The following is a 70,942-nucleotide window of genomic DNA, read 5'->3' as shown; positions in this document are numbered from 1 at the left end:
CAGACAATGTGACCGCATCTCTGCTTGTACTGTCCATTATCTATTCTCCTGGTTCAAGATCTAATAAATCTTCAGCTTCTTTGGTTTCCAGTACTCTGCTCGTTAAGATTGTCCCTCACACATGGGATTTGCGCTCTTACTTTGACAGATATCCCCTACAATACAAAAAAACTGAAGACCCATACAAACAACCATGGCAGTATTCTGTTATTGGCTTTCATCTAGTGTCTTTTTATTTGCACTGTGAACGTCTAATGCAACATGTTCCTGTAATAGCCACCTCTGCAATTCAAAACATTTACCTGGATGGCTGTCGGGCCACTTGGCAAACCCTCCCACCAACCGATCCTGCGTGGACAGGATGAAGCTCCTGTTCTTGTCAAAGTTTGTATACTGGAACACATCTAACAGCTGGGACAGGAGAGAGGGTGGGGGACGGGTGTGAGAGAAAATAAGTTTTACCAGACAAACATAAAAACTAGGGATATATTGATATACCATTCTTGCTATATTGTGATAAAGAAATGTAACAATGCTGTCGTAAGACTGTGGTGATATTAAATTGTTATTTATAGCTTTGCTCTACTATGTTTCCTTGTCAAAAACTATTTTTTGTTTAAATAGCAGAGCCAAGAGTCATACTAGCCAAGAAGACAGACTCCTGTCATCCTTTGCGTGCAAGCCATTACGCAGCATTCAGTTACTGCGAGGAACTATTAACTGGTTATTAAAACAGTCTCAATGTAGCACTAATGCCTCTATATGACCTACATAAGTAAACCATTTCATCCTACGACCTGCAGCACGGCATCAGTGGCTCCTCCACCGACCAGGAGCAGCTAGGTGAAGCTTTGTTCTTGGCCAGAGGAGGAGCCGCAGACGCCGATGCACAGGAGGTGGAGAGCTCTGCGCCATGGCAGTAGCAGCTCTCCTTTTTTTGCACATGCTTAGGTCATGGCTACTTTATTTTACTAAAGAAGAAAAGCAGAAGCACTTTGAGTTAAAAGGAAAACTAATTTGATAGGAATAAAAATGCTGCAATGTCAGATTACTTATTTGTTAAAGAACTTTTTCTTTAAGTCATAATATTTATTCATTTTTTTATATCGTCATAAATATTGTATCATTGAATCTTTATGGTGATATCATCGTACAGGTATAGTGACATCCTTAATAAAAACTAATATAATATAATATAAATCACAGTTATTTCTATAGTTTCAAAAACATTTTCAATACCAAAGATGCGGCGCATGTTGTGTTTAGAAAAAGACATAATGCTTTTATCATTGCAATTAATTTCACAAAAAGGTGGATTGCTGCAATCTCCATCTGTATAGATGCTGGTGGAGGAAACATGAAGCATTAATCTTTGCCAAACTTCACTTTTGCCATATACAAATATTCTGTTTGCGTGTGCGCTGTCGTCCCTCTGGCACTGTTTTGACCCAGAAATATACAGTTTTCCTGTATCGTGTTTACTTATGTCTGTGTGTGTGTGTGTGTGTGTGTGTGCGCGCATTTCCGGCTTACTCATAGATAGTTGCAGTTTGCTCACAGTTTTCTGGACCGTGTGTGCATGCATGTACCTCTGGCATAGTTATGACCCACATGCTGAAAGGTTTGTTCACAGGTTTTTTTGAGATGTGTGTGTGTGTGTGTGTGTGTGTGTGTGTGTGTGTGTGTGTGTGTGTGTGTGTGTGTGTGTGTGTGAGAGATTAACCCAGTTGTTTCGGCAGTGTAAGTATATACATCAGTGGTATTTAAAAAATGTTTTAAATATTGTACTTAAATGCACTAAACATGTTAATGCATGCAAAAGTGTGTTACAGCAGTCTGTACCTCTAGCGTAGCTCCCACCCAAAAGGAGTAGCATGTGTCTACAGGTTTGTTTGGGCGCCCGTGGAAGCCGCTCTGCTGCCTCATGATACACCAGCGCCGGATCCTGTCCAGCTCCCGCTGACTCAGCGCTTCCTCCAGTCGACCCATCAGACACAGAGAGGCTATGGCGCAGTACGTCCAGCCACCTGGACACACAGACAGGCAGGTGCATGACACGCATGCAGGGGATATGCACAATTCATAACAAAAAATAATCCAATTAAATGAGACTGATTTTTGACAACGTATTAAAACTCAAAAAGCCGTTCCAGTGATTCACCCCGACATGTTTGGATGACAAATAGATGATTACAGGGAACTGCAGTAAAAGCAGTATGTATGTGTGTGTGTGTGTGTGTGGGGGTCTTTTACAGAAAAGATATTTGATTGCATGCAGCTACTCTCATTTTCCACCTTTCTATGGAATTTATCAACTAAGGCGATACCAAATAGTTTGACACTTCATTCATAATGTTTACATTCAAATTCTAAAAAGCAATATTACAATGCTGTGCAACTTCTTCTTCGCCCGTCTATTCACTCTGGTTCACCCGGTATTTCTGCACAGTTGCAGAGAAAAGATTAGGCCACACTAATAGTATTAGTATTATTACTATTTATAGAATTAGATTCCAGTGGTGGCTGTGTAGGATTGTTTCCAACTTGTGTAATAAAAACATTTCCTTAACTCCAGAGCATTTTAAATTCAAAGTCAAAATGTGTTCACAACGGACAAAACACTTGTTTGTTTGCCTGCTTGCCGCACACAAAGAGAGGCACGCACTTAAACACACAGTTCTAATCATTAAGCAGAAAGTGTGTAGGAGTACCGTGTTAGAACAGTGATAACGCCATGACATCTTTCAGGACCTTTGCCTCGCTCAGAGTTACTCCTTACTATAACACTATTTTAGGAGCAATGAAATTCATGCAGCGGCTGGCATTACTGCAGTTTCACAAGCATCTCGGAGAACTACGGTGGCCTTCAGGTAACGTAATAATGCAAGAGACCCTCTACAACATCGCGGATTCTGTACATGTAAATATGAAGGCCTCATTCTAAGGTAAAGAAAAAACATGGTTCTTAGTTTAAAGGTGATTATAAACCGATGAAAACATAGCTATGAATATTTTATTCCATTTCTGCTTATAGATTACCCTAAATACTACACACTGGCCCTTTAAAGAAAGTTGATATAATAATAATTTTAAAAGAACTCATACCTCATTTAATCCAACAAATCACTTTTTATTTTAAGGGTGAACATGGCCGTTATGGCTGCATTATTTTTTACACCTTTCTGCATAATAATTAAAAACTTTTGAGAGAAATAAATATGCTTTAGGAAGGAATGCAGAATTTTTAGAGCTGGAGTCATACACGCGTTTATCGATTTGATGACAGGCTGTTAGCACAGCCACAAGTAGCAACTAGCAGTCACTTTCTACAACCCACTTGTCAACTGCCTTATTATCACCATGCCTTTAACTCATCCCTAAACACCCCCACCATCCCTGGCTGGTTATCTGTGTTTGCGTGTGTGCTCATGTGTGATGGAGAGAAACAAAGAAAAGGTGGGCGTGAAGAAGTGTGTGGGTCAGGGGTGTAGATCAGCCTCTAATCAAACATGTCTAGCTCACTATCTGCTGGAGGCACAGGAAGATCGGGGGGGGTGGGGGGGGGTGAACATAAATCTGATGTGCGGGAAACCAAAACAGATTATTCTAACAGTAGGTTTGGGACAAATCTTCACACTTGAACGTAACTATTTTCCCTCACGAGCCACAGTACGTTACTCTTGGAAACCAACAATTTGGAAATTTCCACTGTCTCAGAAAACCAGAGTACATAGCCTAAAGATAAATAAAATACTGGAAAAATAGAAGCCAACCACACTGAATACACATGGAGAAAGTTAATTCATTACCCTGGCACCTAGTTTCTGTAATACCATGGTTCACTTATTGAACTAAACAGTGGCTCAAACACAATCCTCTACAAAAACAGTGCAAGAGTCTGTGCACATTTAAAGCACACAGTGTGGGAGGTCTTGGTGCTGAAAAAACACACACTTCAAGGGCGGATGGGTAATGGGCATCTTCTGTATATCTCCACTGATGTGTAATCAGCCCTCAGACAGAGGTTGGCTGGTTTGCAGAAGATAGTCGAGTCTCAATGAAGACTGTAATCAGAAGTTTAATTTATCGCAAGGAGGAAAATTACCAAGATCTGCCCCATCAAACGCTTTTACTTTTTGTATAGATTTAATTTATGGAGTCTGGCACGAAGTTAACAGGAAATGCCACCTTTACCATGTCGAAAAGGTAGCGTTGGGTATGCTCCAAGCGTTGCTTTGAAATGTGTTTGTGTGCGTCTCTAGGATGAAGGCTTTTGTGTTAGAATAATAACGTTTAATTTGAGTGGGAGGGGGGTGGGGGGGATTAATGAGGACAATGTATCTACAGAGATGGGTTTTAATGGTTAATCCTTTAAACCAGTTACTCCCATAAGCCACTTTCATTCCCTGTACGACACAGCAACGCACCCAAAATATTTTTTGACCTGACATTCAGAAAACAGACAGTTTTACTCTTCTTCTTTGAGTTACCTCACCACCCCCCCGATGTGCATACTGAATTCCAACTCACATTTCTGTTATATGCAACTTATACTCACCATGTGACTCTCGCCCAGCTCCCTGGCCAAACCCATTGTCGTACGACTGCGAGGAGGACAAAGAAGAGCCATTCAACGACAAGCTATATTTCATCTGCCATGAAAGGTTAATGTGACATTAACAGACATTAGTGTCAGAAGAGGCTGAACTGCATACATTTGGTCCATGTATTTATTCATACTAAACCTCATAATTTATAGCTGGATTTAAACAAACATGCATTTTATTACAGGACCAACAACTAACTTGTCTTGCCAAACAAATGTTGGAATCCACCCACCAGCATGTAGCCAGTGGATAAATATATCTTTCAGACATGGACCACAGTTAACTGTTAACTAATTAACTGAGCTTCCATCTCTCGTCTGTGTGCGAGGGAGAAATAGAGAGTCATACACACCCTGCGCACAATAAAGAAACCATGTAATGAAACACTCTTGTGTTAAATGTCTTCAACTTATAATAAGCTTTAGTTTAGAGGTGGATGGCTCTCTGCTCTGGGGACTTGAGTTGTACAAGAGACTGAGGTGGCGGGCATAAAGTCAATGCCTCACACAGACCGCTTTGATGTGTCAAACACACGTCTGATGGAAAAGCAAACACTGAGGCTAAAGTGAGGGTTTCAGCTAAACATCAGTCAACGATCTGAAAAAATTATCACTGAAGTGCCACATCATGAAATTGGAACAGGGTGTTGTTCTCCTGGTGAGGAGGAGAAACCTGCTACAGCTTTAAGACTATGATGCACTGCTCAACCCCCCCCTGTATTTATTATAAATGAAGTATTTCTAGGCAGAGTGCCGCCTACTGAAGGTGGGTGGCCTATTCTCCCCATTCAAGTCTAAAGGCACTGCTTTGAATGGTGCAGAAAAAAAAAAAGGTTTTACCAAATAGGGAGCCGTCCTGTAATATAAGTCTCACTGTATTCATTTAAATTCAACATGCAGTTTAATGCTGATGTTTTTAACCTCTACTCACCAAACTTCCTCTGATGTACTCAATGGCCTTTTGGATGTCCATGCCTGACCAGTCATCCAGCATGTAACAGATACTGACTGCACAGTAGATAAACCGTATATCATTTTCACTTCCTTCTGGCACTGCGTAGAAACTGGATGCAAGAAAAAAAACACAGAAAGCCACAAAGACAGGAGAGTTACACAAATGTCTATGTTCAGAATTTATAGCATTTTGGTCGGCTGAAATTGAAGAGTTAGCTCAGATGTATGTCTGAAGATAATGTTATCTGCCAGACATGATATAAACAATGTATGTGTGTGTGTGTGTACAACTACTGCTTTAGGACCAAATGTGAGTTTATGTCAGTCCACATTAAAACGCACAATGGAGTAGGATTTTCCTTAAAAAAAGAAAACATGTATAGACTCAAACTGAAATAATCCCTCTATACGTGTGTGTCTGTATCTGCAGAAACCTTGCCCTCCGGCCTGTGTTTTCTCTTTTCTTTTCATTTTGCTGTGTTTGGGACATTTCTGGGCTTCAACCTCTATAAAAACTAGCGACTGGGTGCCAGATCGTAAGCACGCATCCAAGAAGCTCCGAAAATGGCGCAAATATAGTGTGGCGAAACAGCAAGCGGTCAAAGCTTGTTCCAAACGACAGTGAATCTGGGGTTGGCTTCCACCCACTGACGAGCTCCTTTACCCCCTTTGGAGGACGGGCAAACTATGAATGCTGTGTTTACAAACCGCAACCGACAAATCCTACTCATTCTGCCTTTAAGGCTGCTAGTGTTTCATGACATCAGGTATATTTGAGTCAGAGTGAAAGTGTCAGCATAAATCAGAGTGCAAGTGCAAGTTTGTGTGCGTGTGTACACACTGACCTGCCGTCCTCCAGCTGCAGTGCTCTGAGACCAGCCAGACAGGCCTGTTTGTTAACTCGGCTCAGGTCGTCTCCCAGTATTAGCAGCGAGCAAAGGCCAGTGTAGGTCATGGCTACATGGCCACTGTCATATGGATGAAGCACACCTGGACCCTGAAGAAATATCAAAATGATAGATATTATTCATACAAGTACAGTGGAAAGAAAAACACAACAGGTAATAGTAGTTATTAAAACATCCGGAGAAAAATAAGCATTTTAAAAACAACGACAAGACTAAACAGTTCAAGTATTTATCTACCAACTATGTCTCCATGGGGATAGCTAAGTAACGCCAAATGTTACAAACATTACATTACATACATGGCAGAACCCCCTGATGTGGAAGAAAGGATTGTTACAATGATTAAAATGGTTTAAAAATATGTTGAGAAGGATTCATGCAAATGGAAAAATAGAGAAGAAATGGGATCACAGCAATGATTATATTTACCCAAAATATATCTTCAGACTAATACAAAGGGAGGGGGCGCTTCACATTTGACATACAAGACACACTATTTGGTCCAACTTGGGATCACATCTTAAAAGTGTGAGGTGTGAAGTAAGGCAGTACCTTAGTGCTGTAAGGAATTCCAATATGTGACGATCCTCGAAATCCACAACGACTAAGGTTAGCTTCTGGAAGAGAATAACAGAAGGGAAGGTAGAAATGTATAAAGGCATTATGTATTTGTAAACATCAAGAGAAACTGGAACAAGAAAGTCGTAATCTCTATTACTGTCTCACAAATTAGGTCTCATTCTGTCTGTATTGATCTTCTGCAAAGTGCTGCAAAGATGCTCAGCTAGCTAAACAAGTGTACTGCTGCCATCTACTGGCCATGATAGAAACATCAGATACAGCAGGACACAATTAACAAAACGTCATCATACTAGCACTTTGAGTTTTGTTTACGCAAATGAAAAGTGCGCCTATAAATACAACTTATTATTATACTGCAAAGAGTGCACAATATGCTAGTCAGTTTCAACATATCACAACCAAACTGCTCTGAGAACTTTTTTAAAATGTGTCACACATGATCATAGCACTATTGCTGACTTCCATCCATCCATCCATCCAGAAAGGGTCTACAATATACATATATATTTTCAGCAGTCAAGCCAGAAAGGGTCTACAATATACATATATATTTTCAGCAGTCAAGCCAGAAAGGGTCTACAATATACATATATATTTTCAGCATACTTATGTTGCTAACCAAACTTTGATTTAAAAATATAAACGGTACCTACAACAACATCAGGGACAGAAGTGACAAATTATGAGATTTTACATTTAATGACAGAAAAACAGCCAGACAGCAAACATATGGCAGCAGCAAAAATGAGACCAATCAAGCACAGCTATCCCGACATGATTTCTGTTGATGTCTTGAATAATGAACTAACTGGGCATCTTAACAGATGGCACAGAGTAGCTTGTTAGAGACAGAAAAAAACAAGTCATTAAATATTTAGAGACCAACTTTCCCTGATGAACAGAGACACAGTTGGAACAGGTAAGGTGAATCCAAAAAGTATGAAAATATTTCACAGACTTTGAAGTTTGACAACTCTGAAGTTGTCCTCCTCATCTCCCACCTTGATGATCCATAGACCTTTACCCACACACTTGTATTCTAAAACATTAATATAATAATTTACCTAAAATATTTCAAGAAGTATTTAAGCATGAAACTTCTTAAAGTTAGACCGAGCCACATAACTCTATTCCAGCAAAATCAGTGACTGGTAACGTTTGTGCACACTTTCTCCAGAATCATCAACTTTAAGCTTCCTGCTCTGGAAATTTAGAAACCTTGTGTGCAAAAGTGTCCGCACAAAGTCTGCACGTTACAAAAATGAGAGCATTAGTTGCACCTTTTATAAGCTAGCCTCTATACCACTAGTGTCCATTCTTCAAAGTATTTTCTTTCTTTCTTTCTCAAAAGTTGAAGCAATACTGGAATTTTCTGGTCATAGTGTCAGAAAAATCCCAAATCATTCATTTGTCCAATTAGGAACCCAAGAAGCCTTTTGTGAAGCCCTGTGTGTCAGAGGGGATTACGCTTCATTCAACCTACTCATGATGTAGGTAGGTGCTTTGAAAAACAACCTTTGATTTCCATCCATCTACTTAAACCTCAAACCTTTTATATAATGAACGGTTTAAACTTAGTTTATTTACAGTCAGGTGTGAAAAAGTGAGAAGGTCTTACGGTCTTCTGTGGGCAGAACCTGTAATGAGTAGATCCACTCAATCATGGTGTTCCTATCAATCACATCCAGAGCGTCCAGCACATCGAGACCAGACAGGGCAAAAAATATGATCGTTAACCTGGAAAGAAGGCAGATAGCATCCATTAATTTTTTATTATTTAACCCATTTGTGATCGCCAATTTTAATTTCCTTTGGTGGAAGTGTTCTCTGTGCTTGGACAAATCTGAAGAGAAATATCAGCCAACCATTTGGCAAACAAAATTGAGTTTTTCTCATTACACTATATTTAGTCTTTGGGCACATGGGAAGACTAGTCCCGTGTGACCAAAGATGTATGATAAGAAAATGGTTGCATCTCAGAAACTACAAGGAGCACTATCAAAGTAGTTGATATCTATAAATTGATAACAAGTTGAATATCAAAGATATGCACACATATGCAATGTCAAAAAATAGACTTTCAATAACGCTAAAGTTTGGGTTTTTCCTCATTTTTCTAAAATTCTGGATTTGACTATTGATAAAAGAGTGATGCTTTATGTGATTTAAAAATGTTAAAGTTGTTAACCCTATACTTGTTCAATGAATTTCCCTAACGTATTTCAAGACTTTAGACCAATTGGAACAAATGTGTTAATTTTCCTAATCATACTAAATATAGTCTCTGGGCAAAAATTGATTAAATTAATGGACATAAAGGATCCACATATACAAGTTAGAAGAATGATTGCAAGGTCAAAGATATTCATCTAATCATTGGAAACATAAACTGGCAGTGCATAGTTATATTAAATTACTGGGTGATTAAACACAATTTAAAACAATATCTTTAATCAAATAAAAATAGCCTGATTGGCTAACATTTAGCTGTTAGTTAAGTTTAGCTTAAACTGGAGAGATATTAGTTAAGTTTACAAATGAAAAACCTATCCAATTAAACAGTCAAATTAGTCTGAAGTTCACTTTCAAATAAGCCTTATTCCTATGATAACTACTAACGTTTTCTAATTATTTTAACTGGGCGTCGTGTCCTGCTCTAGCGTTAGTTTTCGGTTTTATTAACGTTATATATATATGTCATAACTTCACTAGCATTGCTGATGTTAGCAAGCCGGCTATGCTAAGTAGCACTAGCCTTCATTCAAAACGGATGAACCACAGCTAGCTTGAATGCTAGTCAAGTTATTCAGCAAAACATATGAACTAAAGCAACATTTTTCATTCCAGTAAATGTACCTTGTTGTTTCCAGCGAGGCGTATCTCTCAGGCAACACCTGTAGTGTTCTCTGGAAGAATCGTACATGTCTATCTCTTAAAAAGTCTATTTGCTCAAATTCTTCAAACTGGCTCTCCTCTTCCGCCATCTTTGCATCCGCACCTATGAGGAATCTTTTCCGGTACATTGTTTTTTCAAAATAAGAGTTCACACTACAGAGCAATGTACAAAAAGGGGAGAAGTTTTATCATTATTATTGTTAGTGTTATTATTATTACTGTGTTTTATTGTTATGATAATAATATCAATAATAATAGAAGAGACTTAAAAGAAGACACCGACTCAGACAGCCTTATTTTCTCTTGCAGGTCCTTCCAGAGCCTAAGAGCGCTAATTGCAAAAAAGCTCTGTCCCCATTAGTTTTCAGCCTGGACTCTGAAAGACACAAAAGTAAATAATGCAAAGAGGCTAAAACAGGTGTGTTGTGACCGTACCTCTTGGTTCTGCTTTAAAGCCTATTTGCTGATTTTCAAAGGTTTTTAAAAAAAAGAAAAGGCTGTTTTATCTCTTTTGAAGACAAAACAAGTATGCATTATATGGATTGTATTTTTGGATATGACTTCTGTGTGAATACAAAATAACAATGTTAACAGTCTACCATTTTAACAAAGCAAAAACAGACCACCAGAGATGAGAAATTGTGAAGTTTACACAAGCTTTTATTTAAAATAATAGTTTTGTAAAATCAAGTTAATTTAATTGATAGCAGTACACAGTAGATTGAAAGAAAGGCACAATCTGGTGTTGGGATCTCTATGTGTACATTTTTATTGAATCAAATTTCTATAAAAAACTGAATTTTGAATGCATTTCAGGGATGTTCAGTTGACTTCCAGTAATGCTCATCACAGGCCTTGTCTCCAAGTGGGAACAGCTCTGCAACAAAATGACAGAAGATTTCAGTTATTCACCAAGTGATCACCTACTTTTACCCAAAGCATTTTTTTTTATAGAAAACTGTCCTGGTGAATGTATAAAAGTTGTTGCAATCAGACCTGTGAAACATCTGCGGCACAGGCCCTCCTCCCGAAGGTCCAATGTGTTTCATTCGCTCCTCCCATCCCTTTGTGGGGCGGGTAAGCCTAGAGGGGTCTCTGCTGACGTTACCATCCACCTGAATGAAGAGCACACATCAACCTTTACCTAAACCCACAAACCTGTTTATTTAACATTTTCAAATTTTGTGGATAAAATGTTTTTGTTTTTGTTAATAATTTCAAGAGATTTGACATGTTCGCTGTACAACCCCTTACCTTTTCTTTCAACTTAGCAGTGATTCTCCTCTGTCTTTCCTCTTCCTCCTTTTCCCTCAGCTGTTTCACCTGAAGCTTTGCCTCAACCTTGTGTAGATCCTTCAGAAAAAGGCAAAGATATCTTTAATATTACACAGTGTACAACTGGTAAAACCTCACATCACAAAAAAACTGTGTTCTAGTGAGAAGCCTGGCCCTTGACAGTGGTAACACACGGCAAGACAGACCAACAACTGGTCTTTCTCCGTGATTCTCAGACTTGATTCGTACCCTTTCATTAAAGCGTTTGATGCCCTTTGCAGCCTCCCTTCTCCGCTCATCCATCTCTCTCCGTTCCTCCTCTTTCCACCTCCTCCCCTGTTCCTCCTCCTCCTCTCTCCTCAGTCGTAGCTGCTCCTCAATGGTCAGCTTCACTTCCAGCTGTCCGGCGACTGCTCTTCCTGATAAACAGAAATAATTTTGCTAAACCAAAATATTTTTTGAGGACACCAACCGTATTTACATGTGTATTGATTTTCAAGTACATGCAAATATAGAAGCACTATCTTTGACGATGAATAACCAGAACTACAGTAAAATTACTTGTCACACACACACACACACACACACACACACACACACACACACACACACACACACACACACACACACACACACACACACACACACACAAAAGCACCTTTGCCCGTCTCCTCTTTTGTATCTCCTCAGCCAGCCTCTGCTCCTCTTCGTGTTCCTCGTTCCTTCTCTTCTCTTCCCTCCACTCCTCCAGTTGCCGCGCTGCCTCCCTCTTCTCCTCCTGGGTCCTTAAACAGAAGAGGATAAAACACACTAAAACAGATATGATACCAAAGGGACACTAACAAAGACTATGAGCAAATAAAGCCCCCAAATTCACCTTTATTTACGGTGACCTATAAAAGTGTTCATCAGTTCTGCTAGGACGTTCTGGTGCAATGATGTCTGCTCATCTTTCTGTTTTGAATTCTATTCTGCTCTACTTCTGACTCACCTGTGTTGGTGGGCCTGGCTCTTGGCCTCCTTCTCCCTTCTTCCTTCCTCCTCCACCTCCTCCTGGCTCTGTATTCTGGTCTGGCGTTCCTGATGCTTGCTGGCTTTCCACCGCTGAATAGCCTGTGTATGGTATGAAGACAATTAACAAAAATGGGGACAGATGCACAGCTACCAAACCGCTCTTTCTGAGCTCCTGGCTAAAGGTGGGTTTCTATGCAAATATAGCACAAATTTTAATCGGATTTCAATCAGCAAAAGAAAATGCTAATTGTTTCCATCCACGACCATCGTGCGATTATTAGAAGTGGGTTCATGGAGATAAGCAGTAGGTGGCGCCATCTATTCAGCGGAGCTTCAGTGGATGTAGAAGTCTTGAAGTCTTGATCTTTCAAGATTCTTTTACATTTTCGGCACCTTCTGTCATGTTTATAGAGAATAAAGTTATAACTGAAGATGTTAAAATGACATCTAAAATATAATATAAATGACTTGAATTCGTTTTCCTTTTTTTTTTAATGATTATTGTTTCAGACAACTAAAAATGGCACGATCCGGATTCAATTTACTTTTCAAACACACAGTCAGGTGACCATGTGATGTCAAGAAGGCATGTTGCTTTTTCTTCATCTTCACATGCCAGTTCTCGAGATACTCACAGCATGAGGAGGACTAACATGCACCTATCCAAGTGAGGTTTGCTTTCCTTTTGAGCTCATACATGTCATATGTCTAACCTCTCTCTTCCTGTTCTGTAGGTAGATCAGCTCCTGATGCCAGTCCTCGTGTTGCTCTATCTCCTCCAATGTTTTACCAGGCAAGTACAGTTTGGCCTCTTTCCTGTAGACCGGTTGCCCACTGTGCTTTGTCAAGACCTGTAAATCAAACCGGTTAGAGTAGGTCAGACAAGGATCTTGTGGCAAACAACCTTTGGCTTGGCGTCTGCTGAAGTTGCCTGAAGCAAAACATTGAACACAGTGACTGTGTGCAATGACAATAACCTCTTACTTTAAGGAAGGCTTGGTGGTCATATTGGTCCCAGCCACCACAGGGTCCTCCTGTCTTCAGCAGGAAAGCCTCCAGTACTCTGACCTCTGCAGGGAGGTCTCTGTCCGGGGGTTTGGTCTTATTGAAAGAAAATGATGCTATCAATGAAATTCAGCTTGAGTCAGAATTATGAAGGCATTTTATAAAAAAAAAGAACAAGATATTTTTCTGTCAACTCTAACACCATTATACACTATAACACATTATAACACTATTTATCACACTTATTTTAAGATTCAAAGCTAGAACACAAACTATTTCATTGCATTAATGATGGATAAGAGAGAAAGCACAGAAAGGAGGGAGATGAAGAGAGACGGACCTTAACAGCGGGGGCTGTGTGTAGTTTAGGGTCTGGTTTGACAGCAAGGCTCAAGTTTTCAATCTTCTTCTCATAAGCAGCGGTCTCCTGTCTGCATGTCCTTTCCTCCTTCAAAAGTCCCTCAAAGCTGAGACGAGAAACACAAACGACGACTATTCATAATATTTTCATTAGAGTTCATATATTTTTTCCCAGTGTGGAGCAAACACTGATAAGTAGCTGTTACTGTCACTGTTACTTGCTGCATACTTTGGTGCACATAACCGTGTCATTTTTGAATAGTTTACATTTTTTGTTTGTTTTGTTTATCTATATATATATATATATATATATATATATTTGTATTTATTGGACTAAACATGTCTTGGATAGCATTATATTTAATATTGTGTTTCTAATATTTATAATCTTGTGTTATGCATTTAGTAATTAACTAAACATAATAAGTTAAAGTTGGTATTTATTCAACGGTCATTGTGTTATAGTGCATTACATTTATAGGGTTTCTACTTTTGTTTCTAAAAGTTTCTACTTTTGTTTCCAAAGTTGTTTAGCGTATCCCGTTACCACGACCGCTGTTCCTCCTTAAGGCTGTTAATTGAGATTTCCACCTCCGTCATTATTTCCTTCAGTCTTTCAATCACTGAAAGTAGAAAGGCAGAAACATTATTAACAATCAGATTTCTATTGTATGTGATTATGACACTCACCGTGCTTTTATTGAGCAGTGCACGACTTTGCAAGAGCATCTTTTATACTGATGTAGCAGAATGGCACACGTGATGACATAAATGATGACAAGAATTTACTGAATTCCTCAAAAGATGGCGAAATGAACAATACAATACAATGGTTGTTTTTAAGGTACTATGAAGAAAACACTAGTCAGTACAAAACTTACACTCAGGAGTTGGCTTCACATCGATTAGCTGTCTCTGAAATTTCCTCACACCATTATGAATCTTCACTAGTTGCTTTTGAAGATTGATTTCTAAAACAAAATGCAAAGAGCATTATGAATAGCAGTTTTTTGTTGTTTATCAAAGCGGTAAAGTCTTGACAATGCATGTTTCCTTTAACATGGGTTTACTGCTAGAACTCCACTTTCAGGGAGACAGTGTCTGAGAGACTCTGTCACTTAAAAATTAAAGCATTAAAACATCAGGGGGAAATATTAGGATACTGTCGGGAAAAAAAGACCCACTCTCAGCATTTCTTTCTTCCTCCAGCACCTTCTCGTACTCTTCCAGTTCTCCAGGCACATCTGTCCAGCCATTCTTTCTGCACTGAACACTCAGCGTCCTCTCTTTCTCCAGCTTTTCAATCCTGTGAAGAATGAGTTGAATGGGTTTATTACATCATTGACCAGTAAAGACACACCGATATTAAAGTTTAAACTCTAAGGAACGTATCTTGCTTTCTGTTTTCCACTAATTATTACAATAAATGTTAAAAGTACAATTCAATATATGTGTTTCGCTTGTGATGACTCGGCAGTACCAAATAAGTCGAGTTTGTATGATATGTGAGTGAAGTAATTGGGGCTAAAAAATGACATGCAAATGCAGATGAGATAAAGGGTTGGACAAAACAAATTTAACACGATACTTTATCTGATGCTGTAGTTTGTGGTAATGTTGGATTTCATTTGTATCTCACTTTAGTGTTTGGAGACTTACAATGTATTGTAAGATAACCCTGAGTAGCTTCACTTCACTTACTGCCTCCTGTTTATCTCAGCTATTCTGAGAAACTGCGTAGCTTTCTGCCTGGCAAGCCTCTGATCCTCATCGCAGACAGGAGGTGATGTGCAGAGCTGCTTGACACTGCTGGAGTCTCCCTCTCCCTGCTCAAATTAATTTGATGAAAGCAAAACACAACAGCAGATCATAGTGTGATATATAACAACAACTTTAGGTATACATTTCAATCCATTTTGGATGAAGCTTCCTCAACGTGTCCGATAATGGAATACTAAGTCCCTCATCAATCTGGAACCACAACAGTATGGGAGGCTAATCAGTTCTGTTCAGCTCAAACAGTAGTAATGCAAGTACAATCATAAGACATAATAGTGACATGTGAAATGGGACTGCCCTGATAAGCTTTCTGAAGCTTGAGAATATGGTTTCAAACAATAAGCAGATTGTATTTAAAATATGTTAACGAACAAGACTAACCAAAGACCCTAAAAACTAAACTAACCCTAACCACTAATGGTCCCAAAACATTTATTCCGTCAGTCTAAACATTGGTTAAATAGGTAAGATACAATAAATAAGTACGTATGGCAAGAGGTTATTACAGTACAATCGAAATGGATTTCAGAGTAGAGTAACTAATAGTAACCATGGAAGTAACACACAAGGCATCCGTTCTCGGACAGAGGCTGGAGCGACATATTCTCAATAAATAAATACACTGAATAATGACGAGCGTACAGCTCTAGCTATAATGCACAACTTATGGTACTAATATTAATAGTCTAAAAGTATGTGAAATTGTATATTTTTAACTGTAAACGTAAAATGTTCTTGGGGGAAAGACCTACAAGCCCCACGCCAAAAAAACACACCTAAGTATTACACAAACTTATGGAAAGGTCTCATTATGTCAGTGGCTAGCGTGTAAACAAAAGAATAAAGATAGCGTTAGCAAGCGGCCCCTTCTTCTGTAACTAGTAGCTCGTTAACGTTAGCTTGATATTCGTCCATCAGTACGAATATATCCTGATTTCCCTGGGATTTTTAAACATTTAAGATACTTAAAATGTTGTCAAATAACTAACTAATACATGTCAGTTTGAGAACTGATGCCTACCGAGCAATGTTTATCGGCGCATCGCGTGGTTGCTAGGGTGGCCATGTTTAAGCGAATCTGTAAACAAAATAAACTTTATTTAAAACACCAGCGTAGTTTGCCAGTGCTCCTGTAGTTAGTGTTTCATACCAGCAGAGGACGCTGTATGCAAACATGAGAGACTGGACTAGAGTTGGACATATTATTGATGGGATGGTCGGGCTACATTAAGGGAGACAAACCTAATGTAACCAGGAGACGGTAACCATAACGACAGACTTACATTAACCAAATCATTTGTTTTCAAAATGTCTAAAATTTTAGACTGAATGGGTTTAAAAATACTGGAATTTAAAATACCACCCATGTGTTATTGTTTAATATTAACTCCTAAACTGCCTTTAAAAATACTAAGTACAAAAGCAACAAGAATTTGTTCAGCTTGCTTTACGCCAAAAACAGTTATTTGTTTAATTTTAAATGTTATTCCTAAATACTTGTTATAGTTTGCATATGCCATTTTTGTATATATTACCATTTATTAAAACAGTAGGAGCATTCTTTTTTGTTTGTTTTGGTTGTCTTTCTTTGTTTTGTGTCAAAAGAGCAATATTATGTTGTGTTATAGGCTAAATTAGCCCTATATGAATGTAAAAGGCTGTATTTCATGGTGTTATAAATGTATATATAAATATTTATAAATAGCTTACTTAGGTCATGATCTCAGTGTACTCAATGATGATCTTCTAATCAGACTGACTTGCTTTTGTTTGACGATGTAGGGGGAAGTCAGAGGTCTTGAACCAGGCTACTTCAATAGCCGCTTGGTCAGGTTAAAAAGAAGAAGACATTTTGACATATAAGTAGGCTATAAGGATAAGTAATGTTGTAATACCTGTAATGTAATCAACATGTTGAAATTGGTTCCTCATTCCACATGTAGGATTTGGATCTCTGTCCTCCTGGATCCATCTTTTTCATATATGTTGACAATATATGTATAGTTTTGTCATATGGATTGTCTACATTCACATACACAACATATTTTTCACATATGTCCGTCCTGGGAGAGGGATCCCTTTTCTGTTGCTCTTCTTGAGATTCTTTCTTTCTTTTATTTTTGTCCTTATCTGAAGCGAGGGTTGAAAAGGACAGAGGGTGTCATATTCTGAACAGATTGTAAAGCTCCCTGAGGTAAAAATAAAATATACTTGACTTGACTACAATTTCTGTAGCCCAGTTTCTGAGGTGCATCTGACTGTACCCTGCTACAACCAGATGGTTAGAGTTACAGTACCTACGCATCTCACTCTCTCAAATAACTGCCCATGTTGTGTACCGAGGTTGGCTTGGTTTATTTCTGTAACAGCTTTTTTATGAAGGCCATCAGCTATAATTATTATGAGAGCTGGCCAAGTGACAGTCAGCCAGCAAGAAAAGAGGAGAGAGAAAGAGAGAGTGAGCGCAAGTATAAATAGAAACCTGAATCCATTATTGAGTGCAGATATTGGGGATGGTCTCTCCCATGGGTGCAGAGGCAGAGTTGTCATTGCAACATAAAAAGTAACCGCTCTCCTTAATGAAGAGTGTTACAATTTCCTGTCTTCATCCTCCGCCAAGGAACTCACTTAATTTGATAAATGAGACAATTAGATGAACATTCAACTGGTTGGCATAACAAATCAAACTAAACATGTAAAGCAGGGGGATTTCCAAATGGGGTATATTTGTGTAGGAAAATATAAATGTCAAAGAGTGGTAAAGTTTAGGTCAGCTCTAAAAAATAAACTACTATTTCTTTTGTTGTCCTTTGTGAGGGAAACACCATTAGTTCTGTGTGTTTTTATTTTTAATGTGTTTAGAAAGAGATACAAATACATCAAAACTTAGTTCTCTCAAGTTCAACTCAAGGCAACCTACTAGCTTTTTACAGATTGCACTCACACAGTCTTCGTTACCGGATAGAGTTTTTGACCTAAGTGAACAGGTGGTTGTAAGACATAACAAAGTAAAAGTCCTGCATAAAAAACTTTTACTTAAGTAAAGGCACAGGAGTAGCTTCCATATATAAGTACCCAGAGTAAAAATATTAATTGTACAGAATGACTAATTTCAGAATAATAATAATAATATATATATATATATATATATATATATATAGACCTATCTTTGTAATCTGGCTTTTAATTTGGAGTGATGTTATAACCTTATTTTTTTTAACTTTAATCATTGGTTTTTACATAATTTCTATAAAATTTAATTCTATTGAATTGATTGATTTTTTATATTTTATTATTGTTGTAATTTTTAGTCTTACAATTTTTTTAATTTATTGTAGTTTAATTGGGTAGTTTTTTTCTATGTGAAACACTTTGGGTTGTATGTTTGTATGAAAGGTGCTATATAATTTGGTTATTTTTGACACTTTCTCTCACAAGCGTGGAAAGGATTCCCCCAGGACAACAAAAAGCGAAAGTGAGAAAGAAAGAAAGAAAGACATGACCTTTGACCTCTTCTTAGGAGCAGGCTTTTTGGAAATGTTATGAGACATGATCTCTGTAAACTGAGAGGTCACTTTTGCATTCATGGACGGTGGAACTCTGAGCTTCCCTCCTGCCGCTTCTTTGAATTAGACCTGCTTACTAATGACATCTGCCACTGTGTGTGTGTGTGTGTGTGTGTGTGTGTGTGTGTGTGTGTGTGTGTGTGTGTGTGTGTGTGTGTGTCCTTGCAGGTTTGCATTTTTGTCTGTGCATGTTGTGTTCTTGTTTGTCCACATAGTTAACATTTATTAAATCAGGCATGTTGACTGAAAACACTCCCGTTCAGTAACAGGCCGACAGCCAGAGCAGGACAGAAAGTTAACATATGTAAACATACTCATCTAGGAGTACAGACACACTCCCACTGGAAACACACACACACACACACACACACACACACACACACACACACACACACACACACACACACACACACACACACACACACACACACACACACACACAATTTGTTCTGACACCTGACTAGTGCTGTAATTGTATATGGTGTTAAATAGCAACGTGATCTGGCTTCGTCCTGCACATGTTAGAATCAGACAGGCAACTGCACATGCATTTGCATGAGTGTGTGTGTGTACATTTCAGTTTATGTGTGTGTGGAGCTTGGGAAAGCAGGGGGAAAGCGATCAGTCTAATTGCTTTTCCTGCTGCGCTTCAAACTTGTACCCTCTCTCGGTTTCTCTCGGTTTCTCTCTGTGACGTCAACAAATCAACATTTCTCCCTTTGGCCTGATTGAACATGTCAACTATGACTTTTAGCTAATTTAATGTTGGTGCATATTTAAGCGCCTTATGTGACAATTATCGGAAGAAGAAGAAGAAATATAAATGTATATTCCCCAGACTTTTCTCTTAACATTGCTTTCTTTCCTTGTGAAATACTGAACAGCTTTACCTCTACAGACCTCTGAAATTAATCAAATGTAAAAATCTGAAAATCGTTCTCACAATTCTGACATTTGCAGCTTATGACTAAGGGGTCTCAGGTTGACTTTGTGTCACTTTATGTTGGGCAATAAAAGGTTGGTGATGACAAACTTTAGGCAGATGTCCCTCTGGCATAAAGAGACCCTGCAGTTTGAATCTTGATTACTTCAGGGATCCTCTGACCTTTCATCTAAACCACCAGCAGAGTTTTCACTTGTTCAGCACTTCAGCTCATACAGGAATACAATTAGATGTAGTATTAATGCAGTATTAATGCACATTTATACTGCAACAATTTGGGCCTTTAAAAAAAAAAAGTTAAATGAATTTGTCTTGAAATGTTGGTTTTGTGACATTTGCATGTTGAGTAAGTTGCAGCCCTAGGAAACCATTTGAAATGAAATAACAGTAGTTTCAAAGGTGTATGTTTTGAAAGCACAGTATATTTATGGTACTTTTTGAAAAATTGAATTGGTGATATATTCATGCTTTCTGCTGTAGATATATTGACTTTATTGTCCACCTCAGTGGACATTTGTCTTTGGCTTGTCTCAAGTACAGCAAAAGTACTTACAATACATATAAAACAACACATAAATATAAACATACAAATATACAAATGGGCAGGTATCAGCAAATGAGTCATATAAAAAATTAAAAACCCATATTCTGAAATAACAAGTGATACCTGATTCAGTCTATGTTCAACTCTATAAAAGTATTCAACAAAAATCTTCATCCAAAAAACAAGTTATTAAATTATACAAGTAAAAAGCGAACTATATTAGTGCATCCAGGAAATAAGAAGAAGCTTGAGGGTAAACAACTGAGAGCCTGTCACACTTCCTGTCATGTGACGTTTATTAGTCTGATTTAATCAGGAAGTCTATAAAAATACACTTTCTTAGAAGACCTTATGAATCTGCTCAACAGTTCTCTTCTGACTGTCGTTTCACTTATATTATCAGCCACTGAAGTGATGCTCTTATCCAGAGTGCCTCTCACATATTCAGTGTGACATAAGTCCTTCCCTTCCCCACACACTCCACATGGCAGCGGAGGCCTTTCACAGCTGTCCTCATATGGCCTGCTCAGAGAGAGTTATATGGTCTCTACTGTTTTAAATGTGGCAAAGTGCTAAATCTCATATAATATATAAATCTGGAATATTTTGAGGTTCAAAGTTACCTTGGAAACAGCATGTTAGATGCAACAAAATGTCTATTTATAACAATGTCCTCGTCAGTCTTGGAGTTGTCGTACATTTTCTGAGTGCTTTAAAGACTTTTTTTAAGCCAACATGAACAAAGTGCTTGAAGTGCTTGAACAGCTACAATTCCATGACAACTGGTCCAACTCTTTCTACTCCACAGCAGCCGTCACATAGACCTTGTGGAGAGAGTGTTTATGTAAAAGTGAAGGGTGTTGTCTTTTCTATTTTGGCTTTTAAACATGATTTATGACTTGTCTATTTCTATTTTGCTGTCTTTGTGAAGCATTTGGTAACTTAGATTTTATAAATAAAGATTATTATTTTGCTACATTTAGAAATAAGATATAATGACATTTATATAACGTCTAGATTTTGCTTAATGACAATATATGATACATTAGTGACAGAGCTATTGTAGTTGTACTAATACACACATGTGAGCCTTTCAAAGACAAGCTATCTTTAAATCTATGTTAAACTTGCTCATAACATTGGAACTCAAAAAACACTGTGATGTTACTAATTACAGCCTTTATCTAATCTAATAAAACAAAGACGAGAATAAAGTTGTTGAAAGTGGGTCACCCCTCCTGTCAGAGATGTGTGTCTTGTCCCAGCTCTGACTGAAGAGATACTTTACTCATCTCCTGTCAGGGGATAAACACAATCAGAGTTTAGACTTACAAATGTCATATACTGATGGAGCATTAAACAGTTTTAGATCGCAATGCCTCTGCAAAGAAAGTTTGGTTTGCTGAGGTTGAAATAATAAAACCGTGTAAATCTGTGTATCTCAGTGAAGAAGAAGCTTCTGGGAGGATTGCAGCTATGCAGCGGTTTATTGTTATCTTTACTCACTGCCAACTGTGCCACAGAGTAAGTGAGTAAGTAACTTGTTCATACATTCTCACTGTAAAGGAATAATTCGACATTTTTAGAAAATTTGCTTATTGACTTTCTTGCTGAACGTTAGATAAGAAAATAATTTACACTCGCATGAGACAGGAGATGATTAGCTTAGCATTGCTTAGCATAAAGACTGGAAACGGGGGCTCTGTCCTAAAGTAAGGAAATATGCGTATCAACTCACTAATAAACACATCTTTTTTGTTTAATCTATAAACTGAAGTGCAAAAACGACACTTGAGGTTTAAAAGGGGGCTTCGGTGGATTATTCAGCGGCTCACATCATTTTCAGTAAGAAAGCAAACAAGCGTGTTTTCCAAAATCTAAAATCAGTCCTCAAACTCACTGTGGGCTAGTGCTAAAAGGCCCAAACTATATGGCGTAAGGATTTAGCCTACTATTTGTTCCAAGATCATGTAATACTTTCACTTCACATTATGCTTGTCTCATTTTGTCTGAGGAAATAAAAATTGAAGGATGGCCTCCCCATTTTCGTTAAAGTTGAAACTGGTACTCGTTATTAAATTAGCTCTGTATGTGGTAAGAAAATGCTCTGCAAAAAACAGTTGTGAGATTTTGTACATGAACTAACTAATAAGCAGAGAATCAGGGTTCCTGAAACTATGCAGTTCCTTAAATGAAGAAACACAGTTCACAGAGAACAGATTCAGACGGTGAGAAAATGTTATGTGAAAGTAAAGCAAAAACATGCCTGCTCTAAGTACAGTACATCAACTTCACTGACTTCTAGCTAGCATAGTAAATCATATTATAATAAAATGTCACGGCATCTGTTAAATAATGAGCAGCACCTGTGACCTGGCCCTTGTCTGTAAGTAATCTACAAGTTGATTAAACATTAACTAGAATAAGTGAACGAAAGCTCACAGGGAACCTGGGGGTTGAGGGGGTGTTACCATGCAGCTCTGTTCATGACCACCATTAACTTTACACCATTCTTTGTGTGTGTGCATGTGTGTGTGTGTGTATGTGCATGTGTGTGAGAGAAGTGCTAATGTTACAGAGATGACCTGTGTGGGCTGGGAGTTGATTGCAGACATGCCACTCAGGGTTCACAGGGTGTAATGCAAGTGTGTGTGTGTGTGTGTGTGTGTGTGTGTGTGTGTGTGTGTGTGTGTGTCTGTCCGTTTGTCTGCCTGCCTCTGTGTGTGTGTGCGTGTCTGTGTGGTTTAATGAGCAGGCTACAACTCTAAAGTCCATGGCTGCTGGTGTCAGCCTACGCCTGGTTTTTTAATAGGTGGAATTATGCTGCAGAGCAAGTACCTCGAGAGAAAGTTCACCTATTAAAGATGAGTTTATACAGCAGGAAATTAAGTAAGTAAATAAGTAAGTAAGTAAGTAAGTAATATTTTCAAAGCGTCTTGCACCAAAAGGTGCCCAGCCCGCACTACAAGCATAAGAAACAAAAGCAATAACTATAATACACCTGCATGCATGTCAAACAAAGACACACAATGTGACAGCAATCCATCTCCTGAGACATTACAGCTATAAAACATAACTTTGGCACATCTGAAGCCTTTAACACATCAAACATGAAGCACCCTCCTACTGTGTTGGTAGGCACTTAACGCAAACTGAGAAGGTGAAACACTTTATCTGTAAACAGGTACTGAAGTCTACATTAATCAGACATAGAAAACTAATCAGAACATTCTGCAGACATTTTAAGGAAAAGCTTGTATCTTAGATTGTGATACAAAATGTGCATTTCAAGTGACAAGTTTATTAAAACACCCTTATTACTTGTATGTACCTTTGAACTAGTCCTGGCGTTGCTGTTTTTGGAGCCTTTCATGTCAGGTTTTCAATGCCTTGAGGACTTCTGAGATGCCTTCACATCATCCACACACAGAAAAGCTTCAATAGAAAAAATTGAAGCACTGTGAAGTGCTCTGAGGCGCATTGATTGAAAAACTGGGATTTCTACTTTTATTCTGGCATGTGGGCAGATCAGTTCATGTTTATTCCCCTCTCTTTGGGACACCAATGACTTTCTGTGACTGTGTGTGCGCCTTAAGTCCTATTGTTGATTTAGAAGTACCGATTTTGCGTTGCAATCCTATAACACTGTCGGACACATGAAAGGTTCAAAACGAATGCGGCAGATGAGATTTCATACTTTTATTTCCACAAATTCAAGACAATTTTCGTAGTGGCTAAACCATAGAATTGAAACTTCCGTATTAGGTGGCAGCCATGATAAGAGCTGGTTGAAATTCTCTAAATGCTAATGAAAGGTCCTTCAACACTTCATTTCCTATCTCCTTTAACATAGAACCTGGACCATCCTTTACGGAAATAGAGAAAGTAGATAATCCTCACCCACAATTCCTTGCGGCAGCAACATTTAAAATAACGCACCACTGAGCCGTCTATAACATCTGTCGTTGCTGTTTAACTGTACACTATGGATAGATTGAAAACATCCTTGAACTTGAATTGTACAGCATTGTGTTTGTCACTAGCGTACTTGTTTTCTAGGTGTTATGATTAAAGCTGGCGTTATGTAAGTGTAGTCGAACTTTCTGAGCACTAAGGTTGTCTTTTCCTAAGTCCTTTCCTCGAACTCGATGGAAAATGTCATGAGGTCAAGGAAAGATTTGAAGGAGAATTGATAAATGGTTATGAGATATCGGACGTAATTCTTTTGATCATTCGAGACCTGAGACCGAACTGGTGGTAGGCGGGACAAAAGGAAACATTCATAGGTCGAGATCTGGAAAACTCACTTCCTTCTAACTCCATTCCCCCGGAAAGGCTTTTTATCACATACATAGTAATACTTCCTAAGACCTGGAGACAGACTTTGATGTATACAATTATTGGAGTTCCCTTTGAAGCACTATTTGAGTTTGCATGTAATAAGCTTTATTTGTATAGCACCTTTCATACAAGAATTGTAGCCCAAAGTGCTTGGTGTAGGTAATGATATGAAGAAAAGGGAACACAGAGAGCTAAATTTAGAGCCGAGAGAGGGCGAAGAGAGAGAGAGATGTAAAGGCTTGGATTGAGGTATCAGCTGTATCAGTGTGATCATGAGTAATGGACACCAGCAGGAGCATCTAGTTTATCCTCTGGACATTGGATATGTCTCTGTCTGTCCGTGGCAGCTCAGGACAGAGCAAACACTGTCGTAGCTCTTTGAGTGAATCATCAACTGCTGATAGGGGGCCAGGACAGAAAAAGAGTGTGAATGTGCATTTTCACACATGCATGTCTGGGCACTGGAGGCATGACATAACTGTCAAACAGGCAAACTAGACAATATCAGACAAGAAACAGGATAAGAATAGAATAGAAACTGCAACCTTGTTCCATAAATAATGACATTTGGATGAGCTTTCACAAAAATCTGCATTATGTATACTCACATTTTCTCCAAGGCTGCAGTTCTGACCATGACTGCTCTTCTTTTATCTGCAACACTGTGCACCCACTTGTGTTTGATTGCAGAGCCACAGTTGTGAAGGTACAGTGCATGTTGATTAGACAGAAAAGGAGCTACCTTGTGAAAATGGTGGATTCTCGAAAGAGCGTGGGCGAGCCTGATGAGTCAGTGCCGCAGATGGTTTGGCATCGGCAACAAATGTGGGCGCAGCCAAACATTTAGACTGATCTCGAGGAATTCACGGTATGAAATAAAATAAATAACAATGAAAAACAACTCAATAGATACGTGCTTTCTATTGGTGAGATTAATATCTAAACGTGAGCTTGTGTTGTAACATAACGTGATCAGATGTTTTTGATAAGCTATCATAATAAGGAAACTAGACTTTGATATTCTATTTAACGGTTCTTATGTTTGCTGAGTCATGTTACCTGCCTCTACCCTGCCAGTCATGCACAGTAAATGGCAATAAAACATGCTCCTTGTATTTGAAGTACAATTGCAACTTCATATTAAGTACTTTATTACTGTATGCCTGTCTAAGACGTGTCTCCGGGTACAAAGCTGGGTTTAATTTACTGAGGAATCCATCTCATTGCATTGACACTAGTGACGTAAAAACTCACATTACATTTTTTGTTATAAAACAACAAAAGTGAAATCATGAGTTTTGTTTTGATGGCTTAACCACCATTTTCAATTTAGAATTAAGCATGCGTAGAGGGATTAGGACGGGGTCGGATTAGCATACTTAATGTGTGAATGTGAAAAGGATGTAATAAAGCCGGAGACACCGCTATGTGTGATAAAGTAAGTTTGTGTTTTCCATGAACTTTGGTTCTCAATATCAAAGTAAAAGTCTTGAGCTTCACACACTGTAAATTAATGGTGTTTGGTTTCTGGATTGAGAAGTAACACATTCCTGGTAAATCTGTGAGTAGAATGGACACTGGGTTTGCCTGTGGCACTGCTGCGAAGTGTCACTGACTTTGAGTTTCAGGATGTCTACTCCTGCCACCAATAGCAGCTGTGCAGGTTACCCCAAATGCCCCATGTACAGCAGCTACAGGGCATGTGAACGAGACAGAGACGCAGATCCAGCCACACTTACTATCTGCTGAGCTGACTGGAGTATCTTTAGTAGAGGTGCAAGCAGAAGATCCAATGTTAACAGTTGTGCTATTTGTTGATTGGTTTCCAGGTTATCACCTCAACATAGGTAATAGTGTTGTTATTCTAAAACAGCTTCTTACTTTGAGTGAGGAAAACACATTTACAGTGAAAAATAACATGTTGTTAAATGTATTGTTAATACTATGTTATTACTAAAAGACACACAGCCAGCCAGAGAGGTGTGCAGGTGTTTTTTTTTGATTGACAGCAGCTCCAAAAATAATTGCATAAAATTCTAATATATTTCAAATATTAAAATATGTAGAGCTATGATCAAAAGCCCGATCTCCACACAGTCTTAATCACTGGTGGTTGAAAACACAACCGGTAATATATGCAGTGTTAGAGTTTCACAGAAAAGTTCACTAGAGAAATACAAATGGCCAAAGTGGAATATAAGTGGAAAATACTTTCAGCCATTCCTTAACATTGTTCATTAATTAGCTTGAATGATTGTCTAACCCACAGTCAAAAGAGGATCTCTATGTGTGTGTTGAATTTCTGTATTTGTTGATATAATCACAGTTAATTCTCCCTCTATTTATATGAGTGTTGTTTTGACAGCTGACTCAAAGTGGAAAGTCTTAGTGCCAGAGCAATCACTCTTCCTCTTTCTCTCTCTCTCTCACACACACACACACACACACACACACACACACACACACACACACACACACACACACTGCAATCAGGGTGGATATTTGTGTGTTAGTGCGACAGAAAGAGAAAGAGCGGGGGCAGAGATGTTAGAGTCCAGTCCAGTATCAGATTCAGACCACAGTGATCCCCATGTTAATACTCTGCCTACCTATTTTAGCTGCAGGGACTCTTATGTAATCTGTCACGTTTTCCAAACACCACTTTCTCTGTCACTGCCTTCTCATTTCACATTCAGCAGGTGCTCCTCTCATCCATAGCGATGCGCTGCGAGAGCATCAAAGTAAACAAGAAAACAAAGTGCGGCATGCACTCTGGTGAATCAGTGACGATCCATCTCCATTTGAACTCTGTTTGAGAAGGACAGTGTTGATTAACTGTGCTGGAGAGCTCAAGGGGATCAAAGATGCAGCAGTTTATAAGTTCAGGAACTTGTGGAAATGTATTTGAACTCTGGAGTGTTCAGCTCATGTGGGCAGGTGGACACACTCAAATCGGTTCGGCACTAAAAAGCTGCACTGAGGGTTTGGGTCCACTCTCGAGTCCAAGTGAATTGGTATTGGGGTTGTTTAGGAATAGGAATATAATTATAAACAGTAAACAGCACAGAAACATATGGACTTTAGGATATAAGGAGGCAGATGTTGGCATCTGATCACTAGCAGTTAGTAATGCTCGGAAAGTCCAGCATAATGAAGGTGAAATGTTAAAAGTTAATTGAGCCCAAGGTAATGCCAAATGCCTTGTTTTGACCCGTCAACAGTCCAAAGCCTAAATACTTTCAGCTAATAATATTGAAAAACTGAGAAAATCCACATATCCTTACATTGGACAATTGTAGTAGATAGATTCTACAACCAAAGATTTAACATCCAAGGGACTTAATGACAAATGTTGTGATAAACACAAGTGTGTGGTACTTAAGCCCTACATGTTGGTGCACTTGATGCTTTTTCCCATTTCAGAGCTGGAAGATCTACTCTCTGACTGCAAAGTTCAAAGTGAAACATGGTGAATGTACCTTGTTCAGGTTTCTACGTGTGTATATATATATATATATATATATATATATATATATATATATATATATATATATATATATACACACACACATACACTGTGTATAAGCTCAAATATATCGTGATGCTTCCTATAGAGAGTTGACTCTCTTCTTTATCATGTCCTTGTAAAAAGGGCACATTGAAAAATTCAAAAAGGATTCTCTTGGTAAAACTGAAGGTGGGAGTTAACTATTTGTTGAGTCGTGATCCAATAAATCAATCCATAAAAAGAAGTCAAAAATTCAACCTTTGAGCAGACAACAGTCTCTCCTGCTGCCGTGGTGACCAAGGACAGAGAGAGAGGAAGATGGAGAACAGATAGAGAGTGAGGGGGTGGCAGAAAGAGAGCTACAGACAAGGATGGGCAGAAAAAGGTAAAGACAGGAAATAGACAGTAATAAAACATTTAAAGAGGCAATAGGCCTAATTCTTTATTCATCATTTTCTCCTTTGTCACTGCTCTCATGAATGTCCTCTGACATTATTCTACTTCTACTACAGTAATACTTGAACTGAATTGTATTGAGAGGCACGTGGAGATAGATGGAGGCAAGGGGAAGGGTGTCTGGTGACTGAGGCGAGATCACCTGCAGGTATTCAGAGACGGAGGAGCACACTTAATGTAGGACAGCTTTCCAACAGGGCATTCTGCAGCCCTAAATATAGACAGGACAGAAGTAGGCTGAGCTGAGAGCACTGCCAAAAGGCCACGAAAAAATAAGCCATAATGTGAAGCTTTGTGCACAGGTGAGTGAGGACTGTGTGGTGTGCACTCATATACATTCAACCCTTGTGTTTTGTTAACTTTAATGGCTGAATGTTAAGGCTCACACAGATCCCACTGTAGGTGTAAAACCAAAAAGGGATAGGTGTTCCCCTCGCCACAAACTGATTCAAACTGACACAGACTGATTGTGATAAAAAAAGACCATAAAGAATTGTTATTACACTAAATAAAGAAATATTTTAGGTTATGTGTTCTATGCACAAACAAATAGGTATTCCTTTTATTTGTCAAAATGTCATGCAGACACTGCACTGTATGTTGTCCTTCACAGTGATTGTAGTCTAGACATCTTATGAATTAACTGTTACAAAACTCCTCTTACATTAACCCAAATACACTTCTTTTGGGATTTGCGAGGAGATAAAGTGCTGCATTGAAAAAACTCTCAACATCACAGATACAGAGCATATACAAATATGTTGTATTTACCACGAGTTACAGCAAGAGTGTTTGAGAAATACTGCAACTAAATTCCGTCTTAAAGCAAATTCAAAGTAAGAGGTAGGAGACAAAAGTGAATATGACACTTCAGCTCTCAGTCACAGACAAATCAAGTCTTCCAAAGAGAAGTGTTGTTATCACAAAAATAACACTTCTGCTCCCACTTGACCAGATTAACTCAGACTGTTGAAGCCTCATTTTTATTCAGCTGAATTTAAAAATGCATTGTTACACAGAACAAGGACCGTAGACTGTGTCATCCCCATTACTTTAAGAGGGCATCTCTTCACAGCCAGTATGAACTCATTTAATGAGCATATTAGGGATTTGTATTTCCCTCCCCCCCCAAAAAAATAGACATTTTCTGGCCCGGGAGAAGAAGTACGCTATCCCTAACAGCTTATTTCCCATTATTATATCTCTCGGTGTGCATGTGTTAAATGTGTATTCCCTGAAACCCTACTAAATATGGTTATATCAGTATAAAATAATCAAATAACCTTTAAGTGTTTTTTTGGGTTTTTGAGGATTCCAAAGAAAACATTAGGGTTTATTGAAGCATGTATCGGTGTTTGCATCACACAGGGTTTATACGTCAGGCCTCTATACACTATTAAATGTATCCTGTCCATCCTACCACACACACACACTAACAAAGAATGGCTCTCTTTTTGGAGATGATAAGGAGTCTGTATCTTGCTCAAAGACAGTGCAGCAAGGTAGATTCTCGCCAACTTCATGACTGGGACTTCATGGGCAACCCTCTGACTCACTACACCCTCTCCCTGCTGAGCTGACGAGGGATTTTTCTAGAAAATCTGGCTTTCAAACACAACACACACACACACACACACACACACACACTTCCCTTTCTGAACCCCTTTTAGTCTCTCCTTCGTTATGTCAACATCTATTTAGACACAGCGCTGACGGGAGACTGTTAACACTCATATTTTACTCTGTGCTGTGACAAGCCTGGACTTATTCCAGGTAAACCCAGAAACAACTCCACCATATACTTAATTGTCAATGAGAGATGTTAACATTCCTGCTGGAGGGAATCAAGGTTAACTGAGACATGTTGGAAAGAAAAAGAGTTATAGAGATGTGGTTGAAGTCAGATGGATTTTCCAGCTGATATATTTCCCAGTAATACGTTACTCCTTACATGACATGGTAAAAATAAAGAAATGTTTTACCTCATAGCATCTGTGCTATATTTAATCAGGTAATCTCGGGTGTGGTTATAATAATTAATAACATCACAGTTCAATGACACTCCTCAGAGAGGCCCGGCCAGTAAACTGCATGAACTCAAAAACACAAGAGTACTCGTGTGTCTTTCTTCGTCTCTTTCCAAATGGTTTTCACAGGTTAGCTCAGCTCTCTGTACTTATAGTCTTCTTTCTGTTATGCAAGAGTAACAGTATGGTTTTAAGTGGCTGGTTTGAAAAACAATGCCCAGCTTGCAAAGTCCTTGGTTACAGATAACAAAATGAACTCTTGTTCTGCTATGACCCACGCAGATGTAACAAATATCTACCCAAACCTGCTCTGTTCTACCTCAGCCGCCCAGTACACACACACACACACACACACACTGACTCATTAAGAAATTCCCACTCCACTTTGCTAGAGATCCTGGCAGTGACTCATCGGCGAACATACAGTACGATAGGCGTTACATTCAGGGAATAATTGCTGCTGCTTTACATGTGGAGGAAACAGGAAGTGAAAGCCGCACTATGAGAGGGGGAGGGAGAGTCGGAAAAAATATTTCTCATCTTTGCTTTTGAATTTGGACTTTTATATGACTTAATAATCTTCACCAGAGTTGTTTGACAGTTCTCTTATGGTCACATTTTCAAACTGAAAAACCAAAGTGGATCTGGATAACTAGAAGGGGAGAGCAGAGACCTCCGTTAAGGCCAAATGCCCTCTCACAATGTTAACGAAAGTGAAAAGATTATTTGTGTATCCGCCCCTTGAATCTGATCAGATCCTAAAAATAGAAAATAACTTTCTTGGCCCATGAATCAACCTTTCACCAAGTTTCATGAAAAACATGCCAGAAGTTCTTCTGTAAACCTGCTGACAAACGAGCCAAACACTTTACCTCTACAAAAATCAGCATGTTTTTATTTGCTTGGAAGCGACTGGATGCCCAACATGAGTAACCCCCTCCAGCAATGTCAAAGCTTTCTCTGGACACAGTCCAGTCCAGACTCTGTACCTTCTGTATACTCCCAGCTCAAATATCTGGAATTAATCCATCGCTCAGTGACTTTGCGGTAGTAGCAGTACCGTTATATATCAAATTCAGTCAGCATTGAATGCAGCCTTTCTCCCCTTTATAAAATGTAGTTTGACTGCCTTTCATCTTTATTAGGCCATGGGAAAATCGTACATAAAAAAGACCATGCCATAATTTCTTAGAAACCAAAACATTTGCTAAAATTCCCCATCGACAAAAGCCCCACAAATAGACAGAATGGAGGAAATAAAGACATTTGGACAAGGAGACAAGTGCAACATGGGTTTATTGTCAAACTGGTATTAAGACATGAACTTGATTAATGCCATATCAAATCTTAACTCCGCGGTAGTAAAGTGCAGATTCAAATCAAGTTGCCCTGGGAGTCCTCATACATTTTCTAAGTCTGGTTTTGAACTGTCAGGTTAAATAGACTGCAATATGAAATCCTATGAAATATGAAAAGCCCTTTTTTCAACCCACACATCTAAAGCTAATGTGCAAACAAGATAATTCACAAAGCTTTACTATTCTGTACGTCGAGGTGTCCTCCCACTCATGTGTGACCCATCCTAGCTGTAGCCTAGGAATTTATGAGGTTTTCTGCAGTGATTGGTTGGTTGATATGCTGCTGCACATGCACAGTGGACCAATGTTGGTAACCTACCTAGATTTTCTCTTTTTGATCACGATTTTTAAAAGAATGATGGCATTTAAAGGTGGGCCATGTATAAACGTTAAGAGGTCACTTCTGTGTACAAGCCTGCACAATCCAGCGGGTGTAGAAACAGAGTTTGGCCGCTGTGGTTTCTAGTGGCAGTCACGTGCATTATGGAATCTCCATGAGTGCCACTTCACCAAACTCTAGTCCTCAATAGTTTGTGTAAGCTCTAAAACACTCTGCAAACACACTGCGTGGCACTCACACACATACACAAGCACTCAAATTCATTCGCTCTTCTTACAACAATCAGTACAATGGTGTTGCATCCCCCTCCCCCCCCCCCCCCCCCCCTTCTCTGGGTGAAGTACGGGGATACTGAAGGAAACGGCAGCAATGAGGTAAACACAAAAACTCATGAGATATTGCACAGACAAGTGCCGGCACAGAATACAACAGTCTCTCTTTCCAACAGCCTAGCCTGTGCATAGGAAGAATAAAGCACTTATGGTGTTCGCAGACATTAAACCCTTCTCTTAAAGCTTTGATATACACTAAAGTGGGAACGACAAATTAGTCTAGAATCCACACCACTTGGCAGATATCCAGAGTTGCATGACAATAACTAAATGCTATGTAAAAAGTAAAAAAAAAAAAAAAGAAGGAGTAACCTAATGAGGACTGAGGAAGGGTCCATGACTGTTGGCAACAGTGATGGGACAAACAAAAAAATAACCTGAAGTCCCAGCATATGTAGAAATGCCTCAATCCTTGCTTTGAGAAGAGAGAAGCAGGCAAAGTTGAGGCTAGGTTGGAGCCAGCATGGAGAAAAATCTCTCAAGTTTCATTCAATAAATAGCATAGTGGACTATGCAAAAACGAAATCTAATTTTTCTAAAGCAAAAATATGTAAACCCCTTGCTTAGTTCATCCAGCGATAGATACAACTGCATTTGTCCTTGTTGCAATCCACTCGTAATACATCCCCAGGCTCAGGCTGTGACCAGTCAGAGCTGTGGCTCCATGAAAGAGCAAACTGAGGAAGAGAACAGTAACTCATTCCTCCATTTACTACGATTTTTCAGTTTATCCTGGTTGAATGGGGACATTTTTGTTCACACCAATCTTCCAAGTTCATACTTTCCAAACAGTTTGAATTTGCAGACCTAACCCACAAAATTGTGCCTCAAACACCTTGCGAGTCAGGCCTTGAACTATTGCGCTCCTCAGTCTGTCCGGTCCACGCCACGTGATCACACCTCCGCCTCTTTTCATCCATCCATTCCTTTACAATCATTATCTGTGGAGCAAGACGAAGGCCTCTAGTTTCTCGGGGATGTTTCCCCGGTAACTGAGGCTGTGCTTGACGATGGCCCTGGCGGCCAGGCACTGCAGCGTGGTGTGGTTTATGGGCTGGATTATATTCCTGGACAGCTCCTTCTCGTCCAGGAGGTCGCAGGCCGTTTGTTGGAAGGCGTTGGTGCTGTCAAAGTGAGTCCCGCATGAGATCAGCAGGTTCATGATGTCAGGGTGACCGTTGGATGCGGCTATGTGAAGGGGGCTGGAGGGGGAAAAGATAAACGATCTGCTTTACGATTATGCTACAAAACATGTTATCATTGGTGTGGTCCGGAATGATGATGCTATTAATTTCACTGGTGGTCATAATGACGCATTAGAGGAGCTTTTTAGGCATTTTCCTGCCTTCTCGGTTCCCAGACAAAATAAATAAATCCGATTGTTCCAACCCTTTCTACTATGTTGTTTCTTATTACAGGAAATATTAGAAAAGAAAAACAGGAACGTAAAAGAACAATGAGAGTTGAAACTAGCGTAAAACTAAACTAAAAATCAAAACCAACATACCTGTTGTCATCTTCATCGCGGCTGTTCACATCCGCGCCACACTCAAGTAGGATGGAGGCGACTGTAAGGGAGGGGAACTTGCAGACGGGATAGCGGCCCACACAGGTGGTGTTGCGGTCGACTGCCAGGTGTAGTGGACTGTAGCCGTTCTTACCACACGGCTGGAGCTTCAGGAATCTGTGAAGATGCGGAAAAACTTTATTCAGTCAAGAAATAGCAACAAGGTGGCAAACTACAACTGACCGTGTCCCGACTGACAGGGAGGACTTCAGTTTTGATTAAACCATTGGCACAGATTAGAGCTCGTAGATCAGTGGACTAATCAAAACAGGAAAATAATCCAACTATTTTAATAATCGATTCATCTTTAAAGTAATATTTCATGGAAGAAAGTCAGAAAAGGCCATTTTCTGCCTCTCAAATATGGCGATTTCCTGCTTTATATATCATATTTAATTGAATATTTTTGAGTCTTTGACTGACAAAAGACTTTTAAAAGACATTACCAGGGGCATTCAGAAACTGGACATCTTTAATATTTTACAGAACACACGATTAATCTAGAAAATAATTGTCAGATTGCAGTGTCATGATTCAGAGGTGGAATGCATCGTTCAACTGAACCTCTAATTTTCTGGAAAAGGGGGATATGAAAGTGACCCGACTGGTAAGAGTTCACACTACCAAAGTTAATACAAGGCATTTTTAGAAATGAGGTTTAAGAAAAACACTGCCACATAAAAAAAACAAAAAAAAAAAACACACATTTTCCTTATATACATATACAATAGATATTTTGTTTTGCAATTTTCCTCAATGAAGACAAATAATTGGCAATACAAGTCATTTACACAGAAACTCACTTATATATAGTTTCCTTCTTGAAGTGGTCCTGCTCTGCAGTACAGGGCACCTTCTCTAAAAGACAAATGAGGTGCAGGATGATTGACAGGGCCTTGCTGAGCTGTGCAGGGTCAGGAGGCATCAGTCCATTTTGTTTGACTGCCCGCTCAATCTCCAACACACTCTTGGAAAGGATCCCCATCAAGTCCTCAAATGACACCGATGTCCCCAGGAGCCCTTTGGCTCTGTCCTGCAGCATGAAGGAGAAGAGCTCAGCGAACGACAGCAAGCTGGAGGCCGTCATGGGGCTAAGGGGGTCCAGGTTGCTCTGCTGCATGTCCAAAGCATACTTCCACAGATTAATACAGCGCTCAAAGTTCCCAGAGTCCGCGTAGACAGCACCTCTGTAACGGATGTAATAAGACGTATCTGGATGTTGTGGGCCGAGGATTCTTTCACGGATGAGCAGTGCCTGCATGCGCATCTCATCCGGGTCAGATATCAGCCCGTCCAGCTCTTCTCCGTTCGTTACCTAAAAAGAAGATTACAAGGTCAACATAATGACATGGTGGAGCAATTAGGACAGTTTAGGATTTCCAGAATTAAAAAAAAAAAAAAATCAAGCTTTTTAGAAGCAAATTGCTTTAAGACCCGGCACTTGACTGCTGCAGTAGGTTCTCTGTATTATACTGAATTTATATTCATCACTTTTTTTCAGTTTCCTTTGTGCCTGAAACAATGAAACAAGAAAAATCTAAATGTCTGGTTTTCTTTGTTCCATTTCTTCACAGCAAATTCTCAAATGTGCAGCCTGTGTCTCCAATACAAAACACTGGAGTTTGAATTAAGTTTTTTTTTTTTTGTGTACGATGAATTTAAAAAAGCAGTCACCCTGCTAAACTCTGTGCTGCCTTTACCAAATTACAACCACTTCATTAATAACAACAACTATTTCAAGAGCATTAAAAAGGCAATGCAGAATCATTTTGAGGTGGTGCTTGGTGGAAAGACCGGCTCAAACTAAAACTCACCTCTCTGGCGTAGTCATATGCCATGATCAGCTGCTTGGGTTCTGGTTTATGGACAATGTTGCTACTGTCCAGGTACCTGAGGTCCATGGCTCTCTTCCAGTATTTTAAAGCTCCCAGCAAATCTCTCTTCTTGTCAACAAACGTGGCTCCTAAAAGTTCCAGGGCATCAATGCGCTCCGTGGGGCTCGTCTGCAGAAGAAATCATTTCTCTCTTCTCAATTAATTTCTCAAAGATAAATATTCAATAGATTCATAACAGCATAGTCACCCACACCCCCACCCACGTAAGTGAGAGAACCCCTGACCTGCTGGTGTGTCGTCAGGTCGTCTACGATGTTAGTGTGGCCTGTGACGCTGGCAGAGAGCAGAGGTGTCATGCCGTAGCCATCCTGCTCCATGGATGCTCCAAACTGCAGTAACATCCGCATGATCTCCAGACTTCCCGACTCTGCACAGTCATGCAGCGCCGTGTTGCCTGAGAACAATTTAACATTTATCGTGACCTTTCAGCTACAGACAGTAGTCCACATAAACATGGAATGCTAGATGATCTGCAGAAACATTTAATACAAGAGCATATATCCCTGCTGCAAGATGTAGTTAATTGTGGCCTGTAGTAAAGCTACATGTCCATTGAAAAACCCCAGCTGAGCCACGGCATTTTTGATGAAGCAGAAATAGTTTTAGTTTGTAAACTGGCCACTAACTCTATATCTATATATAGATATATATATAGATAAACATTCGTTTCTACATAGATACCTAGACAGTAACAGCAAAGACAGAAGTGCAGCAGTTCACCCCGCACTGCGTTTTATTTTGGAATTTACTCAAAATATTTGCAAATCAGCTTTTATAAGGATTATTGTGGCAGCTGACATCAAGTCATTTGTCTGTTACACGTTCACCCAATGATTACCCATTTAGGTGCAACTTGTAATACTCACAGTATGCATGAGATTCTTAATGCCCCTCATTCAGATAGGAAATAGCAGGTCATGCTGCCTCTAGTTCTACTATAGTGGGTAAACATGCTGAATGGAAGCTTTCCAGTAGGGATGTCAGTTCAGCTGCTGCAAACCTGTGCAGGTGTAGTGTGATAAATGCTTTCTCGGTTAAATAATATGCCTTCTCCTGACACCGACCGTGCAATGTTTTGGAATAGTCTTTGAGTGGTTTGCTTTCACTTGGTGGGTTAGTCACATCATTCCTCACAAGAACATACAAAATGACAATATCTGCTTCTATACTTTCGATCAGTGCTGATGCTGAACGCAAACCTTGTCCGAGTGGAAAGACTGAAGGAATATTTTTATTAAATATATTATTTCAGGGAGCTGACTCCACTCCGCTATTACTGCATTTCTTTAAGACTAAACACAAGATTCCTGCAGTATGTTCCCTTAAATAGTGTACAGGTGTTGCCCACTGACATCTTTTCAGTGTTTCATGCGTAAAGCAAGAAGTCCTTATGCATCCAGACAAACCCTTGTGAGCGACACTTAAGTACATGATTTATAAGACAAGTAGCCGATACATGAAAGTAAAAGTCTGGAGGTAGAACAATACATAGCTTAGGCATGTCTCGCCTATCATAGTCCTGCAAACTTCTTTCAAATATGTCACCCAGCCCGGGTACTTAAGGTCAATAATCAACAACAAAAACATTGTAAAAATAAATAAAAAGTTTACACCGCTGCAGTTATACAAGAGTAGTCAGTGTTGTATACTCGTGTGGCATATTGATTCCATAAAGTTGAAAGAAAGAAAAGAAACACGTAAAGTAAATGTCTTCAAGTAAATCAATTCGACAAAATATAATACTTCATGTCTATCTTTAGCAGCAGATCATCTTTTCAACAACACTTGTTTATTGCTGCTTTGCTTTGGCTTGTGTCTAGCCCTTAGTATACTAAGGCTAATCCATATTCAAGCAGACCAGACCAAACAGGGAGAGTCAGGGATTAACCTTTATTTATACTCCGGAGTTACTGCCAAAAGTACACAGATTATTTTTTTTTATCTTACTTTTAACAAAGACAACTTGGGGGCAGCAACACGGCAGTTTTTTCTAATTTATTAGAGATAGTTTACGGCAAGCTGCGTTACCATTGCAGAAGAATTGTCGCTCTGGTTTTGGATGACTAAATGCTTTCAAATGATTATACGCTCAGTTTGAATATTTTTCAGCTACAAAGGAATATATTACCATTTCATCATTATGTTGCTAGAAATGTGCAACAATGCCTCTTTTGGATCTTCCTCAAAACCAGCTGCCACTAGTGTTGACACCTTCTCAACATGAATATGGAATATGATCAACATCAATAGTTTTACATGGTGAAGAAGAAAAACAAATGTCAAGCTTTGCTTGTCGGGATGATAAATCCACTAACAAAACATGAAACACAGGAAATATATTTTCCAAAAGCCAGGGATTAGACTGAATATTCATTATGGGCCTCCAAACTGAATTTAGGCTACCTTCAGGCGAAGTGAACACGGTACTTCACTAACAGGTGTTGTACTGAAGGAATTTAATAAACTAAGTGTTGGTTTGTCTGGAGAGGAAGACAGCCAGTTGACCAAATCCTTTTAAGCAGTTCAAATCAGCTGCGAGTCAGCCGTCCTGGCTATTTCTTTCTTGCCTGCCTTCCTCCATCAACACAAGGTCCATCGTTTTTGGAAATGTGCCACTTTACATCTAGTAATACACATCTACTACTTCCTATTGGTTCAGCGGTTATTGGAAACAGTCTGAAGAATAGGACAGTGAAAATGCTTTCCACCTCAAATCACCCCATATGATACAAACAAGCTTGCTGTTGAACACATGCATGTCTCTTGCTCTTCTGCTCGTCATGAGAACGAAGGGTCTCGACTTTGGCGTTTTGGCTGACATGAATTAAGTGTGTGTAAACCACTAATAAGCCCAAGGATGAACTACAACAGCACGGTTCTGACCAATCAAATGCGAGAAAACCCAATATAGCGTGCATGAGTCCTGCAAGGCAATTACCACAACCTCTGCACATGTATACATTTTGAGCAGACTGAGCATACAGATGGTCTGAGGAGAAGTAGACAATGGTTTGAGATGTTTCTTTGGACTAAATTATTTTTCCAACAATGAAAACTTAAAATCACTTTTGAATCCACTGTCGTAAACATCAATTTAAAACTAACCACAACAGCTGTGCTCCATGAAGGAAGGAACACAATACACAGTTGCCCGCCTTCTTAGACATCTACAGTGGTCAAGTGTTTGATTAACGCAGGATATCACTTTAATGCTTTTCTCTTCAAGCAATCCTGTGGTCTCATTTCATAAAATACACATACAAAAAAACAAAAAACAGACACTGGCTTTCATATAGCCTATTCATAAAATACCATCCAATGAAGGAGAGATTATAGCACACCCTGAGAACGCTGACAGTCCTTACCACAGCTTTCCATTGTGAAACCAGTTCATGTTGTTCTGTTGAGTCATTTCACATGGAAACCTACAACTTATTGAATTACTATTATCTCATATTGTTGCTCCGTACTGCCTATTGCAGTGTACAATTGGATCTCTGTGTGTAATTAATTACCTGTGATGTATGAGGGTATTTGACCCGTTTACAAAATGATCAGCTTGTTTTCCTCTGAGTTTGTTTAATACAAGCATTGCTATAAGATCATGACATACCTTACTGTGGAATAGGGAATTAAAACCTTACTAAAAACTCTGAAAATGTACTGAAATCTGACATTTTCTCAAGAGTCCGAGGAGATGTGAATGAAAAGGAGCCTACTGTATGTCACGTTTCTGATAGCTGTGAGTGTGCTACCCTCTCACCTTTTACACTTTTCCTGTTGACATCTGCACCCCTCTCCAGCAGGTACTGTGCTATCTCCTTGTGTCCTTTGTAGCAGGAAATCATAAGACACGTGTGGCCGTGTCTGTTGGCCACCTCCAAGTCAGCTTTGTGCTCCACCAGGTATTTTACAATGTCCAGGTGACCGTCAAAGCAGGCTGCCCTCAGGGGTGTCGAGTTTGTCAGAGTCGTGCTGTTGACAGAAGCTCCGTGGCCCAGCAGGGACTGGACCACCTTCAGGTGACCCGCCGCCGAGGCTGCCCAGAGAGGGGGCGCACCCTCGATGGTCTCCCCGTCAAAGTTCACCGACCCACCGACCTCAACAGGAGCGCTGCAGCACTCCAGCAGATACTCTACTAGGTCCAGGTGGCCGTACCGTGAGGCCATCAGGAGCGGGGTGGCCCCGTTTGTCTTCTCGCCCATCAACTTGGTCACCTCGTGTCCATCTTTGTTCTCCAACAGTTTCTGAAGCAGCCGGAGCTTACCGTCCCTGGCTGCGTTAAATACTGCCGTCTTTAAATCCATTTCTGAGAATTAGTGTCACCGTTATAAAAAAAAGGGCAACGGTGTCCGTCAAACAATATGTCAACGATACCTCAAGGTGTAACGTTGCTGTGGACAGGTGGAGCTTGGGACCCTTTGTTTACAACAAGCTCCGACTCACTAGCTAACGGTTTACCAACTAACATTAGCTAGCGTTGTGGTTAAAGCCTACGGTAATTTGTGACTTTCTAAACTTCAGCTTTAAAAATTCGCATCACCAGCCTGTTGTGTGAATCATTAAATATATTAATAAGTCAGACGTTTGAGACGACCCTTGGTCCAGTAATACATTTGTCGCCGAGTTAGCAATGTGGCTAGTCAACTTCCTTGATCAATTTAGCCAATAGCTTCGCTTAGCCTAACTACTTTACACCTCTTTATTGATTGTTTAACCGATACTCATACACTGACGTGTCTTCCCCTCCGAGAAGCTCGCCTCCATTAGATCTACTTCCTGCGCTTGTCATTGTTCCACAACACACTCCTGAGACGGTATTTATATTCGCTTCCCGAGGGCCGAAATATAAAAATCCTCCCCCACCCGTTCCGCCGTGCTGCTGTTAGCTTAGCCTGGGAAAAAGACGGTCGGTCTTCGTCCAAACACTCAGGGGATGTCCCTAGAGTCCTAGACGTTTTTATTTGACACACACGTCGAGAAACAAGCGAGAGACGTTACCCCCAAAACGGCGAATAACAGTCGTCCATGTAGCCACTCGGCAAACTGGCACGACAATAATCTCAGCGAAGGGGAAGGTAAATAGGGAAGGCTATCCACCCACGGCTGGACCGGATGATCACGACTCAGTTTCCGTCAAATCGCAAACGCAACGCAGTCTTTTCTCTCAACTAGCGCAAATGATTGACGTGTGAACGACCAATCACAGAGCTGGTAGACTGTGACGTAGACATTAAAACAACAACAAAAAGGGATCGCTGCTATTCAGGAACCTGTGACTCTATGAATAAACAATTCCCATGTAAAGGGAAACCAACCTCAAAAGAAAGCTTAAAATACATCTCCTGTGTCTTAATGATTGAGAAATATTTTATGGGTTCACATCTGACTGTGATGGCTTTGATTATATCTCTCCCTACAGGATAAAAGAAGCATGACCAGAAGATGTATCCTAAAACTTCACCCCTCACTGAAAAGCAAGTGTTTATCAATGATGATTGAATAAAAGCATACCCCAACATTTTAACAGAAAGTTTATTCAGCCATCCCAATAACTCAAAAAGTTTCCAGAATGCATCGGAGCTGAATTTGTTTCGAAAAATGACCTGTACATAAACCTATAACTGAAATGTCAACACAAACTGACATTTAACATATAGTGAGAGGGGAAAAGCACACCAAAAAAGCATAACCAAACCACCAGAACTAATAAAAGAATAAAATATATTTTATAGTTATTTTCCAGTTAGACAAGACCAACACTATAAAACATGTTGAGTTTTTTGGTTTCTTTCAGTGGTTTAAATGTTAAAGATTGCCTTTGTCATGAATATAAAAATCATATTTATCTCACACTAAAACAGTGACGTCTTTTAGCTTTGCCTTTGTTTTGAGTCAAATTCATTGATGTTGTGTACTTAGAAAACTCTCCAGGTGAACTTTCAAATGACATCATACTATTTCATGTTTCCTTGTCTTCTCCAGGCCTTCATGCCTGTGGTTAAGACCTGTTAGACTTTGTTTGTAAATCGATGAATATTAAGAGAAAGAATGACCCACTGACTTTTACATGATTCCTGGCTGAAGCAACACTACCAGGTTTAACTAAGCCAGCAACTACTATGGCTTCCTGCAGCCTCAAATGTTCAGAACGTCATATTATATAATAGATTTAAACTGTCTAAATCTTCCTTCCTGTTCCTTAAGAAACTTAATACAGTAGAGTAGAGTAGGCAGTCAGGGAATACAATTTGAAATTACAGCTACAACTCAAAGTTACAGGAATTATCTTATATTGAAGCAATCTTTTGCAAAACAACTTGAACTTTACAACAGTGCTGTATAAAACCAAGAGAGCAAAATCAGACCACAGGATAAATAAGTTGTTACACTTCAAACAGCAAACGCAGAACTAGATAGAACATTGCAAAGGAACCAGTGAAAGACAACATTTTCAAACAAAATTATAATATCAATTATTACCTTTTTTTTGCCTTCCACACATATTCACAAATGTAATTATAACGTTTTTAGTACCTGAAAGTACAACATAATTCACCTAGGTGGGGTCAAAAGGAGGTGTGACTTGTCCCAATGTGTAATCGAGCAAATGGAATCAAACCTTTTTTTACGGAATTGGATCTGCAATCACTCAAGGGAAATCATGTGCATCTCTAAATTCAATCATTTAACTCAAATACAAACTGTTTCGAGCTATTATTAGAATAAAAAGATGGCGTACTTGCTATACAGCATACTCTAAAATGACAAAGCTGATAAAAGCACAACACAATATCTTCTCTTCTCACTTAATACAGTGAGGTTTAATAAAGAAGAAAAAAAAGCAACATATTCTTCATAACCAAATGCAACCTCTGTAGGGAAAAACCTATTTGCCTTGCCAGTAAGGTTTTAGAGACCTAAAGGAAATATACAAAACCATAAACCATACATTACATTATGTACGTTTAGTCACAAATTCCACTCTCTTGGTTATTTTAGTGCACCGTTTTGGCTGAAAAATTAAACCGATAAGGGAGGGACAATTTGAGATGCAAATAAAATAATAACATATTCAGAAATCATTTCAAATATTCAAAGTATTAACGCTTTGCTTTAACTATATGACCTTGAACTGCCTCCAATACAGATAGTTACAAGCAAAACAAGAACGCCTTTCTTCTGGTATTCGCTTTACCCCTCAAAAACATTCTAAACATACATGACCATTTAGCTTAAGACTAATTTGCATAATGTTTGTAAGAATACCAGTGCTGAATGAGGATGACATGTCAGATTGTATGACCTGGCAGTTTGATATGATCCAAATTCAGATCAGCACTGGTATTCTTACCCACTCTATGCACACAAACCCAGGTACGGATAAAGAAAGTGATGATCCAGGGGGCTCAAAGACTGTTACGATCCTACACGTGTTGTGGTGGTCTTCTTGTCAGAGAAGAAGCTCCTCAGTAGGACCACCTGACTGATGCTGACCACCAGAAGGATAATGGCCTCTCCGATTGACCAGAAAGCAACACGGGTGTTAAGGTCCTCCGCCCGACTGCGTCCCTGGGCTTCACGGAGGCGGAAGTGAGTCTGGTAGTCAATGACTGACTTCAGGGCCTCATGGATGGACACGCAAGCTGATTCCATCTGGAAAGGGGGAAAAAAATGGAAGCCAAGCCAAACATCAGATATTTAGACTGCTACTGGAAGTTAATGATTGACCAACTAACAAGAAGAACATTTGAACTTTGGTTCACAAACTAGAAGGAACTTTGGCAGGCAAAAATGTGTTAAATACTTGTTAAATAAAGTCTGACTTTTTGACTTCAAAACCACCCCCTTTAGGATTTGTAACAAAGTGTCTTATTAATTTCACAGTCATGTCCATTGTATTTCTCAAAAATATATTTCATCTGTTGTAAGAAAACAGTTTGGTATAGTCACTACCACAAACACTTGTGCTATATTATTTTTCTCTGACAACATGTCAGGACAAAACAAACTTGGGGAAATCATGAGTACAACAAAACATAACTGACTGGTTGCTGAATAAAAACACGTCTATTCTGGTAAAACTTGATTTAGTGCCGAGCTCACCCAGACAAGTGTTTCAGTCAGCAAGGCAGGTTAAACCTTTTTTCAGGTTAAAATTTAATTAATTAAATTAATTATTTAAATAAAATAAAATTGGGTTTATGTCAGAGTTACACAAAGCTTAACACATGTATACAATTGTATGCTATATACTCTTAAGATTTTTGAGAAACCTAAAGAAACAATCACTCCCTCACACACAAACATGAACATTATTAAGTGCATCCATCCTCACACACACGCAGTTTACCTGAGTGAGAGCAGTGACTCTATTTTCATTGGGAAAGAGTGGAGGGTCATCGCCGACCTGGAAGTCAAAGTAAACAGTCTTGTGTGTGAAGGTGGAGAACTCATTACTGAAGCAGAACTTGTAGGTGCCATTCTTGGCAGCTGTGAAGGTAAAGCTGTCATATTGCTTCTTCATCTCCTTGTAGAGTGTAGTGCCTTCTGGGTCCTCCAAACGACAGTCCACGTCATAATGGCCACCAGTCACCACCTGGAAAAAAATAAAGACAACAGGACTATATTCAGTGACACAATATTTAATTTCTTTTTATCAAGCCATCATGCATTGTGTCAAGTAGTACAGAGACAAAGAGGGGTCAACTATATAGACAAAACTAAAGTCATTATGTTCACATCCAAAGTCCAAATGTAGTATTTTACAGTCCTATCATTTTCTAAACATATGTTCACAATAATGTAATCTCTCAAGCTTGACAGATGAGTAAAGTGTTTTTGTAATGCAGGAGTCAACACTTTCCAGAATCTATTGAATTTTGTTTTATATGAAAATGTCTATAAATCATATGGTTCATATTGTAAAATAATGTACAAAAAACTGCTTCCTAATGCAACATTCTGAGATGTTGTAAATTATGTTACCCATAGATATAGAAATGTTAAAACAGACTAAATGTTTGCATAGAGCAAACATATTACATATCAAAACTCATCTTTTTGCCTAAACTTTCAATTAATTATTTAATATTTCATTATACAGCTGGCAGATTGGTCTCAGCCTCAATGTTTCATTAACGCCTAGTAGTTATAGTCCTTGTTTTTCCTGCCAACGAGAATAAGGTAGACTTTCTGAAAGCCACTGCATCTCAATACTCTGTTTGTTTCTGCCCTTCAAACACAGCTGTGTGACTATTTTTCTCCCTCTCTTTCAACTCAGGCTCGTCTGTCCTGGAGAATCTGCTGTCCATCTTTCACACCTGGCTGCTGGCCTCATCCACAAATTGGATCTGGAGCTCTGTCCTCCAGGAGATTAAGCCTCTCCTATTGTGTCTCTCTGTTTGAATGATGTGCTTCAGTTTTGCTTCTGGCCTCTAGATATTTGGCGACACCTAGAGGTGGTTGTTATCCTCCTGGATCCATTTATTTCATATATGTTCAGATTCTATGTATAATTTAAAAGGTTTTATTATGTTGGTTGTTCTGTAAACATGACATCTATTTCACGTCAGCCCTGGGAGAGGGATCCCTTTTCAGTTGCTCTTCCTGAAGTTTCTTCCTATTTTGTTCCTGTTAAAATAGGTTTTCTGGGAGAGTTCTTTCGTATTTGAATCGAGGGTAAAAAAAATAGAGGGTGTCTCATTAGACCCACGCACCTGAAACTCCAGTGTACACTTGGTGCCGATGATGATGTCCTCGTAGAAACACTGCTTGGCGTTGTCTGGAAGCTCAAAAGTTAGCTCGGAGCCCAGCACCCACACACATAGAAGCTGGGCCGACAGCACCTGCAACAATACCCGAAAGGATCCGTACATCCTGAAGACCGATAGCCAAGCTTCAAAGTAAAAACCGGAGCAGACCTGCCGGAAAAGACATTAGCAAACATTGAACTAAAATCAACACAGAGGGGGAAAAAAAGACAAAAATGGTGACAAAGCAAACCCGGACATTGATATCAGCGACAAGTTATTAGCTTAAAGCTAACGCTAGCTAGCTAGCTGGCTGGTCTTTATATTATAAAGAGAGAGAAAGCCACTCGGAATTTGTAACATTTTCTTATGGCTAGTGTATTTGTGTATTATGGGAGTATTCGTGGTCAATGAAGTCAAAGTAAATTCAAACATTAACATTTCTTAATTCATTATTTTGTCTCAGTCAGCATTAGCTACTCACCTCAAAGCGCTCACCCGGATGCGACTAATGCTAAGTAACGTATTACAAACGTGACACGCCATTGGCTGTCATCTGTAAAACCCCGCCTCCTGCGCTCTCTCGTTGGTCAATAATACACTCTAACGTGGCTGCTGCTAAACAGACAGTGGTTAGATACAATACTTCATCTGAAATAAAAATAATGTTGTGTGAGGTATGTGTTACTAGGATGTTCAGTGTAGAAAGAAAACGACTGAAGGAAAAGGTGGTAGAAATGAGAAGGGAGGGGAGCATAAAAGGACTGTTAGAGATAGGGGACAAACAAGTTAAGGGGCTCTGGATTTAATGGAATATTGGAATGACACAGGTTTAATATCTAGAATATATACATATATATATATGTGTTTTGTTTTAACAATCATATGAGTAAGCTGTAATAAAGTCATGATGTTACACACTCCGGAACAGTAGGTGGCGGCATGCACCTTCAACGTTGGTTTGTAGTCTCCAATTAAAACCGAAGAAGAAGAAGAAGAAGAAGAAGAAGAAGAAGAAGAAGAAGAAGAACTATAATAATAATAATAATAATAATAATAATAATAATAATAATAATAATAATAATAATAATAATAATAATAATAATAATAATACTACTACTACTAATAATAATAATAATAAGAAGAAGAAGAAGAAGAAGAAGAAGCTTAGTGCCCCAGCTTATGTAAGGCCCACTGTTTTTATTTATTTATTAGGATTTATGACATCAGGGAGGGAGTATCCTATTCTATGCTATCCCTTTTTGTAAATTATGATATGTATGAGACAAGGGTTGTCTTGTTATGTTTTCTATATTCTAATTAAATCAATGTGAGAAAACTTACAAAAACTATTTAATTTCAACTGCAATATATATTTTAATCAAGGCCATATAGACTTAGTACTTTTAATGCAACTTTTCACACCTGCTCTTATCAAGTATTCACTTGTTTTGTGTTTTAATGCAATTTTATGTTAGCCTTTCATGGGTGCATGTTTTTATGTTGTTTGGAAGCCCCTAACCTAAGACTTTCAATATGTAGGAGACCATAACATTCTTTAAATCTTGAATGGGCAAGATACTGATGATAGTGGCTACAGGACGCATGTGGTACGATAACATTAACCCTTATGAAGTAATTTACTTACGTAGGGTTATTGGACAACTGAGAATAGTTAACTCACAGAAGCAGAGATAAAATACATGCAGAAACGGACCTCTTTGGGCTTTTTTATAGGGGTTGGCATGTGTAGTCCATGACAAAACCATTTTCTACCTCAATTCCTCTACAAAGTCTATGACACCCCAGGTTAGGGTCCAGCAGACTACTACTGCACAGAGGATAGTGGTTGCCACCACAGATTCATTAAATGTCTGATGCCCCACAGACTCCAAAGTCCTCCTCAGTTCCTTCAGGGCATCTTTATTTATTTATTTGGATCCCCATTAGCTTCCCCAGAGTGGTGCTGTCAGACCTTTCCAGCTTGTTTTTCAGTTGAACAACCAGTTATTTGAAAGAATCTCTAAATCAATTCAAAGTAAAGTTACTAGTCCTTTAAAGTCAGTTGGGGAATGGTTTTCCCTATACAAGTCGTGGTCCTACTCAGTTTTCATCAAATCAGCCCCTTTGGACACTTTGTATGACCTAAGCATACAGCCATGTTAGTCAGCCATGGAGTCAGACACATATTGGTGTATTTGCCGCTTCTGCATTAGCTAATGTATACTGTTCTTGCCCTCAATCTAAAGCCATACGGAATTATTCTCCCAAATGCGTCGGGGTGTGTAGCTCATGGTAGATGGGCACCAGTAGATGTAATAATATATTATAATGAATCATTATCATGACACAACCACTGCAAGATGCGCGCTGAGTGCGTCTTTCTGACAGTTGTGAACACACGTCTGATCCCAAAACAAAGTCTCGCGTGAACCAGCATTACGAGATTACAGTGTAGGGAGGGCTGCATGGAGAGCTGAAAAGACAAAACAAAAGCCACACATTTCAACCAACAGGCGCGGGTCGCTTTTTATTTTTTTGTAAACCTAAAACAAATTTGATTAAATATTCGTATCGATTTTCATTTAACGCCAGTATTATAAAAGTTTTGTATCATGCCGAGTAGCACGTCTTTGCTGGAGGCCGACGAGGGAGAGTCCGAGGTCCCACCGCCGCTAGTGCACGCTTTCGCCGGTATGGGCCTTGAGGAGCACCACGGCACCCAGAGCCAGATCCACGAACTAGTAGATGAGAGCCTCTCCTATCACCACCACCACCATCAGCTCCCCCCGGTTTCTCATTTCAACCTCCTCGGTACGGTCCTAGACTTAAAGCCCCTGCCTCTGCATCGGCCGCCCTCGGGAGATGGACTGAACATAGCGGCTGCGCCCGAGGATGAAGAGCCAGAAGTTGTAGCCGCCGCCGACTCCTTATTGCTAGCGCAGGCCCACCGCCACCAACACCTTCACTCGGGGCCGGGTGGCTCCGTGATGCCTCCCGGGATGGAGCCGCCTCACGTCGAGACTGTCTTGTTGTACAACGGAGACGAGCGGGACGATACCGGGCTCGTCGGCAGCGCCCTACCGCCGGCAGGCAGCATGGCGCTACTACCGCCCGGCGTGTACGGAGAGTCGGGCTACGAGGCCGAGTCTTCGCTGTTGGCTCGGCGAAAGAGCGTCAACACGACCGAATGTGTGGCGGTGCCGAGCTCCGAGCACGTCGCGGAGATTGTGGGCAGGCAGGGTGAGTGTTGTGTTTCGGATGGTTTTGCTCGGATCCATGAGCTAACATTGAGTTGCTAATGGGAGTTTGGTCAAAACTTGGGGGGGAAAGATAGTTCAGGCAGTAGCAAAGTAAGCTAAATAAAAATATATCACAAAACAGATCAGTAGATGTAATAAACCAATTAAACGATAACAACGGAATGTCAGAATATAAAGAAAAGCGTTACGATTAAATGTTTAGCAAAATGATAGTTTATTTGGTTGCAAATGGGAACCAACGTTTGTAAACTAGCCAGCGTTAGCTAATAACTTATTGTTGTCACCGGCTTTGACGGGAAATAGCTATTTTACTTAATTACCTAACATTTTTACAAGTTACATTTTGATATGGAGCATCAGACTAATTGTCTATAGTTTGAATGAAAACAAACAAAACAATTAAACCTGTTATCTTTTTCAGCCACAACAGTTAGCTTGAAACCAGCTAGCTTAGCACTGCTCCTAACTGGGTCAACAGCACACTCGCCCAACACCCTCGACAAAAGTTTGCATCACAAGTTTTATAAGCCAGAGATTCCTCTGTGCACCTCAGTGTATTATGGATGTTTTTTTCTGTGCTTCGCGGACAGTAAACCTGTCTCAAACCGTGCCTTGTCGTGCTAAACCAGGCGTTGCTTTGTCTCGGAGGAGAACATGAAGAGTAGAGTGTTGGTCGGCATTGCTTTGCCACATCAGCTGTAGGTTATAGTTAGCTCTGTGACATAACCAAACTAAACACTATCGGCTTTTCTTGCATATCCAACGTCTTTTATCTGGTCTTTTACATAAACTTTACAAAGCTCAATAGCAGGGTTGGGAGAGTGTTATTATGTCGTCTTTGTTGGGGGAGGGTGCACAGACTGCAGTGTTGACAACAACAGGAAATGGCTCTGGTAATGATGCTGGACTACTCAACCACAGCTGAAAGGAATATCTAATGTATAAGCTATGCAACTTTTAAATGGCATTAGTGCCTGGAAACTGAAATTGGGTATGCCATAAACCTTTATTAGTTCAACATCAAAGTTCAATATGTGTGTGTGGTACATTTTTAAAAGTGAATCAGAAATGATCCAACAGTCCTCTGTCCTTACTTGTCTCACTTTCGCTTGTTCCTGCAGGCTGTAAGATTAAAGCTCTTCGAGCCAAGACCAACACCTACATTAAGACACCAGTGAGGGGAGAGCAGCCCGTCTTTGTTGTGACGGGCCGCAAAGAAGATGTGGCCATGGCTAAGAGGGAGATCCTGTCTGCAGCCGAGCACTTCTCCCTCATCAGAGCCTCTCGAAACAAGACGGGCCCTTTGTCTGCTGCAACCGGTCCAGGGACTCCCTCTCTACCTGGACAGACGACCATTCAGGTTAGCAAGCATGTGATTATGAATCAATGTTGTTCAATATTAAAGATAGAAACATCCTTTCTTATGCAGTGAACATGAAGTACAGTCGTTATAATAACTAAGTGTTGGGTATGTTACCATCAAAGCACATTAGTTTTATAAAGGAGGATCTCTGTTTTATGATTTATGTTTTTGATTGTGTCTTAAAGTGTGTGTGTATAGTTACCCTGTGTCATTTTAACCTTACAGGTGCGGGTACCATACCGTGTTGTAGGGCTGGTTGTGGGTCCCAAAGGTGAGTCTTTTTAATTCAGATAACTAGTTTCTGGAAGAGTTTTAATATTCTCAGCTTTACTCCAAAAGGTTACGTTTTGCTCTCGCAGAGTCTTTAACCCCATGCCCTTTTGACATTACCACCTCAATGTTAGAAAGTCCTGGGGTTGATTTGTAAATTGAAGTGCAGTGGTTCTCAACCATGTGCCACACAGACGAAGGAGGCAGTGTGGAATTCTTATATTCAATATTTGCTGTTTACAAGCATTGAGATAAAAGTGTCTGTTTCTTCCACATTCATTTTATGAATGCGCTCTCTGGTTTTCCATTACCTTTCAAATATATAGGATTGATGTTTTGAAAAGGTTCCTATACAAGACTGAAACTCACGATGTTGTGGTTAGGTGGTATGTGCTTTAGCCAGCTCAGTCATCAAGATGGCTTGCTATAATTATTGCACAGCTGTGTTTCTTCCAATTTCAATGCCAGATGTTTTTGTTTTTAAAAAAACAAGGGAATTTACTGAAACATAATGCTTTTAATGTGACTGTGCAGTCTTTAGGTTTACTCTACTTGGGCTAATTTTGTCAACTTGATAAACTCGGGTCAAGCTGTCGTTAAGAATGCAATGAAGTACACATATCTGTTTTCCAGATAATGTATTCAGCAATTTTAAAACTTATTTTTTCTTGACACTAAACTATTATTTTCTTCTAAGTACCATTTGTTTATGCTCGGATGTATATTTCTCCAGAATGGTTATGCATATCATTCGTCAAACTAAATGTGATGGTGCGCTCTTGACATTCATGTAGCCATGTGACCAGAGTAGTTATTTAAACAACTGACAAGTGTTTTATTATAAGGGTCTTGTTCTGGTCATATCTTTCAGGGGCAACTATCAAACGTATTCAGCAACAGACCCATACCTACATTGTGACGCCGAGTCGTGACAAAGAGCCGGTGTTCGAGGTCACCGGGATGCCGGAGAACGTGGACCGTGCAAGGGATGAGATAGAGGCGCACATCGCCCTCCGCACAGGAACCTGTGGAGGCATTGAGGCTCCTGGTGTAGACAACAATGACTTTCAATACAATGGGACAGACGTCAGCTTTGAGAATTCTGCAGCAGCAGCTGGGCTGGGGGAGGCCGGATGGCTTCATGCAGGTGCTTCATCCCAGAGTGGTGGCGGCGGCAGTGGTGGTGGTCATGGTGGCGGCGGTGGTGGTGGTGGTGCTGGTGGTGGCGGTGGCGGTGGCCTGCTGCCCATGACCATCAACGGTACTCAGCCAGTCAATAGCAATATTAACAGCGGTGTCAGGATGTCCTCCACCTACCGCAACGACAGCTCCAGTTCTCTGGGCAGCGGCTCCAGTTCAGCTGATTCTGTCTACGGCACTGGTAATGGTAACCGGATGGCAGATTTAAGTCCGACCTGTCAGTTTAATACTAATGCTAACAACAACAACAACAACAACAACAACAGTAATGGTGGCGGTGCAAATTTCTGGTTTGGCGAGAGTCTTCTTCCTGTGGGGTCTGAGGAGCTGGTCAGCCTGGGAGGTGGAGGCTCTTCCTCAGGATTCGATCCATTAACCATCTCCACTGCCCAAGCAGCGCACCCTGCTGCACAGCCACAAATATGGAGCCCCTATGTGGACCACCAACCCCCCCAGGCCTTCGATGCTCGTCATTCTCAGGTAGGTGAAATTTAACAGGTGCATACAGTTTATGGTCTCTTTTTGTCAATCCCACAGTTTAAAACAATTTAAGTTTTTGAGCTTTTGCCTTTTTGCCCTTTTTTTATTTAGACAATTGGGTGTTTGGTATGAACCTATCAAAACTGTGATTACTATTACAGTTATGGATACACCTAATGCTTGTCTCATGGACAAGCAATCTATTATTTATTTTAAATGTGTAATCTGAGAATCGGCCAAACATTAGACCGAAGTCTACTGGACTGGTATTTGCCTCACAAGTCAGTTTACCATTGTGATTATTTATGCAAAGAACAAAATGAAGCCATTTTAATATTGACACGCCTGTCTACGCTACTATACATAAATCCTGTGACCTTGTTTCATTGAGTCACAGTAATACAATCCCCAGCCTGGATGCATGCACAGTTTTGGCAGCTGCTCCACACATTTTAATTTTAACAAAGATGTTTGGTTTATGGCAGTTACCATTTGTATCTACTGTGACAATGACGGACCAGAAAATGCATCAATGATCTATCCCGTTATCTAAGAAATTAAACATTTGTTTTAAATCTAAAACATGCTTTATGCTCATGTCATCTATTGACTGTTGTCGTCATTGTTTCCAGACCAGTCAGCCTGGAACGCCTCGGCTCTCTCCAACCTTCTCCGGGACAGAAGCCTTGGAGCACCCTCAGGCTCAGCGAGTTCACAGAGGCCCTTTTGCCTCGGCTGGGACCCTCGATGCCCACAGGTTCCCCTCTTACAGCTCGGCCTTCTCCTCTTCCAGTGAAAGCACCGCCTCCTCTTCCTCCCCTCCTGAGTCCTCCCTCTCCCATCGACCAGGGCTCGTATCAGCAGGGAGAGGTCAGGAGATATGCATCCACTGTATGGATAACCAGGTGATCGCTGCCTTGGTTCCCTGCGGCCATAACCTCTTCTGTCTAGATTGTGCCACCCATATATGCCAGGGTCCAGATGCTATTTGCCCTGTGTGCCTGTCTCCCGTCACACAGGCCATTCAGCTTCGCAACATGTGATGTTAATCCATTTACTTTGACGGCTGATGAAGGATCAGCCTCCCCAACACTTCCAATTCATGTGTGGGGAAATTACAAATAACTGACCCCGAATCAGTGTCTAGGTTTGTCCTCACGCCTGTTTTGACCAAGCTGGTGTTTGGTTGACAAGGGTGAGGAAGAATAGGTGAATTAGGAATGATCTGTATTTAGGGCATGGGTTAGGGTGTTAAGCCCGTTCATGTGCCTGCTATTGTGAAGTCTTCTTCCATGATTGATTGATTGATTGATTGATTGATTGATTGATTGATTGATTGATTGATCGATCAATGGGAGGGTGGGAAACCCTCTGTAGCATTGGGTGGGGTGGGATATATATTATTATTTTTTTGCTTATCATGATTTTTGATTTACATTAACTTCTCCCTGAAGCATTATCAGTTTCTGCCTAACTATATTTTTATCAAAAAATTTAAATGTACTTTGAATTATATTAGATACATAATGCTCTCGGGTCAACGTTAATTTTTATCTACATCTCAAAAGTTGTCTTTTTTTATATATTTTTTATTCGCTGCTACAATTGTTTTTATGTGATGAAATATAGCCCAGCCCCCTTAGCCTCCTAATTATTGTGTTCACAGCTAACTTAAAGGAACAAAGAAGTGAGCATGTTTATATAGAACTAGGCCCACTTCTCAATCTGTATAAACTAATAGTATTCTCCTGGTTACCACAGAATTTGAATATAATTTACACATGCTGCATTATCCTGACAAATTCAACGCAATACTAGATAATGTGCGTAAATATCAGGCTAGCAAAGTGTATCTGTGCTACTTTAAACAGGATATTATGTTTACAAGCTCCGGATTGTAAATCAAAGCGTATTGATATACATGCAAACACACCCACAGAGGGTTTTTAAACCAAGTGGGTCAAACTTGCAACTGCAAAGAGTTCACACTCCAATGGCAACATCTTGTTGCCTCAGGTTTCTTTCTCTCCCAGACTAGAACCAACAAGTAGTTGGATCCTTTTTGTTTAGTACAGGGATGTTACTCCACTTCAGTATCGCCACGTTGCTTTCCATTTCTACTTTTGAAAAACTGTTTACGGTAAACTTGTGCCTAATTCCGTTCCAAAGTAAACAAAGTGTGTTAAACAAACAAAAGTTAAACAATAACTGGTTCAGCGGACACACAGTGTTGTCTTAAAAAAAAAAACTTGTGGCCTTTTTGGAAAGCCTTTAATTAACTGACAACACTACCAATTCAGATCTTGGCTCGCAAGAACACACTGACATGTTCTGACATCTTAATGTATTTGTCGGAAGTTCAATCTCTTAAATGCATCTCGGTGGAACAAAGGTTATATCACAGGGATGTTTTCTTTTGCTTCCCATTTTTATTCACCACCTTTTTGCTTTTATGTTTTTAGCACCAAACGCTCCCATTTAGTTTATTTCTATTTCCATATTTTCCCTCGCTCATTGTTTATCTTTGCCTTTTTTGTTTATTTCTCGATTATATCCTTGTTAGGGGAAACCATGTGATGATTTTCAGCCAGAAAGATATGCACGGCTCATCCCTTTTGGAAACATTCCTCCTCCCCTGTATTGAAGTCACTTTTGTTTGGCTAGTTAGTAGTAAAACCTCACCTGGAAGCCACAATAGTTTATGAAACTCTACTATGAAGACAGATGTAATCTGGAACAAATCCACGACAGACTTTTCAGCCATCTCAATAGTGTCCTTTTCTTTCACTTGGACTGCTCCACCCTGTGGCCGTCTCCTCACAGCCATGTGTTGTCCTTGTTGGTAAGCAGACAGCTAAATAATTCCATTGGGATGCAAAATGGAGACGGCAGCCATCCACGTCTTGTCTACCAGGCCTATGCAAAAATTCAGTCTCAGTATACTACTCGAGGAAGCACTAGATAAATGATCTCCTCTGGTTTCAATTACAGAGCTCAAACTATCTTGGGCATAAACTTGTAGACAGACATATCCCTTCTGTTTTTACAGGTTACATTTCATTCGGGGTTAACCTTCATTACCTGCTCTAATGCATTGATGAGATGTTTCAATGGCACACACGTTGCTACTCATGTCTCATCAGCTCCATTGTCATTGTGCTGTGCCCTACTAAGCACAGCCTTCCCCATATCTTATCACACTATTGACAAGTTTGGACTCCAAAACACAGTCTGACCTTTGTTTCCTTCCCTCCAATGTGTGCATCTGTCCGTTCCTCCGCCTGAAAAGTGAAGAAAAAGGTACAAATTGGTGGAAATCATCTCAAATCTTAGCTTTAAAACACCAGTGAGACTAGACTTTGTTTTACAGGATTCAATGAATTGACGGACATTTCGAAGGGGAACCAGCTGGAAAGATTTAATCTGGGACTGGGCTGACACTACATGAGGTCAATACTGTTGCTTTACTTTGTGGACATTGGGCCGTAGTCAGGCTGGCATTCCAGCTGTAAACAATATTTGGGAGTTATTCTATTGCTTGGCTCCGTTTCTTAAATATCACCTTTCGTGGATGATTGAGCTTTCTCAAGGCAATGGAACCGAATGAGTCCCAAAAGTGCATAAAAACCCATCTGCTTCTGCCCCCTCGGGTCTTCTCTCCGTCCTTTTTGTTTCACTTCTCTCTGCTGGGGGTTGATCTTTGCTCTTTCTCTCTCGGAGGGAATGCAATACACTGTCGGCCCTCAGTTTATTGACATGAATCTAATGACATTTTTGTGTATGTATTATATATTACTGTTAATGACTGATGAATATACAGAACTTATTTTTATTTTGTTACATTTCATATATATACATAAATATATCTATATTAAAATGTTTACAATAAGATTTTACATTTTTTTTTTTTTTTTACTTTTCTCTGAGTGATTTAAGTGAATGAAAAGTTGGAAACCCAGAAATGTTGCAGAAGGGTGTCGATGATATCTGCTTGTAGTCTAGTTATTAGTTTACAGTATTGATAGATGCCATTTAACCTAGTGGAAAATGGAATGTGCATCACGAGCATGTCTTCATAATGTACAGCCAATGTAAAACGTAACACTGCAACTGTAAAAAGGCCAAGGATTCAAGCTGCCTGTCATGTCTGTACGCCACCAAATTAAGAACGGTATACTGTAAAATGTATCTTAGATTATCTATATATAAATACATATATTGTTAAGCTGTACCAACAGTTCAAAGTATTTGCTAATTTTACTACACTTTTGTTATGTATATGTCGGGGGAGTCTTATGGCATATAAATTCTTCAAATTGAGTCAGGAGTTTAAAAGCAGACTATATTTTATAACGGCCTTTTAAGTTATTGCGGCCAAAGCACTGATATTATATATTTGCTGTAAAGAGAATTTAAGAGTTTTATTTTTCTGATATTAAAGTTACTTAATAAAGACGGTTTCATTTTACGATGTGTCGGTCTGATGTGATTCATTCATAAATAAAATGTAAAATTATATTTTAATGTTTGTTTTTCTTTTTTAAGGACTTTGCACTACTTTTTGAGGAACCTGTGGCTTATTTCACCCTCATTTTGACAAGTTTAACTAATTAAAAACAATTACCTTTTACCATTTTAATGCGTGTAAACAGTGCTTGCAAAACCCTTTTGTGAAACAGGCCCCTTGTTCTGGTTCTGGCCCTGGAGTGAGACTGCTAGTAGAAGTCCTTTTTCAATTGGCTGTGATATACTTAGTTCAAGTTTACAGTACAGAACAATGTTAAAGAATGAAACGAGGTGCAGCACTCACCATGTTGTGGTTCCTACATGTCAATGTTTCTCTAATATTAATTCTTAGATTTGTACATCACAGGAACGGATACAGAAAATCCCTGGTGTTGAGCTTTTGGTTGTATGCCATCAGCATGAAGACAGGAACACACAAGATCACTTCTGCATTCTGGTTCATTTGTATGCATCAACTTATGATGGAAATGCCTTAAGTCAGGGGTGTCAAACATGTGGCCCGCCAGAGGGTCCAATCCGGCCCGCGGGATGACTTTGCAAAGTGTAAATAAAAAATAAAAAAAGTGTTTTGATCATAAAGTAAAAGCCTTTGTAGATACACTGTGATCAGTAAGTTGTAACACACATGTGTAAATGATAAACTAATACTATTGTTGAAATTGCACCTTTTTTTCTTAAGAAATTTCAGGTTGTTCATAATGTTTTGTAAAAAGATTAAGTTTGAACATTTTCAGAAGGTACTTTCTTGCACTAAAACGAAGGGAAACATTTGGACTGAACTGAACTGGCCCCTGAACTAAAATGAGTTTGACACCCCTTAAGTGAAGGAAAACATGATTCATACACCAGGTGACAATTCAAAACAATCATAAATGGAATATAATGTAAGGTGTTCTGTATCTTTTCAAATTCTTTATTCTCCTGTGGATTAACTTTTCACATTTAATTTTTAACCCTGCTGCGTCAGCACATGTGCATGATTTACTCTTCCATCTTTTTTGGCGAAGTAACCTCTATAAATGTGCATGTGGCACCTGTAAATTCATTCATTTAAATTGTATTTATAAACTTTTTGATACTATAAATAAGTAAACTTATTTTATAAAATTGATTTCAGGTGTGTGTGAATGACCTCGACCCAGAACTGGTCAGTCAAATGATTGTAAAACAGTAAAGGAGCCGTCAGTTCTCTTTTACAGTTAAAGGCCTACAGATTTGAACTACCGTACTCTGCCATCAGAAATGTGATAGTAAAACTGGAGGATGTTTGAACCTCATTGTACAGCCAAAAAGCATTTGATCAAAGAATACTCTGATGGACTGACAAACACAACCACACAGGTGATTTCAATTTGTGGCCTGATTAGACCTCTTCTCACGCTGGTGTTGGCGTGTATAGTCTCTGCTTGATTGACATCTCCCACACTCTCCTGTTGTCCTCGTTATGATAAACAACGTGCACCTTTATCATTCCTATAGATCTTTTTCATGGCCGACATTTTGACATGTCATAGCAGGACCCCTAGTGGAATGCAGCCATCAGTTATAACACCTTGCGAAAGATCTTGTGTTAGGTTGTGTGTGTGCATGTATCCGTCTGTCTGTCTGCAGGTAATTTCGCATTCTTAATCAGCTTAATATGTGTTGTGCTCATTTATGACTTTACGCTCAAGCACCTCTCGTGGTTGTTGATTTAAAATCTTTGAAAAACCTATTTTATTGACTGTTATACAGTAACTGTCATTGATTGCGACTCCTCCTCTTAACTGACCAGTAGAGGCCGCAAGTGGTCAACAACTGCTTTAATAGCAAAAGGGACTTTGGGCTATCAACTTGGCTAAAAAGAAGCCTTACCTTATCTGTTGCTGGCCACATTTTGCCATTTGTCGTGGCTCAAAAAACAATATCCATAGAAATGTATGGTCTCATTTTGAACCTGAGTATCTGCCAATTAATTCCATATCCAATCTCTTTGTCACTATCCCAACTGAGCGCACTTTTATAGTTCATGTTATTAAATGCAGCAGTGCTTTTCCTGCTATGACATGTCAAAATGTCCATTGGTACATTTCCCGTATGTAATTCCCAGTACAGCCTGAGCCGAGGTGTAATCAAAATAACTGAAAACACCTGTGTGGGTTGACCAGGGCGTCAAAAAAAGAAGCAGCATTATATTAAAAAGGAGCAATGTGTAGTGCCAAGATAGCCGCTCCAAAGACCAAAAGATATCCGTTACGCAATAGACGTCTTTGTCAACACCGTAACCCTTTTCACATTCTGTTAATGTTAGGTAACTTTTTTTATGTTTTAAACTAAAGTTCTGGCCATATCTTACACATTGCACCTTTTAAATATAACGTAATATTGTATTAATTTTATCCTCGTCAACATTTTTCCTTGTTAAGAAAATAAACAGGTCACCACTTAAAGAATATCAGGCCATGTTTAATTAAAGACTCTCACATAAGAAATACAGGTAAAATGTATATCTGCAATCTGTCATAGTAGTCAACATCCACTCACTTGAGCCGTGTCTTTAGGCTCCTATGATAACTGCAAGTAATATAAAAACATCTTTCCACCTCAAAGCACAACATAACCTAACAGATTGTTTCTCCAGACAGAATTCAGCATCACTTCTTCCAGTAACATAATCATAACATTTCTTGCCCTTCGATCAATCGGATGCATAATTATGAGAATAAATCCCAAAGTTTGACTCTTAATCCCTGACGTTGGAAGAAAGTTTTTTAACAATGCTTTTCAAATGATCTTGAAATAGTCAAAGATGGGACAAGCCCTCAAATTTAAACCGTGAAGAAGAAATCCGATGTTTCTTTTTGCATTTAATCTGTATCCCATCAAGACAGCATTGTCAACAAATAAACACTTGTTTAGGGACATAAACACATTATTAAAAAATATATATATCTTATCAAATCAGAAAGAATATACCTTTTGGCAGTTTGATGTGAAAAATAACAAGCAAAAGGTGAGCAAATTAAATGTGTATTCCTAATTGATGTGTGTAATCTAAAAGAAATGCTTTAAACGACAGTAACAATGTATCACATGCAGCACGGGCAGAGGAGACAGGGGGACTCGTGTTGAAATCAAATTATTTCTGTGCGTAAATCTAACTTCACCCGTTTCAACACCTGCGGGAGAGAAAATATCATGCTTGTACTCATTTTACTTTCAAAGAGAGGCTGCACACTAAAAACGGAGGGAGTTACTGTATTTATACAAATTAGGTCTCAGGGAGACAAGTTGCCTTCTTGCGGTGCTTAGCTGCTAAAAAGTTGAGTTTACATAACTAAATGGGATAATTTCCATCATTAATGACCATGTAGCTTCCCTGTTTGCCTTTAATGCTGTTCTCGTAAACCAGCAACGCACCACAGCAGTATGCAGCAGAGTATGCAGCAGAGTATGCAGCAGTATGCAGCAGTATGCAGCAGTATGCAGCAGTATGCAGCAGGTGCTGTTTTCTACACTCCTCAGACAGTCCAGTTTCCCATGTTACGCAGGGCAAGTGAAGCACTACTTTAAAAAGAGGGTAGGGATAAAGGAGTCTATTTGCCATTAACATTCATGCAAACATTGACATGCATTTCAAAAACAAAAGTTATTTACATGGATTAAAAAAAGACTGCAACTCAGAACAGCCAAAATAAACTCTACAAATGTGTGTGAATGCCTATAGAGTGAAAGGGCAACAACTGTTTTTAAAAATATGACTTGGTGTTACAAATGCAAAGTCACAAAGTTGCCTCTTCTCACAATCCTACATAAAATATAAACCAACACATTCACTCCCTTTTCCATATCGCAGGACAACCAACTCAAAATTAGGGTTATTGAATTAAAAACAAGAAAAATTAATTAAAGTGCTAAAAATATTATACAAATCAAATAATAAAAGTAACAAAAATAAAACCAAGAAAATACATCAATATTGCTGGGTAACCGTCTTAAATTCTCATATCTTTGTCAGTATACTATACACAAGAGACCTGGATCAAGTAGTATATAAGTGGGCTGCAAGTCATAAGATATTTAACTACAATGATTCTCAACTAGTGTGGAGTCTGTCAGGGTATGCTTGGAGATTAAAAAGAAAAAGAAAAATCGATACAATTGAAATGAATACAAATTAACATAGTTGCCTTTAAAGTTCAATGAAAGAAACTTCCAAATTTACGTTGCTGGGTCAAAGTCCGCTGGACTTCTCGCTCTCACAAGACTTACAGTATGCATCTGAGTGATTAGTACTTTGGTTTGCCAAAACATTGACAACAACTCTATTAATTTGACTGTGATTAAATCTCAGTGATTTAAGACCAACTGTCTGCCTCAGCTCTGCTTTCTTTCTTCAAGTTTGAACAAAAAGCTTCCCAGCTGTTTTGCTCTCAGCGTGAAAGTGAGAAAAGATGTGATTCATCCTTTGTGGCAGCAAAAATGAGGGTGTTTTCCAAAACAGTAACCAAATATGAAACAGCTGGAAGGTGACCACTTATGAATGATCACTTCAATGATCTTGTCATCACTGTTTTTGAGTGAATAAACTATATAAATCACAGTAAGTCAGTAAAAACAATCAATAGGAAATTCAACTTTGACACTATTGTTGTGTCCAAAACCTAAACTGGAGGATCTTCCTTTGCTTCAAAATCTTGTTAAATTGGGAAGGGGGAAAAAAAAGATTTGTAATTAGACACCCAAGAGGCCCCACAACCAGTTGTTAAGGTCCAAACCCATACTTTGACAATACTTGACCTAGAAGAGTCCATAGACCTGACTTGGTTTCAGTTCAGAGGTTCAGTCGGCTTTAGGCATGGTGCTTGTCACTTCCTTCTCTGTGATATTCGTAGATAGCTGTGAATGTTTTAGTATGACCCGATCCAAATGCTGCCCAGAATGTGAGAGGCAGCGATCATCGTGATGTCGAGCGCTGATCCTCTGAGAGCTGCTGCCTTTCCATTCTGCTTGTCATCCCAGGTGTGAAGCAGTTTGTTACAGTGCGACACTGTAAACAGGCACAATAGAAAACCAGCAGAACTCTACTGGTGCCAAGACACTCACCCCCCCAGCTGTACAGCACTCCGATGTTCTTTCATTGTTCAGTGAATCTAATGTCTGTCAGTAGTTGGTGGTTGTGGACCGAGTAGTCGCTGTACATTCCAGTTGAATGGGATCTGCAGGTCATCTATTTGCATGTTGTGGTGCTTTGAAACTGTACTTATCTGTGACGTCTTTTTCTAGTCATACAGTTCATTATTCCAGTCATCACAAATCAAAGCCATCGATCAAAAAAAAGAGATAAACGTATCTTTAATAGATGGCTTTGGCTGATTTTAGTCCGACTCTTGCTTAAAAACAAAGCAGAAGTAGGTGCCACAGTGCACAATGGTGCCTCAAACACACCTGAAAGTATTTATTTTTCATGTGGGACAGCTTCAGTGTCGCAGCTGTTTCACTGGCTTCTCCACCTGAAAGGGTTCACTGAGGAAGACTTTCAATTGCCACCGTATGTTGCAGTGTGATGCTGCAGATCTCAGTCCAGAGGTTGTGGGTCTGCTATAGGCATAGTGTGCAGAACCTCGTCCAGTAACTGTAGAGCTCTGTGCAGGTGGATCTCGATCCAGCACGGGGTTTCCTTGATGCTCTGGCGGGGGTAGTCGGGCCCCCAGCCCTTAACAAAACTCATCCTGAGAATACACAGCCTCCGCAGGTCGTCTACCCCGATTCCTGCTGCTGCCGAGAGACCTGAGAGGAGGGCCACAATCAGGTCAGTGGGATGCTGTGTGTGACAACTAGTTTTTCAAACTTGAAGGTATATTCAAGGGCAGTGTATTAACCCAAGATTAAAACAACAAATTAGATGTAATTTCAAGCGGTTTATTTATAGTCTATCTGAAACAATTCTAGTCGACCGGATGTAAGTTTAATTGGCAATGGAGAATTATTTTTTGATAATTTCTTAATAGCTTATGTCCATTTTTAGGTAACTAATATGAATATGTCAAATTGGGACCCATTTTCTAAATAATTTAAAAGAATAAATAATGAATCGATTAATTAACTAAATTAATGATTTGGCATTAATTGATAATGGAAATAGTTACAGCACTACCATTATCCACTCGTCTCTAATAAAAACATGGTCTATGTGCAAGTAGCAAAACTACAGTATACAAAAAAAACATTTTTGGAGCAATGAAACAAATTACATTTTGGAGCATATTGATTTGATTGATTTTACATTGAATGCAAATTAAGTTGAACATCTTTCTGCGCATTCCTCGGTTCTTTTCATTGACAAGTACATCGCTCACACTCACTGCTTGCTTGGCAGTAAAATGTACACCAAACCACACAGCCTTTACTTCCCGCTGTCTCTTTGTGTTAGTGTGCATCTATATACGCAGTTATGGTAGCTTACTGATAGCTGGAGCTATTCCTCCAACTGATCCAGGTCCAGGTATGTTTCCGGCCACAGCGGCTGCTTGGGCTGCAGCTGCTGCTTGAGCCGTAGCAGCCTGCTGTTGCATCTGTCTGTGGCACTGACGCAGGTCAAACACCTGGCAGGAGAGATGAGACTTTAAATACTGTTCAATCAGCAGCAATTAACCCTGCAGAGGAGACATGTACATACTGCCACAGGCTGCCAATCAGGGAGAGCCTCCTGTGTATGTTGTTGTGTATGTGTATGCTGCGTCGATGCGATACGAGTGGAAAAGAAGACGGTGTGCAGTATGGGCGGGGAACATTTTATGTGACATACAAACAAGTACTGAGTAAAAACAATGTTATAAAGCAGGGAACGGATGAAAGGGATATTCTGGAAAGGGATGTTTGGAGCTTGCAGGCAGCAGTTTCCAGAAAGGAAATACAACATTTTATGAAACGTCAACCCGGAGGGATGTCCTCATTTTGCAGTCCAATGACCCATGTGCCTACCTTGATGTAAGCGCTGGGGTAGATTTTGTGAACAGCGTCTCCAGGGGCTCGGCCCGCCTCTCTGTCCAGGTAGTAACTCTGAACAAACACTGCGTGGTCACTGAGGCATCGCACCCACACATCTCCCTCACCCTTACACTCCAGCTGAACCCCTTTGCCAATGTGAAGCCTGGAGGAGAGGAAAGGGGACAGTAGGGGAATAAAAAAGGAAACAGGGACAGAATGTAAGTTATAATATTGCCATGTGACGTTTTCATTGTAAACAAACCCAATTTGTGTTTGCATTCAACGGTTCTCACATAAACATATTGTCTGTATCCCTAAGGCCAAGCAAGAATATGAGGGATTGTACTCCACGGTTGCCCTGCATGTTTTTCACATCCTGTGCATTCTTGTGACATGCTGGTAGAATAACAGATGCAAACATTTTGGGTGGCTGCTCAGTTTATGTTGTTCTACAGCACCACGATTTGTAACAAGAAAATCCACAGGGTGTTTTTAAATAAACGTATGAATAAAAGGAACCAACTGTAAAGATGGTGTGGCTGTATCATCTTGGATCAACCCTTAATATATTGGGATATTTATATCTGCGTCAATGCACATGTAAAGATAGCACCAATGAAAAAGATGTCACATGTTATCTGCTGTTATTACAGGGTTTCATGCACGTTTCAACCAGTTCAATTTAAGTCTTTCAGACCACATAGCATAGAATTTAATACCAATTTGTATTCTGCTAGTATAAATTAAAACAAGTCTTAGAATTACTTTAGGTAAATTATTTTATTGCTCTGGCTTCGGCCACACATTAATCATAGTATTCCCTATGCACATCTGGTTGAATCTGCACTTCTCCGTCTCAGGGAAGTGAAGCAGGATTGTATCTAAATCTAAAGAAGCTGGTCGTGTGATTGTTAGCATGGAGATTGTAACGGGCTTCATGGATGTGATTGAGTAAATTATTTTCCAATTGGGGTGAAAAACCTCTTTTAAATTGTGGTGCCGTCTTCTCCCCAAGCAAAAAAAAGAAAAAGAAAAGATTTGCGGTTAACACAGCTGTAGAGTGGGTAAGGCCGTTTTATGCCTAAATTTCAGACAATTGAATTTAAGACTTTTTAAGGTCCTGCTGAAACCCTGTATTATAGAAGTTTGTTTCTGGTTCAAATGTTAAAACAGCTCTATGATTCTTTCTCTGTGTTATTTCAGAGAGTACATTAGCAGTAAGGTTTTAACTGTTGAAGGTAATTGGTCTCCTACCTTGCTCTCTCAATAGCCTCAGTGCGATGTACATTGCTGAGTTGGCCCAAACAGAAGCGGTCTCCTCCCGAGGGGTCGACATAGCCGTCCACTGTCACGGTGGGGCAAGAGGAGGGCACCTTAAACGTCTCCCCGACCTGAACGTCCATCTCAAAATAAGCAATGGAGCACCAGTAGTCAGGAGCTGAAATGAGGGAAACTGACGTCAATGGTTTTAAGTTATTTGGTTAATTTAAATAATTTCATTACTAAAAACTACAGTAACTGATGAACTGTCTCATCCCTGCATGCTATAACATAAAGGTAACTTGTAAATCTAAAGTTGACAGCAGAGGCAATCAAACTAAGCATATAACATGGCCTCCGATCAAATTCAGTTTCACACTTTCAGAAGCAGTTAAAAAGGGGCCACACTGCCTTAGGCACGGATGAATAATAGCAGTAGGGCAGTATTCTGTGAATAATCAATGTTTGGAGAGAAATGTGCAATGAAAGACGCACTGTTAGTCAAATCGATTGACGCCGTTTTCTAAAATGCCAGGCAGGAAATTGTGACCATGTCTTATGTACTTGTTGATTGCGTCTTCTCACCTGGATGATTGGATATAGGAGGCTGAAAGGCGAGCTCATTATGCACTGGCCCTGAGAGAAACAGAGAGTAATGGCAGCGATCACCCACTTTGCAAAAAATGCAATTTAACAACAGAATTTTGTCCGTGAATGAGCTTAAAGCTGCAGTGACAGTGTGTCCTTACAGTAGTGTGTCGGATGTGGCATAGGAGGGTGGTGCTGTAGATGGCCGTTGGTGTGGTGCGGTATGTTGGGGGTGAAGCTGCTGTTCCTAGACCAGGTGGAACTGGCACCTGAGGAGTAAAGGACAACAGAACAGTCAGAAACTGATAAATAGTAGATACTCACACAAGTACTGCTGATGCAACAAAACAGAAGCAGAACATGCCTTAATAATGATTTCAGTCCAGAAGCTATTCTCTTTCTGAAGTCAACATTTTCAAAACGAGACAATGTAGTCTTTAACTGTCAATTACAGACACATATCGCATGTTCAAACCAACACAGACATCGGTACAAACAAGCGCACACACAGAGGAATATTTTACAACTGTCTCTTACTGCCTGATCCAGCAGCAATGGCAGGGAAGGATGATGTGGAGGCAGAGGTCGAGGCCTCAGCAGGTGGGAGCAGGTTTGGAGTCGCAAATGGTTCAGAGGGGGCCGTGCGGACGGCGGATGGAGGGTGCTGAATGGTCTGGATGGAGTGCCCTCCCTCGATTGAGGGCAGACTCTGCGGCCCATCAAAATCATACTCATCCTTCACCATCAGCGCAGAGCTGGGTCCAGAACTGGTCAGTGTCAGTCCTGATAAGTCTGTGGACCAAGGAAAGGGATAAAAAGAACAATGGCTTGAATACAATTATTATTATTATTATTTTTTAAAGCTACCGACGATGCCAACTTCTTACTGCTAAAAAATATCCCTTGTGATGCAGACTGCTGGCTGGATTAGTCCTAACTAAAGCAAATTGCATCTACAACAAAGGGAATAACAACAGACACAAGCACAGTGCAATGCCACATAGACTTCAAAAGAAAGCCACATTATTTGAAGGATTTTAAGTAAAGTTACAGGACCACACCAGTAATCCTGCCCTATAACTGCACACTGGGTTGCTGACAATTGTTATGCAGGGTTAGCAGGGTCAAATCATGGCAACAAAAATGACTATGTCGCCACCAAATATCGCCTGTAGGTGGCCTCGTATGGCCACACAGTTTTATCAGGTCCATCTTGAGAATGAGACACGCTCAGGGGAGGTTCAGCAACAACATCCGTTTGATTACATTGGTTTCTATTTAAATATCTTAACTGGCCGCGAGTGCCGCTTTGATCTGTCGTACGCTTTCTATGCATCCCGTCACTTGCTTTAAAAGTGCTGCAGTGGACGAGCAACGGCGCATTTAAACTCTATTCAGCAAAAATGAGTATTGGGCGAAGGTAAATTATAACTTTATCGTGAATGTTCAAATGTAAAATTGTGTTTTTGGCAAGAAACTTTATTAAATAGATGTTTGAAAGAGATGTTTTCACAGCAACACAAAATAGTAGGGCTGTCGAATTAACACCTTAATTTCGATTAATTAATCACAGAATAAATAACGCGATGAATCGCGCTCTTAGATTCCCCTTGACTTTTACGTCACCGACGCGGCGTGGCCACAGCAGCTGCGTCAACACGATGAAGCGGATGAGAAAACGCTACTTGGACCAGTGAATGGACAGTTTACATTTAATAAACGCCCGGATGGAACTGCAGATAGGAGCACCGTTCTGTGCAATTCCTGCAGAAAATAATGTTCCTATCATCGCAGTACTTCTAGCCTGACATCATCTCAGAGCAAAGCACTTAGCAGCTAGCTCAGAGCTAGCTAGCACCCAGGTGAGCGACCAGCCTCGTCAAAGCTCTCGATCAGACGTTCAGAAGCAGAATTAGTAAATCTACCTCTGACAGATTAACCAACTCAATCGCGAGATGGATTGCAATGGACTGCAGGCCAATTTTGTTTTACGGATCGCGTAACATAGTGCAAAAGAAGAGAGCAGCGTTGTCATCTGAGAATGTAAACAAGCTAGTTTGTCTCAGCGAATGGCTGAGGAGAGAAGTGAGAGGTATTGTGATGGGTCCGTTAAATTACACTACATGTTGATAAATTAAACTGTTATGTAGCCATAGGAGACTTTTGCTTGGCTTTGTTAATTTTTTTGTACAAGAGATTGTTTATTGTACAATGAAAGATGTTAGGCTATCTTGTGGCAAACAAGATATTGGTATTTAAATAAAAGACATGTTGACCAGTTTATAATGCCTACTCATTGATTCACTCATCTTCGTTTTCATTTATTGAAGTGTCACAGTTAAGGAATACTGTGTTAAGTTGCATTTAATGACCTTTTCTGTATTGTTTTTACATAAATTTACATTTGGGCAACCAAAAATGTACTTTGGCCACCTAATTTAGGGGCTTGGCGGAAAATATTAGCGTCTATCCCTGCAGTGTTTTCATTACTTTCCTCCTTTAAAAAAGGCAGCTTTTGGTCTCAGTCACTTCAGTACGCTATAAAAGAGAACTGAAACTTTGACACTGAATTTCTTATAGTTCTGTTTAGTTTTAATAGTTTCTATAGAACACGATAAACATTTCAACCAACTGAAAACGTCCCCGTTACTCACCTATGCCAGGAGACACCACTCTCTCATAGTGATAGGGGTTGACACATACATTGTCACACTTGAGGTCAAAGGCAAACTGGCAGTATTTGACGTGCTTCAGTTCATTCTTATGCAGGTCAGGCCATCGCCACAGCCGGGCGTAGATTACATGAGGGAACCCTTTACGTCCAGCCACCTGGGAACAACAAAAACACAGAGAAAGCGTACAGGAAAACGGAGTTAATTCATTAACTCACTGTCGAAACAGCTGAGGTCAAAAGCAGTGTCAATTATTGCAATACATATATTCCATATATTTCCACTGTTGTTGGCAACAGCATGTTCCGACTAGACAAATACACACTGGGAAAAAACCAGTGATACTGCAGCACAACTTTGGTCTACTGCAGAGAGATTCCATAAATCTTCTCACATTTATATTTTTAACGCAATACATTTCAACAACCTAAAAGGTTTATAATGTGTAAGATATGCCAGAATTGAAACTTAAAACAATGAACTAACACTATCAACAGAATGTGAAGAGGTAACAGTGTTGACGTTGTGTCAAAGACGTGTATGTGTTGTGTTGCAGAGATTTCTACTGAAATTAGCATGCTAACTGACTAGCGCCACTTCAGTCGTTTAGTGGTCCCAGCTTCTCAAATGTGAGGATGTTACACTTTTCTTTGCCAAACATGATAGTAACATTAATATATATTTAGGCTTTGGACTGTTGATTGGAGAGAGAAAAAACTCAAGCAATATGACGACGTCTCTATGGGCTTTCGTAAATTAGAACGAGCATTTTTCCGACAAAAGTAATATGAAGATAATTTTACACTGAAAATAGTCGTTAGTTGTAGTTAAGTGTCAGAGGTTTCATTTTAACTTATGAAACAAACTAGAAATACAGCCACACTGTTGTATGCCTCTGCCAACCAGTCAAGTTGCAGCTTACATCTATGTCTGTCCAAAAAATCATCACTTCATCGTTACAAGCAGCGGCAGTGCTGGTATTGTTTTCACCTTGTGTCATCATGGCAAAAAGTGCTCCTGGAGACACCCTCAGGAAACTACCAAAAAAAGCCATTTTGAGTACTTTGCCAGGTGTTTGTATTTCTGTCTTTGGTTTGTCACAGCGATAGCAAAGATGCTGTCACAAAACTTAACAGGTGTGTAATTGAGACCAAAATGAGGGACGAGTTTGAAGATGGGTGTGTTCTGAATGAGGGCGCCAGAAAGAGAGGGTAGGTAGTGTGAAAGTGACCCCCCCCCCACACTTTACGCACTGGGCCAGATTTGAAGTAATGACTGGTGTGACTAGTTATATCCTATTAAACATTGGTGTGCAATTGTCATACTTAGCATAAATTATTGAGTTAACGTATTTTGTGAGGTCACAGTGACGTTAACCTTCGACCCCTAAATGCTACAAGGGGTTGTTTGTGAGAAATTCGAAGAAAATCCCTCCAGGCGTTTCTCAGATATTGTGTTCACAAGAGTGGGGCATACGGATCGATGGACAACCTGAAAACATGTGTAATGAGGCTAAAATTATATTAGAGGTTTTTGTTTAAATGAACCTTAATTGAAAAGCAACTACATCTGATGTCTGGGTAGTTACAGTAGGTTACAAAGACTAGTGAATTGTTTCCAAACATTAACAGATGTAATAAACACTTAATGAATGATCTAGATAACCATCTTCCTACCTGCAGCCGTCCATCAAGAGTCCTCTGAATGGTCACACACTTGCTGGGATGTGCCCCATTGGTGGTGATAGCTGTGATGAGGGAGTCAAGCTCGTCTTTTTTCTCTTTCAGTTTCTTTACCAGACTCTCGATGGCCCGCTTGGCAAACGTCTCACTCTCACCACCCTGTCTGTGACACATCAGACTGTGCACAATGCTCAGGCAGGCATCGTTGCTGGTAGGTGTGTTGGTGATGGACATCTTGACTTCTGTGCCTCACTGCACTTACTGAGAATATATATATATGTTGACACAGTTTCCCTTAATCAGGAAGCTGAAGCAGAGGCAATCTTCACAGCAATTCAGCTGTAGTTGAGGCAGATGTGTGACCACACAAAACTCTCAGCATCAGGAGGAAAGGTGACAGGATCTAAAAAGAAATAAAAGAGGAAAACGTGCAAATTGGTGACTAACTGTTTTAGAGAGGTGCTGATTAAACACTACGGTCGTTTGTGGTGTTGATGAGTTGTATAGTGTGATAGAGATATTAGAAACATTGCTCAATATAACACAATACAGTTCAACAGCACCACAAACCCCAAACTGATCACAGGGTCTCTTAAACAGTTTAAACAATAACATTATAACCTTTATGACAAGTTGCACGGCTTTTGTATTAGAGATTATA

The 70,942-nt window shown here is 39.7% G+C and overlaps 6 protein-coding genes across 7 annotated transcripts in view; 1 reads left to right on the top strand and 5 right to left on the bottom strand.

Moving 5' to 3' along the window:
* The window catches only part of pggt1b (protein geranylgeranyltransferase type I, beta subunit), a 16,689-nt gene extending 6,655 nt beyond the window's left edge, over positions 1–10,034 (bottom strand). The window contains exons 1-8 of the mRNA XM_029440098.1: positions 9,907–10,034; positions 8,669–8,787; positions 7,021–7,085; positions 6,406–6,557; positions 5,538–5,670; positions 4,559–4,604; positions 1,843–2,027; positions 303–411 (exon numbers count right to left, since the gene is read on the bottom strand). Of these exons, the coding sequence (XP_029295958.1) occupies positions 303–411; positions 1,843–2,027; positions 4,559–4,604; positions 5,538–5,670; positions 6,406–6,557; positions 7,021–7,085; positions 8,669–8,787; positions 9,907–10,034 (937 nt within the window). The remainder of the gene's footprint in view (positions 1–302; positions 412–1,842; positions 2,028–4,558; positions 4,605–5,537; positions 5,671–6,405; positions 6,558–7,020; positions 7,086–8,668; positions 8,788–9,906) is intronic.
* Positions 10,035–10,582: 548 nt separating this feature from the next.
* On the bottom strand, positions 10,583–16,445 carry ccdc112 (coiled-coil domain containing 112). The gene is made up of 14 exons (XM_029439995.1): positions 16,400–16,445; positions 15,301–15,425; positions 14,784–14,905; positions 14,481–14,570; positions 14,147–14,222; positions 13,580–13,706; positions 13,219–13,335; positions 12,948–13,085; positions 12,212–12,333; positions 11,877–12,005; positions 11,470–11,635; positions 11,200–11,298; positions 10,942–11,060; positions 10,583–10,822 (listed from the first exon to the last, which is right to left on the bottom strand). Exons 1-14 carry the CDS (start codon positions 16,442–16,444, stop codon positions 10,792–10,794), a joined length of 1,506 nt encoding a protein of 501 aa, XP_029295855.1. The 5' UTR covers position 16,445; the 3' UTR covers positions 10,583–10,791.
* Positions 16,446–32,041: 15,596 nt separating this feature from the next.
* On the bottom strand, positions 32,042–41,408 carry fem1c (fem-1 homolog c). Its single transcript, XM_029439617.1, has 6 exons — positions 40,019–41,408; positions 36,480–36,649; positions 36,175–36,363; positions 35,164–35,675; positions 34,301–34,477; positions 32,042–33,995 (listed from the first exon to the last, which is right to left on the bottom strand). The coding sequence occupies exons 1-6, from the start codon at positions 40,560–40,562 to the stop codon at positions 33,731–33,733; spliced, it is 1,857 nt and encodes a 618-aa protein (XP_029295477.1). The 5' UTR covers positions 40,563–41,408; the 3' UTR covers positions 32,042–33,730.
* A 364-nt stretch (positions 41,409–41,772) lies between these two features.
* On the bottom strand, positions 41,773–46,625 carry tmed7 (transmembrane p24 trafficking protein 7). The gene is made up of 4 exons (XM_029440473.1): positions 46,492–46,625; positions 45,975–46,178; positions 44,609–44,854; positions 41,773–43,911 (listed from the first exon to the last, which is right to left on the bottom strand). Exons 2-4 carry the CDS (start codon positions 46,131–46,133, stop codon positions 43,675–43,677), a joined length of 642 nt encoding a protein of 213 aa, XP_029296333.1. The 5' UTR covers positions 46,134–46,178; positions 46,492–46,625; the 3' UTR covers positions 41,773–43,674.
* A 1,819-nt stretch (positions 46,626–48,444) lies between these two features.
* LOC115013524 (RNA-binding protein MEX3B-like) lies at positions 48,445–57,056 on the top strand. Its single transcript, XM_029439879.1, has 5 exons — positions 48,445–49,250; positions 50,392–50,630; positions 50,859–50,904; positions 51,775–52,583; positions 53,216–57,056. Exons 1-5 carry the CDS (start codon positions 48,623–48,625, stop codon positions 53,624–53,626), a joined length of 2,133 nt encoding a protein of 710 aa, XP_029295739.1. The 5' UTR covers positions 48,445–48,622; the 3' UTR covers positions 53,627–57,056.
* A 2,478-nt stretch (positions 57,057–59,534) lies between these two features.
* Positions 59,535–70,942, bottom strand: part of LOC115013358 (mothers against decapentaplegic homolog 4) — a 13,780-nt gene continuing 2,372 nt past the window's right edge. Inside the window, exons 3-11 of one of the 2 annotated variants that reach the window (XM_029439591.1) lie at positions 70,276–70,684; positions 68,582–68,756; positions 66,465–66,719; positions 66,089–66,196; positions 65,925–65,975; positions 65,334–65,532; positions 64,074–64,242; positions 63,556–63,694; positions 59,535–62,879 (exon numbers count right to left, since the gene is read on the bottom strand). In XM_029439591.1, coding sequence (XP_029295451.1) covers positions 62,668–62,879; positions 63,556–63,694; positions 64,074–64,242; positions 65,334–65,532; positions 65,925–65,975; positions 66,089–66,196; positions 66,465–66,719; positions 68,582–68,756; positions 70,276–70,515 — 1,548 coding nt within the window. In that variant the 5' untranslated portion in view covers positions 70,516–70,684 and the 3' untranslated portion in view covers positions 59,535–62,667. The remainder of the gene's footprint in view (positions 62,880–63,555; positions 63,695–64,073; positions 64,243–65,333; positions 65,533–65,924; positions 65,976–66,088; positions 66,197–66,464; positions 66,720–68,581; positions 68,757–70,275; positions 70,685–70,942) is intronic. The other variant, XM_029439592.1, reaches the window with a different exon arrangement.

The sequence above is a fragment of the Cottoperca gobio genome, chromosome 9 (genome assembly GCF_900634415.1).
Source record: "Cottoperca gobio chromosome 9, fCotGob3.1, whole genome shotgun sequence".
Lineage (NCBI taxonomy): Eukaryota > Metazoa > Chordata > Actinopteri > Perciformes > Bovichtidae > Cottoperca > Cottoperca gobio.
This window is presented reverse-complemented; position numbering and strand designations above follow the sequence as displayed.

Coding starts and splice junctions, on each gene's coding strand:
- tmed7 (XM_029440473.1), bottom strand. CDS start 46,133: ATGTACGGATCCTTTCGGGTATTGTTGCAGGTGCTGTCGGCCCAGCTT. Junction 44,855..45,974: donor AGTGTACACTGGAGTTTCAG/GTGCGTGGGTCT, acceptor ATTTTTTTCCAG/GTGGTGACTGGTGGCCATTA. Junction 43,912..44,608: donor GAGTCACTGCTCTCACTCAG/GTAAACTGCGTG, acceptor CCCCCTTTCCAG/ATGGAATCAGCTTGCGTGTC.
- LOC115013524 (XM_029439879.1), top strand. CDS start 48,623: ATGCCGAGTAGCACGTCTTTGCTGGAGGCCGACGAGGGAGAGTCCGAG. Junction 49,251..50,391: donor GGAGATTGTGGGCAGGCAGG/GTGAGTGTTGTG, acceptor TTGTTCCTGCAG/GCTGTAAGATTAAAGCTCTT. Junction 50,631..50,858: donor CTGGACAGACGACCATTCAG/GTTAGCAAGCAT, acceptor TTAACCTTACAG/GTGCGGGTACCATACCGTGT.
- ccdc112 (XM_029439995.1), bottom strand. CDS start 16,444: ATGGCCACCCTAGCAACCACGCGATGCGCCGATAAACATTGCTCG. Junction 15,426..16,399: donor GCGCCGATAAACATTGCTCG/GTAGGCATCAGT, acceptor TAATTTGAGCAG/GGAGAGGGAGACTCCAGCAG. Junction 14,223..14,480: donor TGTGAAGCCAACTCCTGAGT/GTAAGTTTTGTA, acceptor TTCTACTTTCAG/TGATTGAAAGACTGAAGGAA.
- fem1c (XM_029439617.1), bottom strand. CDS start 40,562: ATGGATTTAAAGACGGCAGTATTTAACGCAGCCAGGGACGGTAAGCTC. Junction 36,650..40,018: donor CAACAGGAAAAGTGTAAAAG/GTGAGAGGGTAG, acceptor AATTGTTCTCAG/GCAACACGGCGCTGCATGAC. Junction 33,996..34,300: donor CGCGATGAAGATGACAACAG/GTATGTTGGTTT, acceptor TTCCCCCTCCAG/CCCCCTTCACATAGCCGCAT.